Source organism: Dipteris shenzhenensis, chromosome 32, assembly GCF_047967505.1.
Source record: "Dipteris shenzhenensis isolate YYH24624 ecotype China chromosome 32, Dip_SZ_1.0, whole genome shotgun sequence".
Taxonomy (NCBI): domain Eukaryota; kingdom Viridiplantae; phylum Streptophyta; class Polypodiopsida; order Gleicheniales; family Dipteridaceae; genus Dipteris; species Dipteris shenzhenensis.
Window position 1 is genome coordinate 20985722 of NC_141627.1, and position 72089 is coordinate 21057810.

At 42.5% G+C, this 72089-nt stretch overlaps 1 protein-coding gene and 1 pseudogene across 1 annotated transcript; both read right to left on the reverse strand.

Moving 5' to 3' along the window:
- Positions 1 to 17279, reverse strand: part of LOC147880445 (uncharacterized) — a 22189-nt pseudogene extending 4910 nt beyond the window's left edge.
- A 13036-nt stretch (positions 17280 to 30315) lies between these two features.
- Positions 30316 to 56824, reverse strand: LOC147880446 (uncharacterized). The gene is made up of 6 exons (XM_087370829.1): positions 56712 to 56824; positions 34576 to 34842; positions 34000 to 34268; positions 31167 to 31288; positions 30972 to 31054; positions 30316 to 30870 (listed from the first exon to the last, which is right to left on the reverse strand). The coding sequence occupies exons 2-6, from the start codon at positions 34801 to 34803 to the stop codon at positions 30568 to 30570; spliced, it is 1005 nt and encodes a 334-aa protein (XP_087226955.1). The 5' UTR covers positions 34804 to 34842; positions 56712 to 56824; the 3' UTR covers positions 30316 to 30567.
- Between the last annotated feature and the right edge of the window lie 15265 nt (positions 56825 to 72089).

Below are 72089 nucleotides of genomic sequence, written 5' to 3' on the forward strand. Positions count from 1 at the left end.
AACCCCTCACCCCACGTCTCCACTCTCATCCCTCCCCTAGTCTTGTAACACTCAGTTTGTTGGCACCTCACCTCTCACCCTTAGCCTTGCTTGTCTCTTTATCCATGTCTCTCTCTCTGCATTGCCCTTACTCTTTCTTTATCCTTGGCTCTCTCTTTGCATTTCCTTCACTTAGACGTCCAAACTTAGCCCCCTTTCATTAGTTGCAACACCCCTGCATCAACTCACGACACCTACAACTCCCTCCTTCACTCAACACCTCCCTCCCTAGTCTCACCACCCTCACCACCTCTCTCTGCACACCAACTCACCCCCTCACCTCTCTTCCCCCTGAGCTCTCCCTCAACCCCTCCTATGCAGTCTCTTTTTGCACAACCCCCACCTTGTGCTCCCATCATAGTCTTCCTCACAAGCATTTAGGCCCACCCAATGCATGGACCCCCTCATAGTCTCCTCCTATTCTCCTTCTTTATTCACCCTCTCTCTATACACATGGTCACCTTGCTAATAGCCATATGCTAGGCTCTTACAAACTCATGGTAGTATTGGAAGAACCACCCATCAGAACGTGGTATCCTTTTGAATGACACATATGGCAATTTCCACCATTTCAAGGATTAATGTAATTTGTTCCAAATACCATATCTTTTTCACTAGAGTATCCAATGTGAGTGCAGTAAAAAAGGATAAATGATCAGATATTTGTGATCTTCAACATTGTGGAATTAAATTTTAGATTGGAGTAGTGTGGTAACGTTTTCTCAATGGCACTTTATTAAGGCACCTCCAAACTTAAAATATCATAACTTCTACTAGAATGTTGGATGCTAGTGCTATAAGAAGGAAAAGTGTCTAGGTTTCAAGATCTTTTATTTTGTAAGGATTAATATTGCATTTGAATATAAGTGCAACGTAATGGGAGAAAAATGAAATTTGAAAGTGATATGTCTACCTCAATGTGAGGAATTTGGGTGAGGGATGCAAAGAACAAAAAGGTAGCGGTTTGTATGCCTTGTATCTCTGACAAGCTAAATCCAAGAAACTAAGAGTTCTAATAAGCCAAGATCACACCCAAAAATTACTCCTTGAGGCCATCCACATTGAAGTCTTACATGTTTGGCAATGAGGATTTCATAATCTCCTCCAAATCCTGGTTCTAGCAAAGGTCCATAGATGAAGAGACTTATTGCAAATCAAACTACAATGAGTTATTACTAAGTGTATCTTTAAGGGTGGAGTTGAGCTGCTTAGCAGTAGTATGATGGGTACTCTATGTACACTGGGAGGACTTCTCAATCGACACTCCCAACTAATATTGATAGATTTATTTGTTGCATATCTATGCATTCAAGAGGTAAGGTTCTATAGTGGATGGGAGTCACCAAATGATTGGTTGTCTACACTTTGTATTTGTTGTATAATCCCATCAAAGAAAAGTTAGTACTATCTAAGTATTATTTTCTTGAGACTAACCAATACTCAAAGAAAAAGTACTTATTGACGGTATTTCAAAATCCCTATTGTACTCATATTTGGTCAAAGGAGATACTAATAACAAAGAATTGTGTCAATTTGGTGCTACAAAAGCCTTGAATTCACCTCACTCACTCATTCTTCCAATATTTTATTATTGAAACTTGGGATGTATGCATGCTTGTGATAGGTAATGTCGGCATGTATCTTGCATTTTGATGGACCATATAATGCCTTGACAAAGGAAACCAAGTACAAGGTGACTGTAATAGCTCTAGATAGAATGATAGAATGATATATCGCTACAATAATTTGTGATGAATAGTATGTAACTAGACCAAACAACTTTGTGATGACTAGCATGTGGTACAACAATTTGGTGATGACTAGCATGTGTAACTATCTCTAAATAAAAGGTATGTTGGTATAACAATTTTGTGATGACAAGCATGTGTGACTATGCCAAGTACTCAACACTCCTTTTTGCCTTCGCTAAGCTCAAGAGCATCATGCATCCAAGTTGGAAGTTTGAGATTTGTGGGAATTAGAAAGTCCATATTAAGAGTTTGGCTCTACAACATCAGCAAGCTCTACTGCTTTGCCAAGATTTTGAATTAGTTATCCAACATATCCCAAGGGCATTGAATGATGTTGTGGACTTTTTGGCACACGAGGCCTCCACAAAAGGAGATATGAACTCATGAAGAAAACCATAGCATGGCCTTAGTGGGAGAATAATTGCTTGCATGTGGTTAACTATGTAATAATTCGTAAGGAGTGTGAACATCGTAAAACTCAATGCCATGAATACATTGATTGGGTGGCTCACATCTTTGAGCTATCATCCAAATGATCTTAAAATGTATTGCCCAAAAGAAGAAGGATTCCATTCAAGGAGTTCCTAGGAAATTAAAGAGGAAAAAGGAAATGCTCTAGTCTTTTATCTTCTAGTATTGGGAATTTAGATGTCACATTAGAAGATCTTGAAACTAAGATTGCCCATTTGTGAGTATGGTGTAGCACGCTAGGGAGATGACATGGACTTTGATCGGAGTTGTGATGCGTACTCAAAGGTGTAGAATCTAGTTTGATGCATCTACTTTGAATGGACTCTATGTGGCTTGACAAGAAGGTGGGCACTCTTGTAGGGGTCGAGTGTGGTGTGGGGGTTAAAGGCCGTTGTACCTTAACCCCAGCTATGTACAATACTCTAACACACGTATATATATGGATGACATAGAAAATTAGGGTGTTCTGCACCCAGCAAAACTCATGTGGCTCTCTCTTCTGGCTCTCCCTTTCTCTTACCTTCTTCATTCTGCTTTCGTTGTTGAGATCTCTCAACTGGTATCAGAGTGCAGGTGTTCTAGCTGAGCCCTAGTGTGAGCCTGAAGCCTAAAGTCTACTATTGCAGCTCTTTGGGAGGAAAAAGAAGCTCTATTGGGTGACTTTACCTACATCCTGGTGTACAAAGACCTTGCAAAAACCATTGGAAAGTTCTCTGAGTGGTTTTTTGCAAGCCAACAAGTGGTTTTGGAGAAAAAATACGTTTTTTAATGATTCCCTTGTTCCTTTCAACGATGACTGAGAGTCTGGAATGACTTGCAAAGGCAACCATTGCTTGTTTTTGGTGTCCACTACACTTCGAGAGTTCAAAAACACCTTCATTTTTTAATTTGGCATCATTTTGTTGGATTTTTTACTCATTGCAATGTTTTTCTGTCAGTGTATTGGAACTTCAGTTTGAAGCAACCATTCACAAATCTATCAGTTCTGATGGACTCAAGAGGTCCTAAAACTTCTATGTTGCTCATCATTCGCACTCTAGTGGTGTTTACAATAGGTCTGTTTGCAAAAACGTTTTTTGGTCCGTGTGTTGGACCCTGTGATTAGGACCACGGTTGCCAAAACCGTTTGTTCCATTGCATTTCAGAGGCCTAAAATCCCCTACCTGCCAGCTCTTGCACGATTCCATGGAGATTTGGAGAATTTTCATCTCTTTGAGGCGTTGAATCATCTATTTTTCTATCAAAAATCCATTCAAAGGTTCAAACCTTTGATTTTTGGATTATAGGTCAATTGCAAGGGTTGACTCCCTGTTTCCTATTCATCGGTTGGGATTTTGGAGTTCTAGCAGAAGAGAGAGATTTGCAAATTGTCTTGCTGAGTCCGATTATGTAGTGATGCCTATGTTTTGAGGCATCTTAGGTTCTATTTTCACTAGCGATCATTGTCATAGGGGTCGTGATTTTTAGATATACCTTATGCAGATCACTATGGTTGCAGCTTAAGCCATGTGCGCTCATCCGTGGTTTGCATTAGGTTGCAGTGCATGCTTTACAGGCCATTTAGATGCATTGCAATCCTTGTTGGATGTGATGATAGGCCCAGATTGCCTTGTGGGATGATTTATTGATGGACGTTTAGCACATAAATGCTATTTTATGCTGAGGGAAAGCTTCGACACATTGCAATTGATGCACTCATAGTGCTATGCTCTATTGGATGAGACATTATTGATGCTTATGCCCATGGACGGTGTTTATGCTTGAGGCATTTGGCTCTTATTGGCATTGGGTTTGCCATTGTTTTGTCATATCAAGTTGACAATTTATTTTGGGCCAGATTTGCTCATATGGATGCATAGTATATGCACATGAGTCAGATGCATTTTGATGCTTTGAGCCTTGAGTTTTTTGTGACACTATCCTTCATTAAGGTAGACATATTTGGGTGCACGTGGTATTTGATGTGATTTCTCTCTTGTAGGTACTAGCATTTGGGATTTTGTTTCATCTGCATCATGGCATCCTCTTCCATGTTTGAAAAGGAGTTTTTCGGCATTAAAAAGTTTGATGGGACAAACTTTTCTGGCAAGGATTGAAGCTAAGCCTGCAGATATGTATGAGGATGATTGGAATGAGTTAGATTCATTAGCAAAGTCTAATGTTAGACTTCACCTTGCAAAGTCAGTTTATTTCACAGTAGTAAATGAGCAGACTACAAAGATTTATGGAAGAAATTATGTGCCACTTATAAGAAGGAAAGTGCCTCTAATAAAGTTTACCTCGTGAAGAGGTTGTTTGAGCTGCAAATCAAAGAAGGGATATCCATTGCTTCTCACTTGAATGAATCCAATATTATTTTTAGCTAGCTTCAAGCTCAAAAGATGAATTTCGATGTGGAGACTAAGGCAATATTCCTCTTGTGTTCATTGCCATCCTCATGGGATACCTTCTGTACAGCAGTCAGTAGCTCTTCACTTGGTGGAGTATTGAAGCTTGATGATGTTGTGGGTAGCTTGTTGGCTGGGGAGATTAGGCAGAAGTCTATGGATGGCAATAAGAAGTAGGATGCAGTCTTAAATGTGCAAAGGTGCAGATCACAGTTTAGGGGAAAGTCCCAAGAAAGAGGGAAGTCTCGTAGCAAATCTAGGGCACATAACATTGAGTGTTACCATTGTGGCAAGAAGGGCCACATGAAAATGGATTGCTGCAAGCTGAAAAGAGAGCAAAAGGATAAGAAAAAGAATGCAAATTGGGTTGAAAATAAGAAGGAAGAGATTCCCAGGGAGGACAAAGGAAAAATGAAGATTGAGGAGATCAATGCAGTCACTGATAATAGTGACCATGACATTCTCTTCATGTCTAGTCTACCTGCTATAGACTTGCTTACAACTTCAGATGATGCATATTCCTAGGATTGGATTTTGGATTCTGGTTCTTCATTCCATGTTACTCCCCATAGGGAATGGTTCTCCACTTATGACAATGGAAAGACAGGTTGTGTGGATCTTGGAAATAACTATGCATGTGACATAGTCAAAGCAGGTGACATAAAGTTTTCTTTTGCAAATGGGTCTACATTTGTTTTGAAAAATGTGAGACATGTGCCTAAGCTGACCAAGAGTCTTATTTCAATGGGTCAACTAGATGACACTGGTTTTCAGACCACTTTTGGCTTTCAGAGTTGGAAACTTCAGAAGGGCTCTATGGTTTTGGCAAGGAGTGCCAATGTGGGACATTATATCCCTTACATGTATCAGGTGTGTGTGATCATGTTGTTGCAATAACTGAGCAACCAAGTACTTCTTTGTGGCATTGCAGGCTGGGGCACATGAGCCAGAATGGAATGAAACTCTTATGCCATTTGGGTTATGTATCGTATTTGAGTTTTCTGATTTTGAATTTTGTGAGCAGTGTTTCTATGGGAAGCAGACTAAAATCAGCCCATAAAAGAAGGGGCAAGAAAGATCTTGAAAGGCTTGATTTGGTGCATTTAAATGTATGTGGTCCCATGCCTACATGGTCATTAGGCGAGGATGAATACTATGTGACATTCATTGATGATGCAACTAGTAAAGTGTGGGCTTATGCTATAGCTCAAAAGAGCGATGTATTCTAGGTATTTCAAAAATGGCTAGCTTTGGTTGAAAATCAGTCAGGTAGAATGCTTAAATGCCTACGAAGTGACAATGGTGGAGAGTATCTCTCTCATGACTTCCAGCATTTTTGTGATACATGGAGGATTAAGAGGGAGCTCACGTCCCCTTGTACTCCAGAACAAAATCCAGTTGCGGAACGGATGAACCGCACCATTCAGGAAAGGTTGCAATGTATGCTTTCCAATGTGAGTCATTCTGGTGGTTTTGGGGCTGAGTCAATGAAGACTGCAGTGCATGTGATCAATATATCACCTAGTAAGAGTTTGGATGGTGGTATTTCTAAAGAGGCATGGAGTGGCAAGAAGCCCTCTTACTCTCATTTGCATATATTTGGGTGTGAGGCATATGGACATGTGCCAAAAGAGATTCAAAAGAAGCTAGATCCTAAGTCTAGGAAATGCATCTTCTAGGCTATGGTGAAAGTGGAGATATGGGCTATCATCTCTGGGATCCAGAAGCAAAGAAAATCATACAAACCATGATGTGGTCTTCAATGAGAAGAAGATGCATAAGACACCCATGAGGGATGTGGAAATGAGGAGAATCACTTCCCAAGATGTGAATCCGCCCACATATGTTGATAGATAGCAAGCTATCATCATTGTCCATGCATCAAATGTGCAAGAAATGGTGCCCCCAGGTACTCCCATAGGTACACAATCAAGGGCAGATGATGGATCACCTATTGGTGGAATGATGAGTCAAATGTGGCTGATATGCAGGTGGGACAGCAAGCTGAAATGCCCTTGAGAAGATCATCTAGAGTGTCTAGACCACCTGAGAGATTTGTTCCAAGGGCAGACTATGTGATGCTTACTGATTGCGGGGAGCCTTCTTACTACAAAGAGGCTATGATGCGTGAGGATCAGCACAAGTGGGAGTATGCTATGCAATCAGAGATGAATTCACTCATGAAAAATAAGACTTGGGACTTGGTTTCTCTACCACATGGAAAGAAAGCATTGCCATGTAAATGGGTTTACAAAATGAATGTCACAATTGATGATGTGCCTAAGTACAAGGCCCATTTGGTTGCTAAAGGGTTCAAACAAAAGAAGGGTGTGGACTTTGATGAGATCTTCTCTTTGGTTGTGAAGATGACCACACTTAGATGCATACTTGGACTTGTGGTAGCAAAGGATATGGAGCTTATGCAGATGGATGTCAAGATAGCTTTCTTGCATGGGGATTTGCATGAGGAAATTTACATGGTACAGCCGGAAGGCTTTGAAGAAAAAGGCAAAGAGCATTTGGTTTTTGCAAGCTAAAAAAGAGTCTCTATGGCCTTAAGCAAGAACCTAGAGAATGGTATCAAAAGTTTGATGCTTTCATTCGGTCCCAGGGTTTTAGAAGAAGTGAGATTGATCACTACCTCTACAATAAAAGGGCTAAGGATAATAGCCTGATACTCCTAGCACTTTGTGTGGATTATATGCTATTGGCTAGCAAGAACACTTATGAGCTAGATGCATTGAAGGCCAAGTTTCATGAGTCCTTTGACATGAAGGATTTGGGACCTGCATGTCATATTCTTGGTATGCACATCATGCGTGACCGGAGTAGGAAACTCCTTTGGTTTTTACAGAAGGAGTATGTTATGAAAGTGTTGCAGCATTTCAATATGGAGGGGGGGAAGACAGCAAGTACTCCATTGCATCCATATGTGAAACTGAGTCAGGTAAATAGTCCCAAATCAGATGAGGAGAGGGCCATGATGGCCAAGGTTCCTTATGCATCAGCAATTGGGAGTCTTATGTATGCTATGATAGCTACTAGACCAGACATTGCATTTGCAGTGGGAGTTGTTAGCCGGTGTATGGCTAATCCAGGAAAGAGGCATTGGGAGGCAATTAAGTGCATCATGAGGTACATGAAGGGTACCAAGGATATGTGTATCTGCTTTGGCAAAGGAGAGAATCGTGTACTTGGGTACATAGAGTCAGACTATGCAAGGCATGTGGATAGTAGGAGATCCACTTCTGGTTATGTGTTCACCTTTGCAGGTGGTGCACTGTCTTGGATGTCTCGCACATAGAAGTGTGTTTCTTTGTCTATCACAGAGGCCGAGTATGTTGCAGCCACAGAGGGTTGCAAGGAGGTTATATGGCTTGATTGGCTAGTGGGAGATTTTGGGATTCATACAGGTGTACCGACATTGCATAGTGATTCCATGAGTGCTATTTAGCTTGCATGGAATCCCTTTCATGAAAAGATTAAACACATTGAGGTCAGGTACCATTTCATCAGGGAGGTACTTGAGAACAAGTGCATAGAGCTTGTCAAAGTTCATACAGATGATAACCCTATAGATATGCTGACGAAGAGTCTACCTAGTCAGTAGTTTGAGTATTGTTGTGTATTGATGGGCATTGGATAGTGTGTCCATTGGTTGTTCTCCCTTAAAGGCACATTGGCCTTTAAGTGGGAGGTTGTGGGGGTTAAATGCCACTGTACCTTAACCCTAGTTATGTACAATACTCTAACACATATATATATGGATGACATAGAAGATTAGGGTGATTTGAACCCACCAAAACTCATGTGGCTCTCTCTTCTGGCTCTCCCTCTCTCTCACCTTCTTCATTCCGCTTCCATTGTTGAGATCTCTCATGCAATTCAATCAGGGCTTGAAAAATTAAACACTATTTTAGGGGATGAGTGAATGATCTAGTAGCCAACAATGAACTAGGAAAGTAGCTGAGGAGATAGCAACCTTTCACGTTCTCACTGGATACGATGGTCAAGGTACCCTAAAAAAGCTTAACCATACTCCATGTATACTTTTGACCTAGGTATCGATCAAAATGCTCCACATCCTATCCCTAAGGGGGGTGATTTTGAGTATTCCAAAAAGACTAATGTTATTGTGATTAATTTCAATGGGTGTAATATGAAGTGACATGCATAATAGAGAATAAGAAGACTATGTACCCATGGTTAAGTTAGTAAGCGTACTCAAGTGCCAACCCCTCCATGTGAATGGCTCCATGTGTGCATTGAATAGGGTGGTTGTGCATAATAATTCATGCATATCATATATTGTAAGGGGAAAGTAGGATGAGGTGGCAAGCACCTTTGTGCCGACCCTCTATTTGTCCTCGTAGATGCTTTGTGTGCATATTAAATTAGGGGAAGGGTCCAAGGAGGTGAGTCATACACTATTTACTTAGGAGATAGTATCTTGATCTAGGTGAAAAATGTGGCTAAGGCATGTCCCACTTATTGATAGATATTAGGCAAAGATTCTCACATAGAAGATTCCCTCACCTAACTTGTGCATGTTGGATGTCGATTAATAGAGGGAAGAATTGGCTATAAAATGAGAGTTCTTGCTTGATGCAACACATGATCATATTCATACTCTCCCATATTGGATGTCGATTAATAGAGGGAAGAATTGGCTATAAAATGAGAGTTCTTGCTTGATGCAGCACATGATCATATTCATACTCTCTCATATTGGATCCATCTATTATGCCTCCTTATACATACATTGACCCAAATTCAATAAGCCTTGCTCATCTTTTCCTCATCGAGTCTCTTCCCTCGTACATTGTCCCATTGGGAATATCCCTCTTCTCCTTCCCTCTTCCCCTTGTGAGAACACTCCCTCTATTAATTAGCTTGCATCCCCACTTTCCTAATTCCATATTGTATGCTTTTCCTAGCTTTTAGTGATCATAGCTTGCAACCTTATTGTTGAGGATGAACTCTCCACCCACGTGGACCTCAACCAAGGAGGGTTAGTAGATCTCTAGTAAAGGAGGGTTACAATAGTAAGTAGTGGATCATTTTGTAATTGTAGGGATAGTTATAACTATCCCTAATAGCCAGTAGTAGTGGCCTTATCCACCACATCATTTTTCAAACTATGTCTGTTTCTGGACTGTTATCTTACTAAAGTTAGAACACCATCGGATGTTGTTGTAAGTTGATCATCATCTCTTGCATCAGGGTTGTTGTTGCTATCTGCTGAAATACAAACTATTTGCAATATTTCTACTCTACAAACAGTTGTCTCGGCTCTTTGTATGTTTTGTACTATCTTTTCCTTTTTTCGAGATTAGTCGGATTTAAGTCTCTGCTGACCCTGGCATTCCCATGGCCAGGAGTGGATATGTGTAGGTGTTTTTCAATCTTTTGGAGACACCACTAACACTATTGATGATCCTCTACTGTGTTTATCAGTTGCTTCTACATAGCAATTCTACAAAAGAGTGAAAATTGTATGATCTACAATGACTACTAGAAAAATAGACTAGCAAAGGCAACAACTCCCAAGAAAATCAAATAAAAAACAAGGTATTGTCACAAAGACGACTTCTAGCAAAGTATGAAACAGCATACAACCAGATTCAATGAGCGAACTCATTCAAGAATTTCTTGAAGCTAGACCACTTTCGCAAATCCTTCACGACTTCTATAAACGACTTCCTCACGACAAAAACCATAGATAGTCGCCACAACACTCTGGACAAGTGAACACACTATGAGATGAGTGAGATGCCTACAAAGCTATGTCTCGAATTGAGCATTCAGCAAGAAGCGGATTGTACTCCGTGTTAAAAATAGTGAAAATTACACTATCCACCTAGGGCATAGGGGCAAACCCTAACCCTAACCCTAAGGGGTTCACATGTATATCTTCATGTTCATTGTCAGTATACTTAGTGTACACGTAGCTATATCATGTGCAATCCTCTCTCTCTCCCTCTCTCACTTCCACTATCATGGTATCAAAGCCGATGGTGCTCCCACTCCCTTCATGAGTGTCAAGCCCTGCTTCCGTGAGGCATCTTCCATTGAGAGAGATTTTTGTCAGAGAGAGTGAAAGCCCTTGCTTTCGTCAAGGCATGTAAGCCCTTGCTTCCATCAAGGTAGAAGCCCTCTCCTTGAGGCAAGGGCCTATGCTTGGTACTCAAGAGCAAGAGCTTTAAGCATTCAATGTAAAAGAGATTTTGAAATAAAATAATGTATTCTGTAATAGTTAGTACCTTGTAGAAAGGGCATGTGCTTGGTACTTGAGCAAGAGCTTTAAATATTCAATCTAAAAGAAAATTTGGAACAAAATAATGTATTTTGTATTAGTCACTTTGATCAATGATGTGATTATTAGGAAATATTAAATGTGTGATGAGCAAAATATATTTGTGACCTTTCACTTCCAAGTATTGATTCCCAATGCTCCTCCCAATGCTCCACTCACTAAAAGTAGAGCATTCACTTCCAAGTATCGATACCCAATGCTCCACTAACTTTATTCTGAACCTTTCACTTCACACTCACCCATCCTCATCTCCTCCATGTGAATAGACTTTAGTGCTCACCAATTCTCTCATCCTCTCTCTATTTATTCTCTCCACTTCACTACCTCCACATTGAGGTAGTGAAGTATTCCTCCATCCTAGTCCTTTGCAACACTTTCTTCTTCCATCTCCCCACCCATGGATGTATACCATATCATAGGAGATGTGGAGTCAGGAATTAATAGTCTTAAAGAATGGATTGCTGATCAATCAACAAGGAGAGATGCTAGAACTTGTGAAGGCTCTCCATTGACTCAGATGGAGAGGGACAAATTTAATTTGCAGAGGCAAGCAAAGAGGGAGGAAACTTTGAAGATAGCAGAGAGCGAAACAATTTTACAGAATATGACAAAAGCATGAAAAGATTTGGTAGACAGGGTATACCCTACTTTATTTTTTAATTCAATAAACCACTGTGGCCTCTCACAATGCCTCCTCACAAAGCTGTGTTTTTTAACTAGGCACAAACGTGTCAAGTTATTGTTCAGACTATGAAAAATGCTCACTTCTGCTCAAATTTGCATTTCTCTAAATGAAATTGTTGACGATTTAGTTCCTTCACCCATGGCTAACTCAAAAAAGGTGCTTGGTGTTAATCTAGCCTGGTGCTATGCTCGGTGAATATGCCCTCTCTTACAATCCTAAGGATGGCATGCTCAGCTATTAGAATAGATGACAACATTCACACTCAGAGTTCAAGGTTAGTTGTCTTGCAAGAGAACACGTTCAATCTGGGTCACCCTCTCCTACCACTTAGTGCCCGAATCTTTACATAGGTCATGTATGTTATTCTGCATTGATGCAGCCTTGGTAACATGACTGCTAATAAACTTTTCAAACTCCTACAAAAGGTTAGCATAGTAAGAAGGGATCCTAACCATGGTAGGCTTGGGCAGCTGGCAAATCTAAGTGACAATCAACCGGCACTCCGTCTTGAAGATGTTATGCTGATGTTGAGCACGTTCCTCAACAAAATGGTTGAAGGCCTTGATCGCTTGGTCGTATACCAATATTATGGGATGTATTGGCTCTAGGACACCTTGATGCATAGAGTGTGGGGGAGCAGTAAACTCCATTTCTCCCATTGCTGATAGACTTGATAACATATAGTCATCTCCTCTCACCGACCCTGAACTTGGCCCAAAGATTTCATAGTTGGGATGGCTACAAGGAGATCCTGTGTGGGAAAAATGGGATTAGCTTCCAAAATCTGCTTGGTCTGCACATTCACTTCACAAGTGTCCACCAAAATTTTGACCTATACTGCAGCATTCTCAAAAGTGCTAGTATCCCCAAAATTGATGTATGTCTAGGTGGCTATCTCCTTGCACTCTGCTTGGCCTATTGGATTGACATTAAAAGCTCCTAGGCCATGATGTCTTCCATTTCCTTTGTTTGTGATCCACCTCTACCTTCATTTGTCCTCTACTCTGAGGTGCCCACCTGGCTGTTTGGCTGCAATGGTCCATGCACACCATCCTAACCATTAGATCTGTCATGGTCTGGTGCCTGTCGGTGAGGTAGCTTCTTGGGATGTTCATTGGGAGCCTAGAGGAGATGGACTAGTTGCTAGAGTTGGCCATACCATTGCAGCTTAGCTTGTAGATTTGCATTCTCCTCCTTGAGTTCCTCAAAAGTGATGGTGGTGGTCAAGGTGGTACCACCCCTCTGCTACTCAGCTATCTATGAGGCATCGCCTTGTCTGCTCTAGCCTCCCTCTCCTCTTTAGGTATAGCCTCTTCTTCCTGCTCCTTGGAGGTTCCATTGCCTTTTGTGCCCTTAGCAAATTCTTGCTTCAAATACTCGAAGGCTCCCTTCTTGATGTTCCCCTCTAGATTTCCTTTTTTTGGCTCCTTGGAGGTTCCCTTGTCACTGCTTCCCTTTGGGTTGTATTGATCCTATTGCTTGGAGGTGCCTTCATTGTTGTTCCCCTCCATCATTTTGTCTTATGCCTCTCTGGAACCCTTATTTTTCTTTTGTTCGTGTGCCTTCTGCTTGACATCTTTGTCTTGCTCCCCATCTTCCTTGTTGCTCGACTCCTGTTGGTTGTCCTACCCCTGTTCTTGCTCCTTATTACCTAATTCACCCCCTTCTGGGTGCTCATCATTTCTGGCCCCCGATGGACCTACTCCACCTGGTAGTGGAAGTGCATTCAAGCTTGCAATGTGTATGCCCTTTGCAGACCACCATTAATTGGTCTTTGAATTCCTTCTCAAGTAATCTATCCTTCACCCCTCTAATGATATGTGCCACATACTACCATGGGATGTAACCAACACTCTTCTTCAACCCAGTAAACTCAGACAAGAACGTGCATGCCATTTGTAGGCTCTCGTCAATTGCTTTGATGATAAGACAGCCCTATGATGAGGAATATCTATTTATCATTGAAATAGACATTACATCATGTGGCATCAGCAAGCTTTCTAGGGTTGGAGCATGGCTTGAGCTTGAAGGCCTTCTTCGGTAACTCTGAGCTGATCTGGACGTAAGTGCCATTGATGATGAGACTCTGGTCCTCATTGTAGGAGTCTAGGATTTCTTTTTCCAACTCTTCATCCTAAACCTCTTTCCATGGAAGACTTGCAAACTTCATTACCTGCAAGATCTCTATGAGGATGTCGTCGTCAAAATTCTCAACGGGATGTGGAGTTGACACACAAGAAGTTCTCCTTCTCCTCAGACGATTAGCATGTTCTCTCCTTTCCTCCATGAACACGAATACGACATAGGAACAGAGCAACAAAGAGGATGATGGAAGGGAAGGCTGGATAGCACAGAGAATAATCTGGCATGACAGAAACAAAGAGAGTAGGGAGGACGACGAAAAATCTAAAGCTATTGTAGATGATGACAAAGATGTAAGAGAAATAGAATACTGAGGATGCAAATGAAGAGGATAACTTGAGTCCCTAACCCAATGTAGCCAAACTGGATCTATAATTGGACATCCCATCAGATCAATGGTTGCATGAGTATCCCTTTCTTTAGTATGATGATTCTGCATTAATGTGCCCAGTGCCCACAATGTTAAGACCACCACGTGGTGGCATACAATGCATCTCTTCTACTGTCACTAAACAACTAATTGACACTCTACCAGCATTGTCAATTGAGTGGTTTACATCTGAGTCCTAACTCATTGCTCAGTATGGCTTCACTTTGCTCCCATTGTATGACTCAAAAAACACATTCCCTTGCAAGTCTTCTAGTTGAACTGTCCCATTGGGAAAGACTTCAGCTAACCAATTTGAAATTCATTTTGAGAGGCCAAACTTAGCATTGTAGAGTAACATGAGCATACCCTTCTTCAAATGCTTAGGCACAATGTGCTTATCATAGCGTGCCTTTCTCCTGTGTTGTATCACCAAACTGTGACTAGGCTGCTCAGAGGCATAACTCATCTAGGTGGCTTAGCTGATTTACTGATCTTGTGGAGCCACCGTGACTTGATTATATCCATAAATGAGTACATCTTGTGTCCTGCAACTTGATCCAAGATTCCATCAGTGAAGGGTATTAGGAACATATCAAGAATCGCCTAGGCATTTAATTTTTGATAGTCAACATAAATGAGTTAGAGTTTTCCTTTTTTCTTAGGTACAACCATAATATGAAATAGCCAATCCTTGTGGTCAATGGCATAAATAAACCTAGCATGTAAGAGTTAGTCTAACTCAGCTTTTACCTATTTGGCATAGTTAGGATTCATTCTGTACCTCTGTTGTCAAATTAGCTTTGCATCTAGTACCAAAGGTATTTTGTGTTGACACAATTTAAGGGAAAATCCTTGTAGGTCTATGTAACTCTAGGCAAACACATTATTATACCTGAAAAATAATTCTTGGGTGACTCCGAGTTGCTCAAAAGAAAGACTGGCACTTACCACTACCATGGTAGGGTTTTATTCTATTCTGCAATTTAGCTCTTGTGTTGGCTCTAGTACTAAATTGTTCAGTACAGAGTCTAGTAATAGTCACTGGCATCTCAGTTATCTCTCATTTCCCTTCAATTTCTTTAGTGAAGTTACTCGGGAAGAGATATTTTTACTTGGAAATCTTCTCGGTTTTCAACTTCTATTTGATATATGTAGCCACTTGAAAAATATCAATCTCAGCCACAAGTATGATTTGTAACTCCATCAATCGTGAGTCAACATCATGAGGAAATGAATATGTGACCTCCAAATTCTTTGGTAAACAACTACTTGGAACCTTGGGGCACCAACTCCCTTTAGTAAGAAAACCTATCAAAATGTTGAGTATGAGATGAATTTAACAATATGCCATGAGTAGAAATTATTCAAATTAACTTGGTTGTGTTCTACACTAAAAGAGCTTCAAATATGTCTTTACACCTTGAAATTTGGGTAACACATGAAAAAGTTACATTAATTTTAAAGGAGATGGGTTTTCATATTTTAGTGTAAAAGACCCCCCCCTTGGGCCTCATGTTGAGAGTTCACGCTCAACATCATGTGATCATGTGTGCATTGCACCATCACGTGATCATATGTGCATAGCACTAACCTTATAGAGTGCTATAAAGGAAACGGTTAGATCCCCTAACCCTAACCCTAAATGGGTTTGTATATATTCTATTTTTTCAACTAAATCTAGTGTACAGTCAGTCATTTGTGGTGTGCTCTCTAGCTGTGCCCTCTCTCCTCATCTTCACTCTTCTCCTCTCCCCTCTTCATATTTTGTCATGGTATCAGAGCTCCCTTGCCTTTTGCTGAGGCATTGCGATTCTTGAGAGAATGAGAGTGATTGAGAGATTGAGAGTGAGTGATTGTTCTTTCATTCCGATGATGAAAGGTTTGCATTGAGTGATAGAGAAAATTCCGTCCATAGAGAGAATTTCCGTTCGTATTTTGTGAAGAGGAGTTCATTTCTTTTGAGTGATTGTGAGATCTTGTGAGGAAGAGAGCTTTGCGAGAAATCCCATTGTCAAGAAAAAGAGAGGTCTACTTTCTTTGAGTACTAGTGAGCCTTTGAGGGAGAAACAAGCTCTCCTTGAGCTCCTTGAGCCACCTACTAGATTCGGTGACCTCCATCAACTACTTGAAGCACCACGAACTCCTTGCAGTAGTGTCTTCATCCTGTTGCACCCAAGGACCATTGAAGTCCGCTCCTACAAGCTTGATGCACCCAAGGACCATTGAAGTCATCTACAATGTTACTTCATGCAACAATCGACTCAACGGCTGCAACAAAAGAGTAGTGAGCGGCTCCCCACAATAGCTCCTCACCAACCTCTATTTCTGCGAGGTACTTTTGCACAGCGTACTTTCCTGCAAATATACAAAAGTACGACTCGCCTTTTTCCCATGACAAAGAAGCGCCATCACTAGCAGCCCACGGAGCACGCCAGCCTCCATGCTCTTCTCCTTCAACCGGCTTCACCCCCGGATTGTAGCAGTCGAGCCTGAGAGCCCCACCAAGCTTTAACAACACAAAAGCCTCTCCATTTCCATTGACTAGGAGCTCATAGGCTCCCTCGACACACAGCTCGCCGACCAAGCAAGGAGCGCCCTAGAGCTCTTTGACCGATGACCTCTAAGCTCACAACAACTCAAAGGCACATACAAGCTCTCTTCCATTGGCAAATGAACTATTGCAGTAGGAGCCAACAGCAAGCTCAGGATCGTCCGTCTACACATCAATCCGTCTCCTGCGAGCTTTACTATAGCAGTCGCTTAGCAACCAGCCATGGCGAATGTAGCTGCTCTCTTCAATGGCAAAGACAACAGCCATGCGGTGGTGGATATCCAAACTCCAGCGAAGCCCAAGCATTCAAGCGAAGCTCCATAGCAACTGCCTCCAAGCGCCTCCTGCACACACACAACGCCTCAAGCTTCTGCCATGCATTCACTCCAAGCCTTACCCGCTAAACGAGCCTAAAGCTCTGCTGCAGCAAGAACTTGCCAAGCCAAGCACCAACGCTAGCAAATTCAAGCTCCTCCAAGAGCTCACGGATTGCAAGGCCAAAGATGGAGAAGATGACGGAATCCCTAGGATTCCGTCAGAATCATCAGAGATTCCGATGCCTCGCATAATGCCATGTGGCACTCCACACTCAACCTTAACCTTATCCTCACCAGCATCACAAAGGGTTGGTCACCCTTCTGCCACGTGGCAAGTCATCTGCCACATCAGCAACCACATCATTTACAATGTCATCACTGACATGTCATCAATGCAATGTCATCATTGACATGTCATCAGTGCCATGTCATCATTAACATGTCATCAGTGCCACGTCATCATTACCACATCACCTACCATGTCATCACTGCCACATCATCAGTACCACATCATTTGCTGACATCATCTATGCCACCTCAGCATAAGCTCCACTGGCACACCTCTTGCTAGGCACAGTGCCACATCATCACTGAATGTGACCCACAGTGACACATCATCATTGAGCACCATTTGCACTCCTTTTGCCCCTCCACCAAGATCAAGTCGTATCTCTTCATCCAGGAAGAATTTGAGGGTGCTCCAAAAAGGAAAGTCGCTCGTTTTTTTGTGCTCTACGTGCTCGTCACATCACATGCACATTTCGGCACAAGTTACACTCACATTTTAGCCTCCCCGACAAAATCACTTCCTTCATGCACATTTGCCTCTACATCAATGCATCTGACCCAACACTTAAAAAGAACAAAAGAAAAGGAATTATTTGTTGTTCTTTCATCGATCGACGGTTGGTATAGATCTAGATCAGAGTAGACTAGATCGCCATAGAGGGGACGCTTTGAATTTCCCCAAGTTGCCAATCTAAGCCATGCCCGAAATTCTCGACTAGTACCTACTCAGAGTCAGTCCATACGCTCACATACAGTTTCACATCATTACATTACCTGAAACCTTACATTCATCAGTTCAGTGAGCAGACTTCAGAGTTCAGAGGCATTGCAGATTGTTTCAGTGGGCAGATAGCATTTGATTTTAGACACAGATGCCACCATTGTAAAGCCTATTTGGCTATCTCACGGCATCATGCACATCATTTCAGCCTTGTAAAGCCTCTTGGCTATTCCTGGCATCATTGCCACAAGCCTTGTAATCCAGATCAGATTTTATATATTACAGTTCTATCTTCACTGACAGTTCAGAGATTTCACTTGGCATAGTCAGTGTATTTGCACTTGATTCATACAGAGATTTTCACGACACTTTTGAGTACATTTCTTGCACCATGTCAACTAGCAACCTCAATCTGGAGGCATCTGCTAAGTTAGATAACTCCAATTACGGTACATGGAAATACCGAATGGAGACCATTCTTGTACTTCAGGACAAATGGGAGTATGTCGATGGGTCTACACCTAGACCATTGGCCGATCCAGCCACAAGTAGCTCTACTCCATTTGTTGTCATAGCACCAGCAATGGGATCTACATCTACACAAATAATTTTTGCACCAATAGCAGATCTTGCCATTGCCCGAGCTCAGGCAGAATGGGATAAGAAAGACAAGTATGCCTATCACCTGATCAAGCAGAATGTGCAAGATGTCATGCTAGGATAGCTCAACACAGTCAAGACATCAAAAGAAGCATGGGATATGTTCACATCTCTCTACGAGTCCAAGAACACATCTAGGATTCTCACCCTGAGAAACCAGATCAACCAGAGTTTTTGCAACAGCAGTGAAACCGGTCATGGTTATGTACTTCGCATAAAAGACTACAATAATCAACTTGCAGTAGTAGGAGAGACTATGAACCCCGCAGAAATGGTTCAAGTCATCCTAAATGGACTAGGAGAGGGATACGAGAATCTAGTCCAGAGTATTGCCATTCAACGGCAAATTACAACACTGGAAGAACTTCAGTTAGTCCTACTTGGTGAAGAACTCAGGACTCAGGCCATTCAAGCACGTAAAGGTCATTCTAATGATCAGGCATTCACAGCTTTAGACAAAAGCAGAGGCAAAGGCAAAGGCAAAGGTAGATCATATCAGAAAAGTGGTCATCATCAGCAACAAAATCAAAGTTAGCATCAACATCAACATCAACATCATCCTCAGCGACATCAGAATCAGCAAAGAGGAAATCATTCCAATTGAGAAAGATTCCAAGGATGAGGGAATGCATCCACCAATGTGTCAAACATTCAGTGCAACTATTGTCATAAGTTTGGATACTATGAGAGAGATTGCCACAAGAAGCAGTACGACCAAGGCGTTCAATCCGAGGGAATTCTTGAGGCAGAGGAAATCATCGTGGTGGACATTCTAGTCACAGTCATTTTGCAAATGAACATGGAAATATGTTTCTTGCAAGCGAGGAAATGCATCAAACTGATATAGTGTACTCAGACACTGATTTCAATCCCAAAGAGGATTTTAGCTATCAAGTCAACCAAGTGGAATAGGATCCTTGGTACATTGATAGCGATGCATCATCTCACATGATAAATCATCAGGAATGGTTCACAGAAATGAAGCCATTAGAAGGACAGAAAAATGTCATCTACACATCAGACAATACACCGAATCTAGTCCAAGGGACAGGCATTATCCCTATGAACAATTTCACTGGTACAAAAGGATTAGTGAAAGATGTGCTCTATGTTCCGAAGCTCAGCAAGAACCTTTTGTCAGTAGGTCAAATGACGGAACACAATTACAAAGCCATCTTCGACGGTGATGAATACACTATCAGAGATAAATCCAAAAGATGTCAGCTAGTAGCAAAAGGTGTCAAGGAAGGACACTTATACAGAATGCTAGCTACAGTACCAAATAAGCATGCCATGTCAACTCAACTGCAACAAATGCCACTATCTGCAAAATGGCACAAGAGATATGGTCATGTCAACTTCAAGTACTTGTTAGATCTCAGGAATCAGAATATGGCAATTGGGATTCCAAAGCTACAGTTTCTTGGAAAAGTTTGCGAAGCATGCTGCTTCGGCAAACAAAAGCGAACCAACTTTGTCAGAAGTACCTCTCGTGCATGAGGTATTCTTGATTTGATACATACAGATGTATGGGGTTATGCCCAGACCGCAGCATCAATGGTTCACTTTACTACTTGATTTTCATCGAGGACTACAACAGATATTATTGGGTCTACTTTCTGAAAGAGAAATCTGAAGTGTTTTCCAGATTTCAAGAATTCAAAGCCATGGTAGAAAACCAGACAGGCAGAAAGATCAAAGTCATGAGATCAGACAGAGGAGGTGAATACATGTCTTCAGCATTCATGAACTTTTGCAAAAATCATGGCATTTAAAGACAAATCACGTGCAGATACTCCTCAGCAGAATGCAAGAGCTGAAAGGAAGAATGGGACTTTAGCAGACAGTGCTAGAGCAATGCTTAGTTAAAAGCATCTTCCGAATCAGTATTGGGCATAAGCAATAGCCATTGCAAACTATTCGCTTAATCGGCTTCCTATCGAACTGATATAGGGTATGACTCCTTATGAAGCATTCATTGGACATAAGCCACACATTGGGCATCTCCGCATATTTGGTTGCATAGCATATGCCCACATACATGATGATCAACGCAGGAAATTGGATGCAAAGTCACGCAAATGCATCATGGTTGTATGATCCCATCAACCGCAAAGTCATTATCTCCAGAGATGTAATCTTTGATGAGGAATCAGAATGGAAAACCTCAACTACACAGGAGATAGAAGCATTGAATTCACAGTCATCTACGGAACAGGTTGATGAAGAAGAGAAAGAATTGCTAGCAACACCCCAAGCAGAGCCACAGCAGCTCAGACGGTCTACTAGGAAAAGCAGACCACCAGTCAGATTGACATATACTCAGAAAGGCAAAGCAATTCAGGTGGAAACCACCAACTATGCTCTTATGACTACCATCATGGCTACAGAAGAGCCAATGTACTTCGAAGACGCAGTAGACAAGCCAGAATGGAAAACTGCTATGAATGAAGAAATGGATGCTTTGTATAAGAATAATACTTGGGAATTATGCGACCTTCCACCAGGAAAGAAGGCCATAGCAAACAAATGGGTATACAAAGTGAAGTACAATCCAAATGGTAGTATTTAGAGATACAAAGCCAGACTAGTTGCAAAAGGATTTGCACAACAATATGGTCAGGACTATGATGAGACTTATGCTCCAGTAGCAAAGATGGATTCCATATGGTTCTTGATATCACTAGCGACACTCAGTAGATGGAATGTGTATCAGCTCGGAGTCAAGAATGCATTTCTCAATGGTTATCTAGACGAGGAAGTCTACATGCAACAACCAGCAGGTTATGTTGAACTAGGAAAGGAGAATAAGGTTTGCCATCTCAAGAAAAGTCTCTATGGATTAAAGCAAGCACCCAGAAGTTGGTACAATAGAATTGACAAGTATTTTGATGATTTGGGATACATGAAATCCAATGCAAATCATACTCTCTACTACAAAGTTCAAGGGGAAGACATTACTATTGCACTTTTGTACGTAGATGATCTGATTGTGACAGGAAGCAAGGATAGCTTCATCAGAAAATTGAAACAAGACTTATCTACAGAGTTCAACATGAAAGATCTTGGACTTATGCACTATTGTCTTGGAATTGAGTTCTGGAGAGATTCAGATAGCACATTCATGAGTCAACTCAAGTATGTTGACAGTCTCCTGAAGAAGTTTCATATGGCAGATTGCAAGATTGCAACCACTCCCATGGAACAAAGTTTGAAACTTACTAAAGATTCAGAAAAGCCTACAGTCAATGACAGATACTATAGGTAGCTCATCGAATCTCTTATATATCTGACAATCACACGGCCAGATATTTGTTATGCAGTAAGCTCACTAGCACAGTTTATGGCAAATCCAAAATAGTCTCACTGGAATGCAGCCAAAAGAGTCTTGAGATACATCAAAGGTACAAGACAGTTTGGGATAGAATACAGAGGAAGTCATCCACGGTTGCATGGATACTGTGACAGTGACTATGCCAGAGATCATGAGACCAGGAGATCAACACAGGGATATGCATTTTTCCTTGGTCAAGGTGCTATATCATGGTTGTCAAACAAACAACCAACTGTTTCTTTGAGTTCGACTGAAGCATAATATAGAGCACTCACTACAGGTGCATGTGAGGCTATATGGCTCAGAAGACTATTGTCAGAAACAGATTACTTTGATGAGTCAAAGCCAACAACAATATACTGTGATAATCAATCGGCTCAAGCATTGGCCAAGAATCTAGTATATCACTCCAGGACAAAGCACATTGATGTAAGAGAGCACTTCATCAGAGAAAGAGTGTTACTTGGTGACATCACACTGTAGCATTGTGATGGCAAAGAGAATGTTGCAGACATCTTTACCAAACCATTCGATAAAGAGTTAATTCGAGAAACATCGACTAGCTCTTGGTTTGATGCAGAGGAAGGACATTCCCATTAAAGGGGTGTGATGGAATGTAATGCTTAGTCCTTCTTCGATTCCCCAGAATCATCATCTTGAGGGAAGGCCTACTTCATGATGTTGATCTTGAGGGAAGGTGTTGAGAGTTCACGCTCAACATCATGTGATCATGTGGGCATAGCACCATCACCTGATCATATGTGCATAGCACTAACCTTATAGAGTGCTATAAAGGAAAGGGTTAGATCCCCTAACCCTAACCCTAAATGGGTTTGTATATATTCTATTTTTTCAACTAAATCTAGTGTACAGTTAGTCATTTGTGGTGTGCTCTCTAGCTGTGCCCTCTCTCCTCATCTTCACTCTTCTCCTCTCCCCTCTTCATATTTTGTCACCTCACATATTATGAAAAATATGTACAAATTTTAAAAACTTGCATATTTTTCAAGGTATATATCTTATATTTTGTGGGAGGGGGACATGAAAATTTCATATTTTTCCCGTGCATATTTAAATTCTTTAAATAAAATCCATGCATATTATATATGGACATTGTCCCCCCATACCCTGACGAGGGTAGTAACATATTACATATTGAGTTGGCACCCCAAGCTTGGAGCCTTCTGAGGATTTGTTGGAATGCACACATCTTGGCTATCTATCTTGATGATCATCTCTTCTGAATGCCATTCATAGAGTACTTTTGCTGACTGGAGTACTTTTGCACTCTTTAGCCAAGGTCGTCCCAATAGTATTGGATAGGCATGTTGCTCCATGGCAATCACAATAAAGCTAACTGGATAATAGATTCTACCTATAGAAACGACATCATGTAACATACCTTTGGGATCAATTGGTGGTTGATCTGCCATGCATACTCAGAAAGGTGGTGGTTTGTAAGACTTGAACTTTAGCCTTTAAGCAATTTATTCAGAAATGATGTTCACTTCAAAGCCACCATCCACTGTTACTCTTGGTATGGTTTGTTTCTTAACCTTGATGGTGATTACTGGCACTTCCTCATCAACTACTGGAGTATCAATCATAGGTATAGTGACTAAAGATTGTACCTCTTTTGGTTGCTTGGATGATTCCTTGATCTGCTGAGCAAAGAAATCTCGACAGTACGGAGCTATTCATATTAACTCGGTGAATGCTAGACTGACTTGCATATTCTTAATATTTCCATGCTTGGGCTAGCTTTGTACTAGGTTCTTGTGAAGCACTTGGTTCTATTAAATTTGCCTTAGATTTTGAGGATTCCCCTTGCTTGGTAACAAGTTGTTGAGTCTGCTGCTCAGGCATCTCCTCTGCTGGAGCTTTTCCTTTTAACTCCCTTGCAACTTGGGCTGCCAACTTCTTTTGAGCCGTCCAATTGATGTCTTCACACACACACACACACACACACACACACACACTTTTTTTTTTAGTGAAAACTTTTGATTGATTATATTACAAGAGTAGCGACCTCAAAAACGAGGTAGCCAAAAGTACATCAATTGAAAATCTCACTGTATGCTAGATATACATCATGATCTATGTAGTGTGTTTGAAACCAATCAAAGAAATATTGTTGCGATGCTTTAAAAAGCCAAATAGGGAAAATTTGGGATCACCAAAGACTTTATAGTTCATGTCTGTCCATAAAGTCCAGAGTGCCCAATAGCGAACCCAAACAAAGAAAACATGAAACTCCAGTCTGGGTGGATGAAAAACAAAGAGCCAAAAAAACTTCCAAAAGGAATAGTTGGGAATCTCGATTGCAGGCGCTGTCAAAGAAGATCAATGAACTCACGAGAACATGGACAAAACAGAATAAATAAGGCACAGTCACCTAAGAACTCAAGCATCTGTGGCAATGAGTATGAGCAAAATGTCTACGAGCCAACATTTGTCCAGAAGCACTCGCCAGAAGAAAACCTATTGCCAAAGAGGAGTTTTGTAGGTCCAAAGCTACTATAATCTCTTTCTCCACCCCTTGGCTAGATGATGCATTCGCCAAATAGAATTGCCTTTCTCTGAAACCCAAGGTTGAGGCAAAAGGATTTTATACAATGTAGGCACCGTACCTGAGATAACCTGAAAGGGCAAGAAGAGGACCTTGGTGAAGTCAAAGTCCAATCTTCTGACCTATCCTGAAGTTCCAAAGGAGGAATTGGAAGGAACGGCAAAAGTATACAAGCAACCTGTTGCCACAAAGCACGATAATGAGGGCCCAAGCCATACCATGTAGCTACCAGAGAAAAGGGAAGGACAGAGCCATCATCATGAATAACATCAGCAACAGAAGTGATGCCCTTAAATGAAACAAAATAGTAACGGCGAGGTTCCCGTAAAGCCAACAGAGACTGAAAAACTGTCAATCAGTGAATGCTTTCAACTCGCAAGGAATTACCCAGCAAAGACTGTCGACCATGCCATTCCAGATGAGATAGGATGCGCTTCCAATCAAGAAGCAAATTGGAGACCAAAGGGTAGCCAGGCAAAGTGCCATCAATACGACCAAATAAAAAATTTCAGTAATTGATTTGCTAGTGACCAAAGGCAAAAATATTGATATATGTGACTAGAGACTTAATCATAAGAGCCCAAGGTTGATCACCTTGCAGAAATTGCAGTAACATTTTCCCCCTATGAGCAAGGATGTGCACCTAGATATTCATGATGTTCAAACCACCATGCATCTTAGGAGAACAAAGTTGATGCACCGAAAGTAGTCTGATACTTTTTCTCCCAATTTTTGGAACGCCAGAAGATTTCCATAATGATAGACATGAAAGAAGCAAGATCTGCTTTGGTGAATAGAATCAAAGGCATATAAAATTAAATATATGCCACAAGGATGGACTGCACTATCTGAAGCCGAACATGTAGACGCCAGGTTGCCAATTTCCAATATTCTAGATTTTTTCGAAGCTTGACCATCAGCCAATTAGTTTGTTGACGACGAGTGAGACCCCATCCCAAAGGGTAAGGTGACAAACAATCTGAGTGGGTGGAATGATTTCCCTAGGCCACAGAAGACTATGCTAGTCTTTAGAATGCAATGGGAGCAGCTTGGACTTTTGAAAATTTACATGAAGACTAGCCACCAAACCATAAACAGAGAGAGCCTGCATCAAAGTAGAAAGATCATTCTATGTATTCTTCAGGGTAAAGAAAGAATCATCAGCATAGACTTGAGCAACCATGCTACGATTTGCATCCAATTCCAAACCATGAAGGGAGCCTGTAGCCACGAGATGATCAATATATTGCAGCATAGGATGAGTAGCAATGGCATACAATAAAGCACTAAGGGGACATCCCTGACAGACCAAACAACGAAGAGTCCATTGATGAAAGAGATCTCCAGAATGAGTTGTAGACAAAAGTATCAAGGAGGTTTGTTTGAAGGGCATCGAGTTAGTCCACTAAAGCTCTTGAAGAGCCTGTAGGCTGACAGAGCTTTGAAGGTGCTAGGAGGAGGTGGATGTTGTGTGAACCACAGGATGTCTTCTATTGCAAGGAGTTGTCTATAGCAAGTGGCTCTCTATTTTCTGACAGATTTGAGGATGCTCCATGACTCTCCACATACTTTAATCCATATCAACTTCTTACTTTTGTGTGGGTTCTAAACTAGGGGGATTTTCATAATTTGTCTAGATACATGTAGCCTAAAGGTGGTTAAAATACGTTGCCATGTATATTGCCACATGTATGTGCCCATGTTTTTATGTCTTTTGGGAGATTTAAATGTTTTTTAAACTTTTGGAGCATCATATGGAAAAGTGTTTTGGTCCCAAACACCCTACAAAGCTACTCTATTTCACAAACCTTGCTAAGAGAGTGTGGAAGTATCTCTTTTTAACTTCCTACATGTGTCTCTCTTGTCTAACTCATGTATTTCCACTTATGAAGTCATAGATCTAACATATGGGACTAGGCGTGCGTGCATGTGTGTGCGTGCACGCGCGCGCTCCTCTTTGGCTGAGGCTCTCTTTGCATGACTTTCCAGATGATAGATTGGCTTGCATACGCCTTTTTCTGATAAATAATGGTTACCTTGACCATGCTGATTTTAAAGCCATGGTTTCTGATGCCATTCAGCCTCTTTCTCATCAGATGCACATTGATCTGGATTATGCATGACAGGCGTTTGTTGCAAGAATGCAAGCTGTTATTTGAGATTATGGTAAATCTTACATGCAGGCCACACGGGAGACTGCAAAGCATGCCAAATACACTTACCAAAGTTTGACTAACCTTAGTCATCTTCGGCCTTTGTCTTCAGAAGAAAGCATGCTTTTATGCCAGGCTAAATTTTGTCTCCAATTGAATGATCGAAGAAAGCTTGCCAAATGGGAGACACGATCTTGGCAAAGGGCTTTTTTGGATTAAGGTTGCTCTTCCAAGAAACTCTTTAAAAGTTTGCATTACAAAAGACAAGCTGCAAATATTTTTCGGATCCGGATACCTCATGGTTCTTGGTCCTCATCCCGCTCGGAGCTTGCTGCTTTCTATATGTAGCACTTTTCATCTCATTTTGGGCATGTGGACATTCTTTCTTCTCATGTTGTGTCTGCCTGTTGACTTCTTTTGCAGCATGTCCATCCCATCCTCTCTAATGCTCAGGCTTTGGAATTGAAAATTCCTTTCATTGAAAGAGAATTGTCAAATGCTATTAAATCCTATGGTAGATGGAAATCTCCAGAGGGGATGGTCTCACTATGGAATTTTTTCTTGCCTTCTAGGATATCCTCAAGCAAACTTTGCTGCAAATGGTTAATTCAGTCTGGGAAAATCACCAAATGCCTATGTCATGGAAAAAAGAACTTGTCAAGCTCCTTCCCAAAAAGCAGCTATGTGATTCGCTCACTGATTGGAGACCAATAATGCTCATGCCAGTCATTTACAAGATTATAGACAAAATGGTTGTTGACCGTATTAAAGGTTATTTGCATGATGGGTTGCATCCTTCGCAATATGGCTTCATTCCCTGTAGGCATATCACAAATAATATTGCCAATGCTTGTATTGTGATTGAATATGCCAAATACATGCAACAAGTTGTTCTGCTCTTAGATGTGGATATTGCAAAAGCCTTTGATACAGTTTAATGGGATTGCATATTGCAAACAATGTGTTCTTTGGGGTTTGGAACAAAAATGCAGCAGATTATTTATTGGCTTTACATGGACAGCAATGCAGCTGAGCTCAAGTGAAGTATCGTAATGTTCCATGTCTCTATTTAACCCTATAGTCATGCTCCCCTTGGTGAGATGTTTCTCATCAGCTCCATCTCTAGGTAGGCCCCTCCATTTTTGCCAGTGGTACTGGATTGGTCCTCAGATCCCATCATTGAGCAACATTTTCCATCCTCCACTACAAAATCTAAATTTGTGCACCACTATCTGATGTGTGCTATGAACAACATCTCACCTAGGTGTGCATAATTTGTCTCAATGGAACATGGCGTCATCACTAAGAAGAGGTCCTTGGTTATTGCATTAGTAGATGAAATGTCGGATTTGTCCTCTTCTTTTTTCTACAATCTTTAATAAAATATCTAGGCATGTTGCAATAGAAGCACTTCTTTGGTTCTTTTGTTCACCATTAGAAGGGTCCCCTCCATTCTTGGCATCCTTCTTTTTCAATAGCTTCCCTTTGCCAATCTTGCTTTTGGCTATGATAGCCTTCTCAGTGCCATGGTCACTTGTCTTCATCTGGGATTCTTCTTAAAGCAACAAAGGCGGAGTTCCTCAAATGTGATTGGCCTTGTCTATTCTTTAGCGGTGGGAGTCATCAACAATTTTTGATAGCTCCTTGGAAGATTGTTGAACAAAAGCATGGCCAACTGATTGTTATCCACCTTGTGACCAACTACTGACCAACTACTGCGAGGTAATACTTGAGAATCTTCACTTTCACAAGTCAGTCATGCACTAACTCTTCTTCCTGTATCTTCATGTTGAACAATTGATTTTGGAGCATGATAATTCTCCCAGTTCTCTTGGTTTCATAAAGGTCTTGTAAGATCTTCCATGCTTCTTGTGTTGTATCCGTCAATTGGATATGAGGTTATCATTGAATCTTGATAATCATGGAAACAGTGATTGTGTTTCTTAAGTTTCTCTCCACCTTATCTCGATCTACCAGAATTGAGATCTTCCTTGTGGCATCCAACACATCTACTTGTTTAGGCTTTGTGCTTCTTCTCACCTCCCAAATTTTGTCAGCCATTATGAATCTTCACTTTCTATATATAATAGTTGGTTAAGTCTAGCTTTCCAAATACATTGATGTTCGAAACGAGAGGATTGGATTCCATGGCAAGGCATAGATGACCTAAAGTCATTTTGACCAATTTTTGCACTCATTGCAAGTAAATCACAACACACATGAATGTGGATGCTTTTACCTCCTCTAAGGTTTCCACCCTTTAGTTTGGAGGAGGCTTGTCTTGGTTGATCATCTCCAAGAAGTTAGGGCTTGTTAGATGCTTGGCTTTCATACAAAGGGTTGTTTGCTACCACCAATCCTTACACAACGGAATAAATAAATTCTTGAGATCTCAAAACAAAAACTTTGAAGGCCTCACTCACTTTGTGCATGTATGTATAGAGTGGAAGCACTTCAAATATGGAGAGAAAACACACATATATTCAGCCAAACAAATCTCATAAATAGAGGCAATAAAGTACCAAATATAGCTAAAACTGTAACACCATTAGCAAACATACGTTGAGGTAAGCGACCAAGAACGTGCTTTGTTTGATGATCCCTCTACTATAGACTTCTAGATCACCGCATGTCTCCCATCAGACTTTACCGGTTGGTTTAAGCTAAGCAATCTTGCAAAATTTGCTCACAAATTCTATACAAATGAAGCTTCCTCCATTGCACCATCTTATGGGTGTGTAGGTTTGCACCAATGTGTGCTCTATATGTCTATAGGACTTTTGCCTTGCAAGAACTCTAGGTGTAGGACCCTTGATCCCTCTACTCCTCACCCTAAGTGGGACATGTAGGTTGGGAATGTTGAATGAGTGTCTACCCCCCAAAGGTGCCTATCTATAGGGTTGGATAGCCCCATAGCCTGTTGCTAACCTACTCAAAGACCACTTAATTGCATGTGAGGTAGTTAACAGCCCACAAACTAGTTCGACACAGTCTGCACTAAAACTCGGATCTGGGGTCTATTCAAGGTCCCTTGTAGGTGCCTTCTGTTGGCCCTAAATCCACTACCTTTTGCAGGCTCGGCTCTAGCCTCCACATGCTACTATATTGCTTGTTGTACTAGTCTAGGTACTTGCTACTATATTGCTTGTTGTACCAGTCTAGGTACTTGCTACTACTGAGCATGTCTGCAATTGCTATACGATGATTGTACTGGATCTGTCGACCAAAGCCACCTGTCAAAGTCTTGGATTAGGCTGCCATCACAACAATGAGGAGTCCAGGTTGTTTTGTACCTCCATGTGCTGTATCCAGACCAACATAAGGAAGTCAAGGATCTAGATGTCAAATGATTGGCTTGGTCTTCGTTGGCCTTATGCATCTTTGATTCATTATGCATTATATGGTAGTGCTGCATTTACGTTCATGCTCTTCTTTCCTTCGATGTAATTCAACAGCCAGTTTACAATTGATAGGGCATAAAGCATTCATTAGTCCTCCATTGCTCATGTAGTCACTCATCTGGTATCTAGCAACAACTTTTGTTATGATCTTTGACAAAGCAAACCAAAACAATTGATGCATTCAATATGTTACCAGCTGTCATGCATGAGAGTAGGCAGCTTGTCTTTGTCACACAATATTTAGGATTGCATTTTGAAGAAAACAAAGGCCAACTGCAATGTAGAAGATTTATTCTTTGATGTCAAATAACAAGCTCGCCTCAAAAGCAGACCTTTGATTTCCCCTATACTGTGCATAATACTTTGCCAGCCCTTCTCCATCACATAAGATCCGTCAACATCCATCAGGAAATTAGCTTGTGAGGAGCACTTTACCACCCCTATTCATCTCCTCCGACTTTTTAATTGCAGCCTTAAAGTCAGCAAGATCAAACTTTTCCCCTGTGAGTGGCTCAATAACCTTCATTTCTAGGAGCTTCAGTACCTCCTCAACATACTCCTTGCGCTTCTCTTCAATGTCCCAGTAATTTGAAAGAATCCAACCAGTCACATGAACCTGACGAAAAAGATCATTGATCCGCACTACAGCATCATCTCCAGCAAGGACGCCATACAAGAAGACTTGACCTCCACGTCTGGTGCTTGCCAGAACACTCTATAACGGTTGACATTAAAAAGAGACTCCCATCAGCACAGCATGCAGGCATCATAACCTCAAAAAGAAATGTCTCACAAAAAAAAAGAAACATTAAATACCTTTGTTAATGTTCCACCTACACAATCCAAGGATCCATATGCAAGCTTTCTGCCTGTGATTTCCTTCACTCTAGCAACAATATCTTGATGAACATTTAAAAAAATTCAATCTCGATTCCAGAACAATAAACCCAATCTTACCGTCTGCAAGAATCATGAATTTTGTTGCCACACAACTAGTGGTGATATATATACCTTCTGTGGTAGAACAGATCACCTCATCAGCACCAAGCAGCTTCAGCTCTTGCTTTTGCTCAGAGCGTCTCACAATATTGATAGTTTTGATGCCCTGATTCTTTGCAAGTTGTATCACCTGCCTGGAAAAGAGAAATGAAACAAGCAGCAGTGAGAATGAAGCCTGCTTATTTTCATTATACATCCAGAACAGTGAGGGGAAAAGAGGGATTCTCAATCCTGGGGAAATGAAAATTTCACATCTGAGGAATTTGATGACAATATCAATAAGCCCACCGTTTTCTTGTAAAAGTATAATTTGGCTTTTCAAGAATGGGGCACCTTTTCTGGTCTCCAAGGACCCTTGGGTTCCTTGCTGATTCGATACTTCACCCCTACCGGGGGCAGCTTCATTCATTCATGGCGGATTTCTGCAGCTCTCCCTTTGCTTGCTGAAGTGGAATTTCATGCTTTCTTCACGACAGTTCTCCTCCCCTTGGTTCCCTCTATTGTTGGCATGTTTTTGGGATCTGGACGCCTTCATTTTGGGCCACTTTTGAAGCTGTTTTCGACTTTCTTCGCGACAGAAGTTCTTCTTTTCTGCAACTGAAGCCATATTCATGGGCACCTCTCTTCCTGCTCCTACCTGGTGCAAGGCGCACTGAAAACGGAGCTGTTTGTGGGCTGTAAACTCTGTTCTGGTGGACACATTCTTGGCTGATCTGCTACAGCCTGCTGGACGCACTTCTCTCTGATCTTTTCTGGTGCTAGCCTAGGCAGCTCCCTCCTACCAGAGTTTGTTGCCCGCTTCTCATCCTACTTCTGGAGCTGTTTCGGGCTAAAACAGGCTCCTTCTGTTGGTTGAATTCTCATCTTCCCTTTCCACTCTCTGCTACAGCTATTCTTGCTGAGTTCCTGCTAGGTTGGATGCCCTGCCGTTGGCCCGGGAGAGGATTGGGGCACTGGTTGTGATACTCTCTTCCTGGGGGTGCAGTGGTTGGCCTTGGGCTCGGTAATGGCTTGGAAATGGGAAATGCATTGCTTGGCATGCTGTTAGACTGGTCTACTTGTGAATATGCATGTCTGCTGAAAGGAACCAAAGTAATAGCACTGGGAGTTGGTCACTAGCACAGCCATGGGTTGGCGTTGTACTGGGTTGCACCTGCAGGTGAGCTCTTGAAGGGAGTCCCTTTATATTTTGAGCTAACCAAATTAAATAAATACCGCAAGGGGCGCCAAGTGTTGGGGCCAACGGGTGTCACTCTCTATGTTTCTAAGTAGGGGCATTCTAGCCTCCCTTGTCTTGAATGGTTCCATGATGCTGTGCAGTGAAGTTCTATGCTTTGAGTTTTGTTTGTGAACAAAGGCAATCAATTAAGTTGGCTGTATTTTCATCCTTGTGAGATAGTAGAGATAGATACACCGCCCTTAGTGTTCTAAGGCCGGTTACAAAGCATGCACCTTTTCTTGAGCTTTGTGGAGAGCCATCCAAATGCTTTAGGGAGAGTCAGCCAAGTCACAAACAGCGGAAAATCACAAGTCCGTGAGTACCAGCAGCCACCCGTCTAAACATGAATAATAGTAGCTAATAGGGCACGGTGCCAGGCGACAACTGGCCAAGTCAAACCAGTCAACCAGCAATGAAAATATAGACAGGATGTTGGGTCTCTCAACCAACCAGATCAGGTCAGGATTGTTAGGCTGACCAAACTGACTAGGAAGGAGGGTTGCCAGGGCTCTATAAAGAGGCCGCATTGCAGCATGTTCCAAGCATCACCAAGCGCTTAAGAAGCTGTCAAAAGCAGCAGCAGCCCATTGCACTGTATGCACATTGCATGGCAAGAGAGGGAGTATCAAACAGCCAGCCACCTCCAATCTCAACCTATTGGACCAGACCTTGGAGCATCGATATTCATACATGTGTGAATGAGCAACCTGGCCTCCTCTTCTTCAAAATTTGGCCAATTACCACATGCAATTAAAAAAAAATTTATTTTTTTGCCAGGAAAATGTCAACTCAAGAATTACTCTTAGCCCTCAAATTATGGTAATTATGGTACTTGGTACTCAGTTAAATGTAAAAGCTGGAAGTTACGGCCTCCAAGCTTATTTTTATAGCCAAAGCAACATGAAATTGTGATGACATCCATCGTGCTAGGGCTAGTCTAGAAATATATGAGAGATCACAAGGTTTCATAAGCATCAAGGCCTATATAGAGTATATTCCCAATTATTGAGCTCAAAAGGGCAACTTGAAGGCAGCTTGAACCCGGATATACTAGAGGAATACACAAATAAAATGGCACAAGAAAAGTCAAGTATGTAGCGCTACTTCTAGAGGACTATGATGGAACATGGTGTAGAGATAGTCCAGGAAGGAGGATACCAGGAGCTCAAGCTAGAGGGCTCAAAGCACGCTCAAAGAAAGGAACGAACAGCATCTAGCACAGGACATCACAACTGAGAGGAAGGAATGGGAAAGCTAGAAGAACAGTCATAGCAGGAGAGACAAAACAAAACCAATGCTAGGGAAGACAAGATGGAGAAGAGACAAGGGGAAAGGAGGGAAAAGCACCAGCAATAAATAAAGAACTCCAAGTCTTTTAAATTACTTTTCGTACTAGAACCAGAACTCCGATCTACTCACAAGAACCATTGATGAATTATAACACCACATCTATGCCATACAGAATACTGAAAATGCTTCCACTTGGGAAAAGCAGGTTCCAATAATCCTGCCCTCCACCATATAAACAAGTGTAGTATTCTACATAATACAGCAGCACAGGCTAAAGCAATCAGCTACCAGGAAAGAAAAAAGGTCCAAGAAGCATGCTTAAAAACGAAGCCTTACCTCCCTAATACTGATCCAGCAGCAGTTTGAAGAATGTATTCTCCTTTAGGAACAGCAAGATCCTTCAGCATTCCATACACAGTCCATGGGTTGATAACAAACTGTGCGGCCACCTCATCTGATATCGAATCAGGGATTAAAGCCAGCATATCCTCTCTTACAGAAACATATTCCTGCCATGAGCCCCCCCCACCCCCTTGCACAGTCCCTTCCCACATAAATGGCACCACGCGCTGTCCAGGGTTAACCCTTGTGACACCCTCACCAATCTGCAACCATTAAAGAATTTGTCATTCCTTGCAGTTGAATAAATGCAACAATTGCATAATTTTTCAATATAAACTGCAATATTTATTTATGCCCTGATAGCCGACAATATATTCTGGCCCTGATAAACTGCAATATATATATATATACTGGCCCTGATAGCCAACAAACCTTTCCTCTTTTCCCAAGTTCTTCTTTTAGTTGTTCTAATGCTGACCCTTTTTCTTTCTTCTAGAAGCCTGTATACTAAAAATCAGACACCTTTTGGGAGCAAATAATGAAAGTTTGCATCAGGCGAAAAGGTTTCACCGAATGGACAATTCCATAGCCCTCTGAACCAGGTGTTCGGGGTTCTTTTGCAAACCGAATGAGCCTGCCAGTGCGGATAGCAACCATGTCTGTTGGGTTAATTGGACGCAACTTTATTTGCACTACCACTTGCCCTGGAGCTGCTTCTGGTAATGGCTTCTTCACTAGTTCCAACGTGTTCTCGGGTTGTTCAAAACTTGAACCACTTTGGACTATTGCCCTGTACATTGTGTTGCTTGGAATCAATGTAATCACTGAAATACCAGCCTGCAGGCAGAGACCACATTGCAATAATCAACCTCATGCAATGGGGACGGAAAGAACCTGTTCTGTGTCATGCTGTACAAGCTGTAAGAAAATAAATACAAGTCTTAGGGTATTGAGAGGCCAATTCGCTGAACTTCATCACATGTAGTTTACATCTATCCAATCTTACAAATTATATCTTTTGCAAAAAAAGCGAAAAAACACAGAGAGAAAAAACGACAAGTAACAAAAAGGAAGATAACAAACAAAGAAGAAGAAGAGTGTGTGTGTGTGTGTGTGTGTGTGTGTGAGAGAGAGAGAGAGAGAGAGAGAGAGAGAGAGTGATGTTGATCCAGCTCCTTCGCCTGTGATGATCGTGCCAAAGTCTATTTCTGTTCAGGATGTAGATGTTCCTTTTTCTCTGGATTCTTTTCATCCTTGGTTACAACAGGTTTTTGACCCTGTGATTCGAAAATTCCGACTGCCAGCTTATATTAAGAAGAATCACAAGGGCAAAGAGAGAGAGAGAGAGAGAGAGAGAGAGAGAGAGAGAGAGAGAGAGATGTTGATCCAGCTCCTTCGCCTGTGATGATCGTGCCAGAGTCTATTTCTGTTCAGGATGCAGATGTTCCTTTTTCTCTGGATTCTTTTCATCCTTGGTTACAACAGGTTTTTGACCCTGTGATTCGAAAATTCCGGCTGCCAACTTATATTAAGAAGAATCACAAGGACCAAAAACAGCTAGTTTTTATTGATGGTGCAATTACTCCACTGCATCACTTTTTACAAGGCAACAATATGAAACTGGAGGATCTTTTGTTTGATTCTCCTCCAATGGATATGTAACTTTTTACTGGGCTGCCTCATGAGTTTTTCTCTGAGGCTTTACTTGTAAAATTTTTCTTTGTACCTTTTGGTGGGTTTTTACCTTTTTTGGGGGTTTCCCACACAAAAATAAAAGATTTCACTAGAGAGAGAGAGAGAGAGAAACATGTATTAACGTCCACGGGAGGCCTCGCGGGCCTATGGGACAAAGTACAAAGTACACCAAAAAGGAAAACTCATACAAGCCTCAATGGGCTAGAGCAAAGGGTGCACTAGAGCCCTTGTTGAGTAATATGCTGATCTAAAGAGCTCAATAGCTAGAGCAAAAATCAATCAAAAAATCTAATTCAAACTGAAGCAGACTAAGAGATGGGGCTCAAAAACCAAAGCCCGGCACCGTGGTGGCTCGTCTGTGAGCAGTGGAGATATCTTGAATTTGTGTCTGTTGGGCTGTCTCATGCTGTGGTAGGACGGGGGGGGTCCTCCATCTCTGAACCCGTTGGGCTATGTGTTCAAAGTGACCCCTCACCTCAGGCGATCTCCCCTGAGGAAATCTGTGACAGGTCGGACTTCAATAGAGTGTAGTCTAGTCGCTCTCCGTGTCGTGAATGGTCTCTGCATCAGCTCTCTCTGGTGCTCTAGTCACTCTCCGTGTCGTGAATGGTCTCTGCATCAGCTCTCTTTGCTGATGCAGGCTGCCTGCATATCAGCTAGCTCCTCCTCCTCCTCCTCCTCCACCTCATTGTGCCCTGGAGCTGACTCAAATACATAAAAATCTGTCGTCGTGCTCGATCAGCCTTTGTGTCCTGGGGTCTGTGTTAGAAACATAGTAGTGGAGCTGACTCAAATACATAAAAATATGTCGTTGTGCTCGATCAGCCTTTGTGTCCTGGGGTTTGTGTTAGAAACATAGTGAAGAGAGAGATAGAGAGAAGGTTAGGGTGTGAGGAAATGATGCTCAAATGAAGACATGAAGAAGGCTTTCATTCATTCATCAAGTGTAACAAGAGTGAAGTACAAACCTTATATAGGCTACTCACTCACACACTAGCGCCTAGTGCATATGGGATAAATCCCATGATGACCGGTGGCACTCACACAAGACTCACTCGCATAGACTAGTACTAGATCACCTAGTACTTCACGCTAACACATCACATCACATCACCACACTCTTTGGCTATGATATCTCTAACACCCCCCTTCAAAGCAAAGAGTGTGAGACCCAACACGCAAAGAGTAGATCGATCCCCCCTCCACCGCAATACTGCAAAGAGCAAGTCCAACTATCCAACACCTCCTGTGTGATAGTGACTTCTCAGTCAGCTTGCGACCAACAAGGGCACACCATCACTCGTCATCCCCTTAACTCTGAACTGGGTGGTCAATACCATCAACCAAATTAAAAGACAATACATTCATTTTGGGGGACAACCCAAGGCAGAGTACCTCTTATTGACTCCAAATACATTCAATTTAGAGGTACAACTCAAGGCTGAGAACCTTTATGTGACTCAACACAAACACACATAGAACTAAGCATCATCTACCTCCTCAGAGAGGAATAGATCATGGAATATAGCAGAAAGAGCTTGCTCCTCAGGCCCAGTAGATGTGGCGTAGATATTCTCGATCTTGTCCCATGTCTCCTTGGTTGAAGTAGTGAGGTCGAGATGATGAAGTAGTTTGTTGACCAACCTCACACCAAGATGCACCAATGCTTTGTCATGCTGCTCATCCCTAGATGCAAGTAGTGCTGATGAATCTTCACCACTATGACAAGGCTCCATAGTGTCAAACTGAGGTAGCAAAGGCAGCAAGCTGAAATAGATAACCAGTCAATAAAGGAGCTTGCCTAGGGCTCTGAAATGAACCAACAGCTTGAGAAATGCTTAAATAAATGTGTCCAGCAGCCTGAAGTGTAAGAATGAGCGAATAGAAGCTGGAGCAGATCCAAAATCCTCAAGAAGGTAGCTGGAGGAGTGCCAAATGCAGCAATATATCTCGAAATGTGAGAAGCGCTTCAGTAGACCAGCTCCAAAATGATCAAGTGACTCTCAAGAGGGTTCCGAAATGTTGCAACAGGTCACTAGTTCCAAAAACCGCTGTTCTGCAAGAGCTGAAAGCTAGAAACAGCCCTGAAATGCCTCTGGAAGAGGCGGTTCTGCAGCAGCAACCTCTAAATGGTGCGAAAATGCAAGAGCAGCTCCAAAACAGACCGCAAAAATCTGCAACCAATGGCCACGGATGGTCAGCTTCTGCTGTAGCAGCCTACAAACCCTAAAAACGAGGATGAAACAACTCGGAATCAACTTGTATGCAGGCGCCTTTTGCAAACGAGCTAGCCAACAGGCTGTGGAGAGGCTAGACGGGCAGAAATGGGCACAGGAAGCTACAAAACAGAGGCAAAATGGAGGGAGCAGTGAAGAGGGCTGAGCAAAAACCCTAAAAGGGTAGAAAGCAGCTGAAAGGAGGCGAAAAAGGGCTGAATCTGAGGTGGAATTGAGCAGGGCTGAGGCGGCTGCAAGAAGAGGTTTTGGATAAGGGTTAGGACTGGGATGATGATGTGGCAGGGCAGCTATGGCAGGATTGACCTGCTCTGATACCATGTTAGAAACATGGTGAAGAGAGAGAGAGAGAGAGAGAAAAGGTTAGGGTGTGAGGAAATGATGCTCAAATGAAGACATGAAGAAGGCTTTCATTCACTCATCAAGTGTAACAAGACATGTGAAGTACAAACCTTAAATAGGCTATTCACTCACACACTAGCGCCTAGTGCATATGGGATAATGACCGGTGGCACTCACACAAGACTCACTCACATAGACTACTAGATCACCTAGTACTTCACACTAACACATCACATCACCACACTCTTTGGCTATGATATCTCCAACAATTTGGTCGCCTCCTGCTGCTCTCTAATCTGTTGTAGTAGAGTCTCCCTATGTCGGTGCATCTCAAGCAAATAGAGCCCAATCTAGACCTGGTCATGGAAGTGGATCAGTCATGAGAGTGGACCAAAGACACTCCCCTCCTGGTAGAGGCAATGGTATCATCGACGGATCTCATAGTAGGCGGGGCAGGCACAAAGAAAATGCTCCTCTATCTCAACCACTCTCAATGTGCATAACATACAAATCCGTTGTTTTCTGGGTATACCTGCTACTATCCCCACCTCAGTCCTTAACTGATGGGACGAAACCCGCATCTGTCCAATGGCGATCCTCAATGCATGTAAGACTCCTCTATCCTCGAGATACTAGGACTTGATGACAAATCCCTCCTCCGATACTCTCAAGAAGTGGTCGCAATAGAACTGGGTCTTGGTGGGGAGCTCCTAATCCCCCCCACCCCCCCAAAGTCCGAGATGTATGGAGCTGGAGGAGATCTAACCGTATGATACGGTTAATCGCATGTCATGGGATTGACTCGGGAGGTGCATCCATGCTATACTTAAAGGAGGGAAGCCTGTCCATCTAAATACCTTACGTGGCAAACCATGTGGATATATGTGCATACCATGTGTCTACCCCCCTCTCTGCTAGTCGTCTGGATGATACCAAGACTAGCCTCGGTAGTCTCCATCAAGGTAAGCCCCAAACTCTATGGATGAATGTTACTATCAGAAAGATGGCATCAATATGTAGGGTTGTCATGGCGAACTCTGCTTGTACTATCTTGTTCGAATCATCCTGGACCCCATAGTCACTTGTAGCCACTCGAATCTCCTCTACTTTGTCATCGAGACATCACTCCCCCAAAAGGATGTTGCATACATGGCAGTCGACCGCACTGAAGTGTCGAAAAGCCAGCCCTTTGAAGGTGGATCCTGAAAGCGTACATGGAAGCATTGTCTCTCTAGTTGGGCCAAAGCACTCTATCCCCATGTGACCTACGCCTTGGCTGCATGAGGCATCGTGAAAATGGGTCCTGTGAAGACTGCTCCCAAGTTTGTCTAGGACTGCACTACACCTTGGTAAGTAAAGCTGAGTCGGCAGAGCACTTTGCGTGAGGTGTTGAAGATCAAATCCTTGGTCTTCCCAAGGACTATGTCATCAGCGTATAGCAATATCTGTACCATGAGGTCAGCCAGTAATGATCCCTCGCCCCCCATGCGGACTATGAAGAATGTGATTCATCGATGTAGAGTCCAAAGAGAGTCTATGAGAGAGGGCAACCTTACTTCATCCCGATCATGCTCTCAACTCAATCCATAAACCACCTAAGGACACGAGCTTTGCCTCTGACTGACTCATATAGGCTCATCACACCCCAAATCAGTGTCTCTGGAATCTGCATCCCCTGTAGTCTCCTGATCATGTGGAATCAAGGGACAGTGTCGAAGGCCTTCTGAAAGTCTACAAAGCAAGTGTAGACTAGACTTTCTGGCATCTAGACCTCGCCTCCTCAATAATAGCCCTCAGAATGAAGATGTGATCTAGAGTGAAATGATGTCCCTGGAATCCTACCTATCCTAGTGCTTGTTGCCCTCAAGCCTTTGTATGACTGCTGAGCTCCCTCTCTAATATCGACCCATAAACCTTGGCCAATATGTGGCCAATCATGAGGGTGCGGTAATTCCCAATATCCATAGGGTCTAATCATGGTGGTGCTCCAAGCAGGTGGGAAGCCATGGCATACAGCCTGGTTGAACATACTGAGAGAGACCCCGAGATAGACAGGAGTCTTGATGGGATTCACAAGCAGATGATCAAAGTGGTAGGACGTTTGGGGGAGTGGCACATTGACCCTCGCAGTATCTCAGAGCAGGACGCCTCTAGATGGCGCCTTTGGCTATGGGAGGGTAGACCCTTGAGGGAGGTCCAGTGGAATCCGAGAGAGTGGTTCTGGCCCTCCAGGGGCGGCCTAGCTGAGCCGGTGGATGAGGTGCCCTTCTTTTCCTACACCACACGGATTAGCAAGAGGCTTCAGATGGACTCGTCGAGGTGGACCCCCTCAAGGGAGAGACATTGGGTGACCTAGAGAGTGCCCCGAGATGTTCGCTCAAGGTTTTGGACGCGGTTGTGGTCCAGCTTGTGGCCGAGGAAGATCTCATACATCTTCTGGCTGGCCGCCCACGGAGGCTTGCCCATCGAACCGTGGTTGGAGCAGATGCAAGTGGAGGGGCAGTGCAGTGTTGCTCCGATGGTGTCTTGGAGACTATCCCGCATTGCCTGTGGAGTTGTCGTAGCGCAGCGAGGATCTGGATGGGAGCCCTCAGGATCAAGATACGTATGCAGAGTCTTCATAGAGACTAAACCTGGGGATAGTGGCTTGGTTGACAGAGGGAGTACACATGTTTCAGATTGATGAGATCTCCCCAGCCTACCGGATACAGGGTCACAGCATCAAGAGGATGGCACTCCACGAGGCAGTCCCTCCTGACAGCCTAGCTCCTCCTCCTCCTAGGGAGGACAATGTTTGGGAGGTGGTAGCCAACATCACGGCTTGGAACATTTGGGTGGCTCACTGCAGTCTTGTGATGGGTGAGCACCCGGTTCCACCCTCGGCTACCCTAGTTGCCATCTGGTAGGATATCATTTACACTCTACGGTCCACCTGGAAGTGTGGGACCCCAGGCTCCAGGGCGACTATCGAGAGGCGTGCTCGTTTCTGCAAGGCTTGGCCTGCATGAGTTTTCTACATCTTCACTCCGCAAGGAATTCGCTGGCTGTATAGCCCCCCCACTTGGCTGTTAGCCCCATTTCCAGAGATCCCCTAGGCAGTGAGCTGGGTTTCTCTCGAACAGGCCGGTTTCTTTCTTTCAGCCTTTTCCAGTTTTTTCCATACTGAGCACCTTCGGGGCTGCTGTCTTGTATGAAATCTTTCAAGCATTAATAGAAGGTTCCTTTCTTTGGGAAAAAAAAAAGAACATCTAGGTTGCCCACTGCAGTTTTGTGATGGGATGCCATCAGGTTTCCCTAGCAGCCACACTCTTCGCCATCAAACAGGATATCATTTACACTCTGCACAGCCTCTGGGAGCACGAGACCTCTAGTTCTAAAGCAACTACAAAAAGGTGGGAGCATTTATGCAAGGCTTGGCCTGCAGGTATCTTTAATGTCATTACCACGAGAGGTATTCGCTGGATGTATAGACCTCCATCCTGGTTGTTAGCCCCTATTCCAGAGATTTCATAGGCAATGAGCTGGGTTCTTTAAGGTATTCGCTGGATGTATAGACCTCCATCCTGGTTGTTAGCCCCTATTCCAGAGATTTCATAGGCAATGAGCTGGGTTCTTTAGAAACATGCTGGCATTCCTAACAGCCAACTGTTTTTTTCTATTTTCCCCATGATCAGCGCCTTTGGATCGCTGATTGTCTTTCAAGCAGCCCTAGTTGGAGATGATATAGACCTCGCCTCATTGGTACAAAGCGTTGCAACCAAATCCTTCCTCACGACCCGCTGATCCACATGGGCCTGAGATGAGAAGATACATCAAAACCCTTGGTTTGACAAGTGCAGAGTAGCGAGAGCCCACCTCACACAGGAGAGAGCCCTGGGCCATTTGACAACATCTGAGGCACAGCGGATCTTCTGACGATTGACACGTTGTAAGAGACGGGCCTTTCTCTCACACAAGATGGACGAGATTATCATATCTTTTCGAGAAGGAGACCCGATCACTGGATGGGGGCTTCTTTTGGAGGGCAAACCACCTATTGCCATCATTGATCCAGATGTGTGGCACACTTATGCATGCTCTTTATATGATGTTCCAATGCAGGCACCACCGGGCATGCCCAAGCCACTTGTTCACTACACAGAATGTACGGGCTGCACTCTGTTGGCTACACAACCAAAAAGGACAAGATCATGAGGCCTGCAGACTTGCACATGGACAGGAGGTTCTAGCCCTGGTTCTAGCACAAATGTTCAACCATGTGGTATGCCACGGCTTCCCAACTGCTTGGGGTACTACCACTATTGCACCGCCGATACACAAAGCAAGAGATCTCATGAATAAGGGGAATTATCGCACCCTCATGATTGGCCACACACTCGCCAAGATTTATGGATCAGTACTAGAGAGGGAGATAAGCAGTCATACAGAGGCTCGGGGGCAGCGGGCACGAGCACTAGGACAGGCAAGCAGCATTCCACTCTAGATCACATCTTCGCTTTGAGGGCTATCATTGAGGTGGCAAAGTCCAAACACCAAAAAATATACGCTTGCTTTGTAGACTTTTGGAAGACGTTCGACAACGTCCCGCGATCCAGCATGATCAAGACAAGAGATGCAGATTCTAGAGACTTTGATTGGGGGTGTGATGAGCCTTTATGAGTTCATCAGATGGATAGTCAGTGCTCCAGGTGGTTTATCAAATTGGGTTGAGAGTATGATAGGGGTGAAGCAGGGTTGTACATACACCGATGACATAGTCCTCATATAATCTTCAACGGAGAAGTTGCAGCGACACCCAGAGGCCCTAGAGGTTTCTGCAGAGAGAGAGAGACCTCATAGTCAACCTTGGAAAGACCAAGGTCATGATCTTCAACACCTCACACGTAGTGCTTCACCGACAGAGCTTCAATTACCAAGGTGAGCCAGTGGAGATAGTGCAGTCCTACGCATACTTGGTCTTCACAAAACCCATCTTCATGATGACTCAGGCAGCCACAGTGCGACTCATACGGGGGCAGAGTGCTTGGCCTGACTAGAGAGAGAGTGTTTCCAAGCACAATTTCAGGATCCACTGCCGAAGAGCTAGCTCTTAGACACTTTAGTGCGGCTAACTGCCATGTATGCAGTACCCTTCTAGGGGGGAGATCTCTCGAGGATAGAGTGGAGGAGATTTGAGCGGCTACAAGTGACCATGGGGTCTAGGATGATCTGGAGTAAGCCCTCAGTCCCACACGAGATAGTACAGGCAAAGTTCGCCATGACACCTCTCCAGGTTGATGACATCTTTCAGACAGTGACATTCATTCACAGAGTCTGGGACTTACCTCACTAGAGACTGCCGAGGCTGGATCCTGGAGTCATCCAGACGACTAGCAGAGAACGGAAGAGAGACAAGGTATGCACGTATATCTGCATGGTTCGCCAGGCATGGTAACTAAGTGGACACACTCCCCCCTTTCAGTATAGCATGAACGTGCCACCTGAGTCGATCCCACAAGATGACATCAGTTGTATCATACGGTTAGATCTCCTCCAACTCCATACATCCAGGACGGGGGGGGGGGTCAGGAGCTCCCCACCAAGCTCCAGTTCTATCGCGACCACTTCCTGAGAGTGTCGGAAGAGCGATTCATCATCAGACCCTAGTATCTCGAGGACAGAGAAGTCACACATGCACTAAGGATCACCATTGGACAAATGCAGGTTTTGGGTTTCGCCCCATCAGCTGAGGATTGAGGAGGGGAGAGCAACAGGTCTGCATGTATGCACATTGGGGATGGTTGAGACAAAGGAGCGTTTTTTGTGTGCCTACCCAAGGGATGCTACCATTGTCTCTACCTGGAGGGGAGCAACTTGGGCCACTCTCATAACTGATCCACTTCAATGACCACGTCTGCATTGGGCTCTACCTGATGGAGATTCGCCGACACAGGGAGAGACTACTACATCAAATCAGAGAATAGCAGTAAGCAATTAGACCACACGATATAAAGGTTGACCGAGCACAACGATGCGTCATAGACTTCTATATATTTGAGTTAGCTCTAGGACACAACCGAGTAGAGGAGCTAGTTGATATGAGGGCAGCTTGGATTAACTGAGAGAGTCAACACGGTGCTATTGACAGAGGGATGCAGAGACCATGGGCGAGACAGAGAGGGCCCATAGCACATACTATTGAGGTCTGACCTATCGCAGCTTTCCTAGGGGGAGACCAACAAAGGCGTGGGGTCACTTTGGACATAGCTCAACAGGTTCAGAGATCGAGGAGACCATGCCCCCCGCCACAGTGTGAGACAGCTCGATAGACACAGATCCGAGATATCTTCACAGCTCATTGAACAATCAACATTGTGCCAGGGTTCGGTTTCTGAGTTCCGGCTATCAGATTGCTTTAGTTTGTATTTAATTTTTGCTTTAGCTTAAGCTTAGTAGATCAGCATAGGTTAGTACTCAGCAAGGGTCCAATCAGCATAGGTTAGTACTCAGCAAGGGCCCTAGCATGCCCTTTGTTCCAAGCCATTGAGGCTTGTATGAGACTTCTTTTTGTGCAATTTGTCCCATAGGCTTGTGAGGCCTCCCGCGGACGTTAATACAGCTCTCTCTCTCTCTCTCTCTCTCTCTCTCTCTCTCTCTCTCTCTTCACACACACATGCCGCGCGCACACAGCCACACACGCACCAACAGATCATAGTTCTCAATGCGCACACATGCACAAGATTAAAAAGGCCATAAACACATACACATACAAAAAAAGTTCACATACATAGACTATATACACAATGCATAGACATACACATACACATTAAAAAAGCAAAAAACCAATCCAAATTTAACACTTATTACATTTAAAAAATACTTATTTAAAAAACAAAAGAAGTTTTTTCTGGAAGTGCCACATTTTGCCATTTCGTAGAAATGTTTGAACTTGACGAAAGTTTTTTGGTCACTATGACAACGGCTTATGTTACATAAGGTAGTTTGAACGAGTGATAGGGCTGAGAAAGTCAGTATTGTCCTAAGGCAAATCAAGTGCAAGCTCTCATGGACACGTAAAGGTGGGGATTGGGTGGTTCCAACTTCCTGCTCTTTCAAGTTGGGAACAAATCTTGTTGGGGGATGCTTGCTTTCACCTGTTTGGCCTTGCATCGGTGCTACTATTGCTTGGAATTTGGCTCTCTAGGAGCGGTAAGATATCTCAATTACAAATCCTCAGCCTCTGACATACGTTGCTACATGTATCACAGTGTAACAAAGGGTAAATTTACTTAGTTAGCTTTTCGAATGGTGGGCCTTTTAATGGCTTGTAAATAAATAGTTCTTTTAGTAAGGGGAGCCATAAGTTGCCACGTGGCAGCATAGACTGGCCATCCCATAAGTAGACTTGTAATTGATGCCACGCCCACACCTATAAAAGGGGGCTCTGCTGTACTATGTACTCAATTCATTGCTTAATGCAAACTTGTCACTCATTACAGCTGAAGCTTGAACAGCTCTAAGCTGAACTAGGATGCCTTCTCCTAGCCTAGGAATGTTCTACACATTTAGCGTTTGCTGCTGTCCATTCCTCATACCTAGGCTTGTTAGAATTTTTTTCCCCCTAACCACAGTCTAATCCCTAACTACGGTCAGTGATTAGATAGGGTTTTGTCACTTAGACAAAACCCCACATCTCTTCTTTGTACTTCACTTCATTTCAGTCCACTATTGAATGACCTATGTTCAGCTCACTTTCTTGCTCACTCTTGCTCTCCTTCTTTCTCACATTTGGTATTAGAGTAGTGTTTCTTCCCGGACTTGCTCCCAGCTCCCGCATCTGCTCTCAACTCCCATGCTTCAGCCCGCTCCAGCTCGAGATCGCCATTCCATACAGTCCCGTACGACTGTATGGATTCCATACCCGCTTCAATACTGTTCCATTGCCAAGCATTCCGTACAAGCCCCCGGTGCATCTCCCATCCGTACACCTCGACGTCCGTACAACATATGGACTATCTGTCCGTACATTTGCAGCTTGCCGTACATCTGCGCCGCCATCCGTACAAAGTACAAATCCAATACTGCAATGCCGTACAGCAGGCGCTGTTTCGTCCGACTATTGCTGACTGTTCGTACAATCTCGTGGTCAGCATCCGTACTGCACGTGGGAGTCCGTACAACAGCTACGTCAACGCCATCCATACCATCGTACCTGCTCCGTACACCTTTGGTATCCGTACACTTTGCAAGCTTTTACCTTCAAGGTGAATCTTGCAAGTGTTCTTGGGCAGGCACATTTATGCATTGAGCCATTGTTTGGTTGTGATTGGGAAATTTTATATTCACGGGCAAACATTGCAGTTAGTTTGCAGGTGTTGAAGAACTTTAAAGCTTTTGCTATTACATTGTAATTTTGCAGTGAAATTTGGGGCTTTTGTAGGTAGAGTGCAAATTTTGCAACATTTGGGGCTTTCAGACCATTTGCCCTCCCACGGCCCCATTGCCTGGCAGGACTCGTAGTGCAGTAAGGCACGCAGGGGAGGCTCTTTCAGTTGAGACAGCATATGCAGGGACTCTTCTTGATGAAGAAGAACTTGACTCTTTTGAAGAAGCAAAGGATAATGTGCATTGGATGCATGCCACGCACAATGAATTGGAGTCCATTTTTAAAAATCAGACTTGGGATGTGGATTTGTCACCAGGTAAGCATGCCATTGGTACCAAGTGGGTTTTCAAGGTGAACAGGAAGCCAGATGGGTCCATGACAGGTACAAGGCAAGGTTGGTTGCCAAAGGCTATGCACAGAAGAAGGGCATAGATTGTGAGGAGACTTTTGCTCGTACATCCCAGATGACAACCATATGGTCAATTATTGCCATGGCTGCAAATTTTGTTTGGAATGTCCATCAGTTGGACATAAAAACAGCTTTCCTTAATGGGGACTTGCAGGAAGAGATTTATGTCAAACAACCTCCTAGATTTGAACTTTCTGACAATGCACTTCACGTTTGCAAGCTTAACAAAGCTTTATATGGACTGAAGCAAGCCCCATGTGCATGGTATGCCAAGATTGATGCATTTCTGGCAAGTAAGGGGTTACATAATAGTCCCATGGAAAGCACCCTCTACATCAAGAAGGATGGGAGGGATATTTTAGTCATCATTCTTTATGTAGATGACATGCTGCTCACAGGGTCAAATGAGTAAACAATTGCAGATTTCAAAGCTGAATTTGACATGATAGATTTGGGCATGTTAAATTTTTATTTGGGGATCCACTTCACACAAGACAAGCGTGACACCGTTATGTCTCAATACAAGTATGGGCAGAAGCTCTTGGATAGGTTCAACATGCATGATTGTAAGCCTATAGCCACTCCCATGGAGCCAAGGCTGAAGCTTACTATGTATGATGCAGGTGAATCAGTGGATGTCACACTTTACAACCAGGCTGTTGGATGCCTCATCTACTTGTGCAATACATGGCCCGATATTCAGTATGCAGTATCTCAAGTGAGCATATATATGCACAGCCCAAAGACAACACATTGGCAGGCTCTAAAATGCATCTTCCGTTATTTGCAAGGCACAAAGTCTTATGGCTTGATGTTTCCTAGGGGGAGCGACTTGCAAATGCATGCTTACAATGATTCAGATTGGGCTGGAGACTATGATACCAGGCAGTCCACTAGTGGTAATTAATTCTTTTTGGGCAAAGCTTGCATTTCTTGGCTGAGCAAGAAGCAATCTTGAAGCTGAGTAAAAGGCAGCTTTCACAACGACAGTTGAATGTGTTTGGCTGCGACGTTTGTTCGCTGATCTTCGTCTCTTATTGGAGGGTCCTTCTCCAATTCTCACTGATAGTCAGAGTGCTATAGCTGTGGCAAAGAATCCTGTGTTCACGAAGCACATTGAGGTTCATTATTATTATGTCAAAGAGAAGTTGCATGCAGGGGAGATCAGTATGATCTATGTGTCAACACATGACAATGTTGCAGACATCGTCACCAAAGCACTTCCACGTGAGAAGTTTGAGGCATTTCGCAGTGTCCTAAACTTATCTCCTTTTGGTGATTGATCACTACCTTGTACACCACATTGGCACTGCAGGGGTGTGTTAGAATTATTATTATATTCTAGGCAGTGGCCAATGTAATGTAATAAGTGGGTTAGGGGCACTTTTCCCTCTTAGAGGTTTTTCCCCCTAACCACAGTCTAATCCCTAACTACGGTTAGTGATTAGATAGGGTTTTGTCACTTAGACAAAACCCCACATCTCTTCTTTGTACTTCACTTCATTTCAGTCCACTATTGAGTGACCTACGTTCAGCTCACTCTCTTGCTCACTCTTTGCTCACTCTTGCTCTCCTTCTTTTGTTAGAATTATTATTATATTCTAGGCAATGGCCAATGTAATGTAATATACCTTTGTAAGACTAGAATAAGTCCAATCATACAAATTTAGAATTTTTGTTGTTCTAAAGATCAAAAATCTACAAAGAAAATAAAAGAGAAAATGAAAGAGAAGAAAAAAGAGCTAAACAAAAACTTTTATGAAAAACAAAAGGAAGACATACTTAGCAAGCAAAGCAACACTTATGTCGTCATCAGTGCCCAAGCATAAGCAGCTATACTGGGTTTCTAAAGACCCGCAGAGTCTCTTGGGCAAACCCAGTGCTTACTAAAATATGTCAAATAAACAAAAGAGAATGAAAACAAGAAATAAAGAAGAAACTAAGCAGGTGACTAAGCAAAAGTAAACAAGCAAGTCAAGAAACAAAATCTTCCAAAACTCTCTCTCTCTATCTCTCTCTTATTTGAAACATAAAAAGCTAAATGGCCCTTTACACTTATGTATCGTTTCTACAAAGAGGCAAATATACATTTCTAACTTAGAAAGCACAAGCATACTCAAACAAACTCTCTTTTGAAACTAAAAGAAAAACGGGCTATTCAGCTCCCCGCTTTTTGTTTTCAGCTTATGTTCAATCATTCTAAACATACTTAAGGCCGATACACCATAGATAAAAGACTTTTTTCATTATTTTCCTTAGATTATACCTCTTGTGTAATAGTAAAGTGATCAAATTACTACATTGAGGGATAAAAGACTCCTTAGTTGTACAAAGGCGGGAAAATCTATGGAATTGGGAAGAAATGACTCCATATTTTGCCAAATCAGAAATGTTTTGAGTCAATGTGAGGCATTTTTATAATGTGTAGACCACTATATTCAAGTTGTTCACGTTTATTGTATATATCAACCTCTAATCCTATGGTAGATTGAGAAAGTCTAAGATCTAAGAAAACACAAGAATCCCCTCTTGAAGTGCAGTTCAGTTCACAAGAGTCACAAGGATAGATTCCTTCTCCAAAAGCTCTAGCGTCTTTGTACATAAAGTCTTGAAAGTTAGGAACATCTAGTACAAATAAATCGTCTATAAAACGCCTAACTTGACTAAGCTTATGTAAAATGATAGGGCAAGTATTGATAGAAATAAGACATTGCATAAACTCAAATTCATAAGTAAAAAGATAAAAGTTTACTAAAAAGACGGCACAATTAGTGCCCATGGGGATTCCTATAACTTGTTGAAACAAAGAATCACCTATTGTTATGTAAAGATTATCTAAAAGAAAATCTATCCAAGAGCAAACATCTTCTACACTTACTACCTTTGTGTATCTTTTCTTTTTAGAACCTATGTCATGATCTTTATTTTTTAGCCACAAAAAGTCAAAGCATAAGGCTGTTTTCTCAACTTTTAGCACTCTGCATCTATCTTTGTCAAATCTCAGCTTGAAAACTTCAGCCACTAGCTTTTTAATTCTAAACTTCAGGTCTTCCAGCTCGATCTTTGTGTAAAGCGTGGTAAAATCATAGGTTTGAAGGAGAATAGGAGACTCTTTTTCCTGAATGCTTCGAGAGGAATTAAAAAATTTTACAACAGGAACCACTCCTACAGAGTCATTTGAAATCCAGCTTGAGTGTGAGGGCACATCTGCCTCTTTTAATAAGTCCCTCCAAAGTTCATGGGCACTAGGCAACATGGCTTTGAAGCAGTAGCTTAGCCATTTAGAGACATCCGTCAAAGTAGTCTCACGAGTCACAAGCAGCTGCAATAAATCTTGGCTTTTTTGAAGTTTTGTGAAACTTCCAAGCAGCACAAAGAAAAGGTATGCTTGGATTGCAAACAAACCCAGAAGACTTGCAAAAACTTTGATGTTTTGAGATCAAATCCTTTTGAGAAACTAAGGCAGGGACGTAAGTTTTGACAGACGAGTTCACTTCTCTCAAAAGACATTCTAAGTAAAACTTTTTGCAAATAAAAACAAAGTTATTGGAACATTTGTCCACATAAGAAATGACAAAATTCCTATGGAATTTTCGAAGAAGAGTTTCATCTTCGTTAGAAAGATGGTTACTTCTCTTAGAGCAATTACCAAAGGGACTTCCAAAGCAACTTTCTTTAAAATCTTCCCTTTCCATTCTGATAAGATATTTTTAACTCCTAAACATTCTTCTAATTGCAAAACAAACTTTGAGATTCCCTTATCAATAGCTTTTAAAAGGCAAGACTCTTTAAAAGAGTACAATCGAAATTTCGTGCCTTTCATGAAAAGGTCTCTTAGGTTACTAGAAAGCAAAATTGAGGTATCAGCTGTGACTACATGTCCTAAATCAGCATCAATAACGCTTTGGAATCTCTTGCTAACAACAAGGTTCTTTAAGGATAGAAGATTTTGAATGCTCTGAAAGCCTTTTGTCCTAAAGTTTTTACATACTTCCAAGCTACTACTGGATGCTTTCAAATTCTTCTCACAAAATGAGGGAGAGAATCCATTACTTCAGGAGACTTCAAAATGGAGTTTAAGCCTATCTTATCAAGTGAGGGAGAAGTAAAAATACAAATCAAGAGTTCCTTATTTAGATAGACTTCTTTGCTTTAAAAGGAAGCTTTTACTTTTAAGAAGCGATCCAACGAAGTTTTAAGTTGTATATAATGGAGCTTATTTAGATTCAAATCCTCAAAAGAGAAGTTTTCCAAGGTGTATTGAAGTTTAAAGAGAACTTTGACATTATATTTTTCAAAAACTTTTTGAAAAAAGACCCAGTGGCATTAATCTATCTAGGTAGAGTAGTCTTCTTTTATAGTCTCGAGAAGCAAAAACTCTTGGAACTGAGGAAGTTAAAGGAACTAAAGGAGGAGGAAGTGGAGGAAGAGGAAGTGAGGGAGGCAACTCACGAACTATATGTGAGATTGCAGGAGAGCTAGGACAACCTCGTAACATAACTTTAGGTTTCCATACGATGTTAGGTGTATGACTGTTGGTAATGAGGAATGTTAAAGGGTTTGATATGAGTTCTCCACATCAAAGGGTTCTTTTTAAAGGTTCTTTTATTTTTACGAAGAGTTGATTTTCCTTCCAAATTAAAACCTCTTGGGAAGAAAGTGTGTAAAGTTCTCATCCAAAACAATTCACAAGGATGAGCAGCCTTGTAAAAGTCCTTGGCACTATTAAAATGGCCCTCTATATGCTCAATGGGAAAGCAATGAAAAGATTTGAAACCAGGCTTTGCCATTGCTGCATATAAGGGTTTTGAATTCTCAATTAAGGAATTCTTCCTATGAACTTTTCTAGCTTCCCTAACATGTTCCTGAAAACGAATAAAAGCTGTCCTATAGGTTTGTCCTACATAAAGCATATTACTACTATGTATGTTATAGACAACATAAATTACTTGCGTGGCATGAATAGGACTAATAGAAACAGAAGTCTTGAGATGCTTGTTTCTAAGACGTCTTAGTTTATTAAGAATTCTTATGTTATTATTAGTATAATGAGTGCTAACTAATAAAGCCTTAAAGTTAGACCAATTAATGTTACCTTTCCCAAAATCATGAAGATTATTCATGTTTGACCTAGCTAAAAAGTTATACCTTTCTCTATATATGTTTCTTCTAACTTTTTTGTTTTGACTTACCGAGCTAGACCCAACTAAATCACCTACCAAAGAGACAAGACCATTACTAGAATTTCCAATGTTGTTCGGTGAGGTCAAACGATCCAACATTGGGGAACTTGCTTGCACTCTCCCTGCCCATCCCAAGGTAGTTTCTCCCTTGCTATATCCCCTAACTCTAGCAAGAGCGAGACTAGTATTTAGGGGGGGGCTTGCTTGCACAGTCGTTACTCATCCCAAGGTAACTCCTCCCTTACTACTACAAGGGAATGTCACAGGAGCCAGATGACATCCCAAGAGATCGCCCTGTTGGTTTCCAAAAGGCGAATTCATCATAGCATGTATCGCTAATGCCAATATACCCCCAAACTGGTGATTACAGTTAGGGTTAGCCAGGGCCCCAAGGCCACTGTAAGAGCTTTATCAACCTAGAAGCACCAAAGAAAGAGAAAGAGAAAAGGAAAGTTACCAATAATTTAAAAAATAAATAAATAAAATAAAATAAATAAAAAATAAAGCGATCATACTGGTTGTGTGCTTGGCCCAAGTGCCTAGCAATGTGCTTGGCTGTGGCTCAGCTCGAAAAGCTTGCTTGCATGTACATGGTCCTATCTAAGGGTCCTAGATCATAGGAGGAAATACGTTGGGAATGGGGAAAAGTGGTCCCAACCGTATTCAAATGTATTTCTATCCTATTCCCTTCCCACCATGTGCTAAGAGTCAAAAGAACTAGGGATGGGTTAGGTGGGAGAGGACACATGGCATCATTTCATATGTTTAGGAGGTGGGGACAAGGACACATGTCATCATTTGCTTTCGAATCCTAAAAAAGGGGATCCCATTCTGACTCCCACGGTCTTGAGGCCACGGCCCAGGATGGGAGAAAATGTGGCTATCCCCATCATAGACCACTTGGTTTAGGATGGGAGTAATGATGACAAATAGATTCCCATCCTAAACCCATGCTAGCCCCATTCATGTACAAGTTGAGCAACTAAGGGCTAACCAATCACTAGAGGGTGGAGCATTGCTTTCCAACAAGGCCTACATAGGGTACTTTTTAGTCAAATCAATTAAGTGTGTACATTTTGTTACTAGGAATTCTTGTTATGTTTATCACTATTTCGTGTCAACTCCACAACTAATGGTGACTACCGGTCCATTCTTTCATTGTAAATTCACAGAATATGAAGGACACTGAATGTCGACGTGTTCATGATGCAGCTATGGAAACATGGTGATGCTCATCTCACTGCAGGAAATGTATGCGCAGCATTAGGGAGCCCTTCTGTGTTCTGACTGAGTTATGGTTAATTTTCCTCTCATGCTCTTCAGTATTCAAGTGCTGAGATCTCAGAATTGACTCATAGGGTGAGACAGGCATTGGTACTACCCGTGCAATTGTTTATGTGACTGTTTAGACTTGTACTCAGTGCATTTGTTGATACAGTGCATTTGCTGATACAGGAACATCAATGGAGGCAGGTGGATGTGAGTCATTATCTCAAGGTGCCTTGATACATCCAAGGAAGATATCTGGTATTCAAGATAAGCCAGCAAATACAGATCCAAAGAAGTTGGAGACTCCAAAGGGTGCATCACTGGTTTCCACAGATCAGGTTATGACAGGATCCTTGAATTTAGTTAGAGACCTCATCCTCAGAACAAATCCTACATTGAGTACTACTTCAAATGAAGGGGATTACCAGATGATGAGTCTTCATGGCAGCCCTCTTCCATAGTGGATCAGTCTCCCTACTTGCTCAGCTGATATTTAGGACCAGATTTGATCATTGTTATCTGGAGTTGCTGAGACTTTATATCTTCTACCTACTGCTCCATCACTATCCTGACTGCAGATCAGCTTGCATTATTGGAGGACTTTGGACAGCTGTAGCAGTGTTCACTCACTACTTTACATAATCTGTGACCAGGTGGGTTGGCAATCGTTACAGATGGATTGTCTAGAAACTAGCCTGTCTTGAAAGAAGCTAGTACCAAGCTGCTTGAAAGTTTCTGACTCTCCAGACAGCTTTTTGATGAATTGAGATTTAGATATGAAAGGGAGATCAATTCTGGGCACCATTCTGCACTAAATAGAATCACTGAGGGGGATGCAACAGCAAGTCGGATGATGGTTCTTTGTGTTGCAGCAATCTGCACTGTGGATCGCAGACAATCAGACCAAATGTTAACAGTGGAAAATAAAGCAGTTGAGGGATCTTCAAATCATCTGCCTGGAGGCTGTTAATGAAGGTCAGGGCTTTACAAGTCGGGATGCAGTATTACACATTGAAGTTATTGATGGATGAAATTTTCTGGAATCTCAATCCTACACTTATTGCAATGCCCTCCATACTCCCATCATTGTTGCTGCAGTCCAACATGTATCAGGGATGATTGTGCAATCTGAACTTGCTGTCACAACATGTTTTGATCAGATATGAGGTACTTTTCCCTTTCTATCATTGTAATTCCTTGTTACAGCCATTGCAAATTTGAGGACAATTTTCTTTTGGGCCGGGGTGACTGTAACAAAGGGTAAATTTTCCTTAGTTAGCTTTTAGAATGGTGGGCCTTTTAATGGCTTGTAAATATATAGTTCTTTTAGTAAGGGGAGCCATAAGTTGCCACGTGGTATCATAGGCTGGCCATGCCATAAGTAGACTTGTAATTGATGCCAGGCCCACACCTATAAAAGGGGGTTCAGCTGTACTATGTACTCAATTCATTTCCTAGCAAACTTGTTGTCACTCATTACAGCTGAAGCTTGAACAGCTCTAAGCTGAACTAAAATGCCTTCTCCTAGCCTAGGAATCTTCCTTCCTAGCCCTGTTGCTGGTGCAGCCCCTCACTAGCTATGGATCTACACATAATCCAGGTGCACATGGTGATTTGTACATGAAAACTGATATCCTCTTGTTGTTCTACACATTTAGTGTTTGCTGCTGTCCATTCCTCATTTCTAGGCTGTTGTATTGAGCTAAAACTAGCTGGCTGTAGGCTAGTCTAGTTACACGCAATGAGTCGTGACTGTGTGAGGCAGATCCAGCAGCAACGGGTCACTGAAGTCAACAACCAAACCTTAGGGCAGTATAACATTCTGAAGAATGCAGCAGGGGAGAATGCTGAAACTCGGGCCCAGCTTGATTGTTATGTAAGTGTCATTGACGGGGTCATCGATGAAACTGCAGTGACACGTTTTGGATAGCTGTAATTTTGATACTTTAGAAATAAAGCATATGTATGTATGTATGTATATGTGTATACATACATATATACATACTGTGTGTGTGTGTGTGTGTGTGAGAGAGAGAGAGAGAGAGAGGAAACACAGAATACTATACAGCTGCCCAGACCCTCCAAAAACTCATGGTGGTTGTTACAAAAACTATCCAGTTCATGTGGAGAACTAATTCCAAGCACTTCAAAACTTGTGGGCAGATGTAACACTCCATCCTCTTCAAAAATCTGCTATGCACCTCCCGTAAGGGTTCAAGCAAGATAAGAAACCAGCTTACAGTCAGTACAGGGGCTGTGATGGCATTAGTGATATCGCATTTACTAAGGCCCTTACTCTGAAGAGTTTAAAGATAAAGATGTGGCACTTCTGTCTCAACTTTCTTGCATAAGGCTATAGACATACAGTAGGAAACCATGAGTGACAAAAATGAGAACAGAGCGAAGGAAAAACTATGAAGCACATTTGAAAATTTGAAGAGAAGAACACAATAGTGTTGGAGATTTTGTCGTAGAAGAGTTAAATGCCTCTAAGTAGACAACTTGTTGTAGTCAGGCAGAGGGAGGGTGGGAATCAATGACCCATTACTCCATGATTTGCCAGCCGCCGAGGAGGATGGCTTGCAGGGATTGTAATGCATTTGTGAGGATCTGATGGAGTACATACTCATTAAAAAGGACTAGATGTAAACCATGTTTTGGAGCTGTCACAATAGGCGATAAAAGTCAAGATTCGGATAGTTGATGGGGTGGCGACCAAGCAGAGCCAGATCCTGCTGTCGCAGTTAAAGCAATGTCATCCTGGAGCAGGTAGTATTTGGAGAAGGAATTCACAGCAGCACCACCAGCATCCGTGAGTATGCGGACTTTTTAACCACAATCAAGTTATGTAACCAATAGGAGGGTCCAACAGATGACTGGTGAACATCTCTGTCATAAGTGAGCAGTTTACGTGGATGTCTAATACTTTGCTGACAGGGCATGCATAAATATGCGCGATATCACTCAAATTGCTTCCTTAATAAAAAATAACTTCATCCTACAATATCTGGAAGAGCCTTTACAATCTTGCCAAAAAGTGTTGCGATAGCGAGTACATCACGAGCTGTAGTTTGCAGAGTTGTAATTTGTGATTGCCAAATGCCGGCGGACCCAGGCTCTCCCCCCGCCCCCCACCTCTCTGTCTCTCGATCGATCGATCGAACTAGTACCTTGATTATTTTTTAGAGCTAAGGGACGCGAAATCTAACCTGGCTCTGGCGCAATCAGCGGCAAATGCGGTCGTTTGAGGGAGCAAGGTCGCCACAATGAGTGTGATGCACCTACACTGCGGACTGTTTCATATATAATTGCCATCGTGTGAAATTGTGAAAACAAAACGTATATATATATAATTGCCATCGTTTGAAAACTAAGGAGTTGGTCAAAACAAACTTAGGGGCTTATGTCACCGAAGGTAAACAAAAAGAGGAGCACCTTTAGCTCAGGCCGTAGGGTGTCTGCCTACCCAAGCGGCTGCCCTTGTTGGAATCTTGCTCAAAGAGTGTAGGTCCTCGGAATTGTGCCCCCCATGGGACATGGGTTGGGTGTAGGGGAAAAAAAAAGGACCTGAGAAAATGTAATTTATGTTATGCTTTGAAGACTACCCAAGAGAGTTAGAAGGTTTTGTTATGCTTTGGAGATTGCCAAGGGAAATACTTTGTAACAAGCAAGCTCATCCTTGGACTAGATACGGAAGGGACTTGGGGACCTAGGTCACCCTCAAATGGCTGTATGTATCAAGGTGCTTACCTTAAAAAGTGTGGGTCAAAGTGTAGACTAGAAGATAGCAACATTGGAACATTGAAAGAGGCAAGCAAAAGGAATTAAAACAAATGGCACAACAGAGAACGATAGAAGTACTTGAAAAACAGACATTGCTTGTTTCAATATAGAGTTCACGTGTCTCAACATTTGATACAACTGTGCTAAAACTTCTACAATTGGTCACCTTTACAACAAAGTGGTATGCTTTTAAAATACAAATCTTGCCAACAATGTATAGTGATATCGGGCCTACAGACTTAATGACACGTAATGCCTTGGACGGTGGCTAAGTAAACTGCCTAACTATTTTGAGCTTACAATAGTACTGTCATTTAAGGCATGTTAGGGGCGGGTTGATGACTAGAAGTCAGATAAGTCATAGTCGTAGTCAAGCATGTTGGAGTCAAATAAGTTGGCTCTTTGGCACTCACAGTGGACGGTTGAAAATTCATCGAGCCCATAATGACATGAACGATGCTAATTTTAAGTCAAAAATGACTTGAACAATGCTACTGTCACATTGAAGATCACAGACAGGCCAAATCGTTTGGTTGTAAGTTGCTATGGTGGCATGCGTAGTTAGAAGCTTGAGTGTATCTAGGTGCCAACTCCTAGTGTCAGCTAACTTGTTCCTCATCAAGAAGCCTCGCAACTTGCTGAGGAAGAGAAGGAATTTGCTCCATAGATGTATTGAAACTTTTGAATGAAAAAGAAGTTTTGAATATTGGCTATGCAACAATGCCTTTCTAAAGACTATTGTTGGAAGCAAAATCATGTCACCTTCTGCGGGTTTACAAGAGACCTGCACTTCCAGCTTCTATGTGTCCTGCACTTCTTGTTGCCGTTCGGCATTGGTGGCACGAGCAGCGATAGATGCGATCGAGGGAGGAGCAATTAGAGGGGTGGTGGAAGGGCAGCATGGTTACAGCGCAAACCATGCAAGAAGCGAAAAAAGATTGGGTTGCAATGACATTGTGGTACTTGATCTTGGGCCACCAATTATGCAAAGTGTTGGGTGCCCACACTTGCATTGCCGATAATCTGGTCCTAGGCATCCACTTTGCAATGCCGCCAATTGATGCTAGAGGCTATTGTAGCGTCACATTGGCCATGCACAAGTCTTCCATCTCCATGCATAGCCTCACCTTCTCTATCAGTAGCTCCATTACTTAATTCAGAGTGGATAGGTTCCGAGATCATATGTGAGTTTGAGGCATGGAGGGGGTGGAACAGGTGTAGCTTGGACCAGAGGTGGGGTGGAGGGTGTTGTTCTCTAAGTCATCAGAGCAGTAGTCACCACATCTAGAGGCTCGGGGTCACCTAAAGCCAGGATTTTGCAAGCTTGCAACTTAATGCACATCACATAGAGTTGCTATTTGATGTTTTCCATTATCTTCCACATTTTCTCCTCTTCTTTAACCTGCTCTGTATTTGTCTCCTTGAAGTGCATCTTCTTCACCATGAGTAGATCCCTAACGATGTCATAGTTCTTTTGGAGGACAATGATGTACTCTTATAGCAACTGGACCTCTAAGGGTTCCATGGATGCTCCTTAGCCATGTCAACCAGAAGTATAAGGGCATTGATATGGCCCGATTCTTCACTAATGGGCACTTTGCCCTTGAGTTGGACTAAGGCAACTCTGGTTCCAACTACTCATGGGGATGAAGCAATGTAGTAGTTGCTCATTGCCGAGAGGAGTGCTGCCTATTGTAGCCACCTCGTTGACCACGTCTTGTTGCATGGTCGGGCTAAAGATGTGTTCTAGGGAGGCACATTGCTACACTCCCTATATTGGCATCCGGTTCCACCGACTAGTGCACAATCCTTGTCAGATTGGTGAACAATTGTGCATCCATTCGAATGGATGTATCAAACGGGTCGGCATATGCTTTGACCTATGCCTCAAGGAACTACACTTGGGTTTGGGACTCTACACTAGTTCTTAAGCTCATCAGGCATTCTGCGGTGTTCATGCTTGTGGCTACTTATGCATTTTGAAGAGTCATCACTTCATTTTGCAGAGTTGCTTGATCCATGCTCACAGTGCTCCTCAGCTTCCTTTGCCATGTCAACGAGGATGGAACATAGGTGTGCAACCACCTCTTGTATGTGTGTGATCTCTGGTAGACCTTTCACTTTGAGTAACAGAGTGAGGTAGTCGGCACTTTATCAAGCTACCACACGATTGACCAAGGGCACCACCAAGGATAACTACAGCTCTTCTTTGGACCATTGCTAGTTGGAGACTTTCAACGCATCCAAGGCCGTTATTTTGAGCTTGTTAGATGTGCTCAGCAAAGTTGGAGCCACAGGGCATAGAGGAGTAGCTAACACAATCAGTAGGGTAGTCACAAGCACCAAGGTCAAACAAATGATAGTAGTGGGAGGAATTGAAGGCATAGGTCGCAGAGGAGTTGCAATCACAACTAGCAAGGGACTCATATATATAGAGGTTAAAGTGAGTGTAGACTCAATGGGCACAGTGTATGTTGTCTTGGTCGGCAGACTACGCTTGGCCATTTCATTTGGTGTAGAGTCGAATGACTCACTAATCACTGTGTGTTGGGCTGCTTCCTTAGCTACCTATCGGAATAGGTGCCCCCTTCTCTTCTTTGCCACGATTTTTGAGATTCTGATGTTAGGACCATCTTTGGTAGCTAGTTGCAATAGGTCCTCGAGATTTAATAGCCATGGCTGAGGCACATTCCCTTAGTAAAATAAGAGAACAAAAAAAAACTATCCTATGTGGTAACGGTTGTTGACCTTGTTCAGTCACATGATTTGGTTGTGCAACCTGTCAAAAAAGTTATGTGTACACCAGCTTCTTCCCTCTATTGGCTTGAATCAGCCATCGTATGGCTACATTCAAGATGTTCATTGATGTTCTATTTTGGAGCCAGACAAGATTTAGGAAGAAGCGATAGCAAGGGATTAGATAATTAGGAAGCTGGTCATTGAGAAGCAATTCATTGCTATCCTTCATGCCGAACAGTCCATCCATCTCCACGGGTGATATCTCTTTCTTCCCATCAAGGGGATGCGTCAATTTTACGAGCAAAAACCTATGAGCAGGTTTATTTGAGCGTGTTTTTCAAGAGATTTAAAAAATTGTATTTCTTTAGGAAACATGGTTTTTACACTTTTATTTTCACTAGAACTAGATTCCTTTATCATAAAAATATACATACTAGTCACTCATTCATTTTTACATAACATAAATTTTCTTATTCATAGACATCCCTTTGAACCAGGTTTGTACCCCTGTTATTACCTTAAAAAAGTATTGAAAAATAATTCCATTAAGAAACATCCCTTATAATCACTCTCAGTGTAATAATATTATACATATATAATTACTCATTAAACACATTTATATCAATATGACAAGATATTTCTAGCATTTTTATAGCATAAATAACAATATATTTTTGGATATGTTTCTAAATAAGTTTAAATTATTATAAATAAGTATTAACTTGGGCTTATATATCACTCTCATAGAATACATGTAATATTTAATACTATAGATGCAAGATTTTTCCAAAATATAACCCCATATATGTGCTCAAATGGGGTTTTTCAATCAATTTGAGTGGTTGAATGACTATATTTGGGCATTGGATGTGAAAGTTATGTCACTTTTAAAAGTGTTGTCCAAGGAAGAGCGAAACTACCTTGGAAGACCTACTTCAAAGAGGTTTCGTCCGCAAAACGACCTTGATGGCTTGTTTCAATGAGGTTTCTTTGGAGGAATGCTTTCATGAAGATAGGTTGAGAGAGGGTTTTCAATGTCACCCCCTATGAAGGAAAAAATGTAAGAAGGATCATAAGGGAATTTTCATAGAGAAGTCTACTCCACATGTGGGTTTCTTCAAAATCCATCCTGTTATGTTACTCACCCCATTCCCAAAGATTCATGTAAAGATTTGTGTATAAAATAGGAATTTCTATAATACTTTGCATATTTCTAAGTGAAACTATGTTTTCTTTTGATCCATTTTTGCCATATTTATACATAGTTGGAAGCTTTTTTTCCCCCTTCGCTCGGATGCTCGGAAGATTTTGCTCGAAAAATGGTCGTCCCCCTAAGACATCAGCAACCATGTGCATGATTTGTATGACAAAAAACCCCCTATGAGCCCTAAATTTGACATCGTGCAACCACAGTTCCAAGTTCTGGTCACACGATGTCAAATTTAAAGCTTGCAGGGGGTTTTTTGTCATACAAGTCATGCACATGGTTGCTGATGTCTCAGTGGCCTCCCAAATATGATTTTTTAAACATATTATTTTTCATCTGTGAAAAAACTCTAAAACTAATTGTATTCCCTATGCCTGAATAAAAACCATAAACTAGTTATTTTCCCTATATTACAAAACCATAACCCTAATTGTTTCCACAAATGAAGTGGTAGGGGCAAGTGGCAAGTGGCAAGTGGCAGTGGCAGGATGTCCTAGGCTTAAAATCATAAAATTTGGTTGGGTTTTGTACCCTAAACCCTATTTTTTATTCCCTAAATCATATTTGGAGGCCACTGAGACATCGGCAACCATGTGCATGATTTGTATGCAAAAAAACCCCTGCAAATCCTAAATTTGACGTCATGCAACTAGAGCCCAGTTTTCGCACGATGTCAAATTTAGGGTTTGCAGGGGTTTTTTTGCATACAAATCATGCACATGGTTGCCGATGTCTCAGTGGCCTTCCAAATATGCTTTTTTAAACATATTATTTTTCTATGTTACAAAACCATAACCTTAATTTTTTCCACAAATGGAGTGGCAAGGGCAAGTGGTAGTGGCAGGATGTCTTGGGTTTAAAAGTTTTGTACCCTAAACCCTTTTTTTTTTCCCCCTACCAGTTGAAGACAAAGCAATGATTTTTGTTGCTAAAACGGAACCTAGAATTATACTGATGATTTTGAATCACATGATGAAGCTGGCAAAGCTACATACCTTTTCTACCTCATTGCGGACTGCGTTAACTACAGTGTCCAACTGGACTCCCTTTTGTGGTTGGTCCTTGAACTTCATGATGGCTTGAGGTGCCAGCTTATTCATCTCTCTCTCTCTGAATAATTTCCTCTGCAAATTCATGAACTACTCATCGGACATGTCATACTCTAGTGAGGCATCCTCGATTGCCTTCTGTGTTAGTTGGATTGCCTCCAGATCAATGACACTTGAGTCATCGAAGCATGCAATCTCATCGATTGCTAGATTGACTGGAGCATCAAAGTCAATGACATCATTAAAGGTGTCATTTGAGAGCTGACATAGCACCTCATCCTCTCGCCGGTTTCTTCCATCACTTCCAATAGGGTAAGGTATTCCTCATCCTCAATCCTAATTGGATCAACCGAAGCGAGGTGTGGCTTGGTTGCTACCTCATCTGGATTACAGGTGGAGGATGGATATACACAAGTCAGATATGATGATAAGATGGCCTCGCTTTCAACTTGCTCCTCAGCTAGGTTGATAGTATTCTCCTCAGGATCCAGGTCTACGTTTATGTCATCTCCTCCACCACTTGTTGATGGACCTGCTCCACCACTTGTGGATGCAGAAGGATCCTCGAGATGCTCACAAACATCCTCATCAAATTTGCTAGTTGCAAGGAGAGCGGTAAGAGCTACATCTCTCTTGATCAAATGAATTGGGGAAGATGAATCATCCTCGATGAGAATAGCATACTCACGGAGAGAGATAGGGACATTATCCATGGCCCTACCTAGTGTCTTCTTGAAGTTAGCGCTCTGATCAAAAGAGCTCAAAATATCCAATGAAACCCATTCTTTGGTGAGAGGAGTGTGAGAGGAGTTAGCAATTGTGACAGATTGCCCATGGATATTAATGCTTGAAAGATTTTATACAAGACAGCAACCCCAAAGGTGCTGAGTATGGAAAAAATGGAAAAGGCTGAAAGAAGAACTAGCCTATTCCAGAGAAACCTAGCTCACTGCCTAGGGGATCTCTGGAACTAGGGCTAACAGCCAATTGGGGGGACTATACAGCCAGCGAATCCCTTGCGGAGTGAAGATGTGGAAAACACCTGTAGGCCAAGCCTTGCAAAAGAGAGCACGCCTCTCCATAGTCGCCCTAGAGCCCAGAGTTCCATGCTCTCAGGTGGACCATAGAGTGTAAATGATATCCTCCCAGATGGCAACTAGGGTAGCCGAGGGTGGAACCAGGTGCTCACCCACCACAAGACTACAACGGGGCACCCAAATGTTCCAAGCCGTGATGCTGGCTACCACCTCCCAAACACTATCCTCCTTAGGAGAAGGAGAAGCTAGGCTGTCAGCTGCCTCATGGAGTGCAATCCTTTGAATGCTCTGACCCTGTATCCGGTAGGATGGGGAGATCCCATGAATCTGAAATGTGTGTCCTCCCTCTGTCAACCAAGCCACCATCCCCCAAGTGTAGTCTCTATGAAGACTCTGTAATTGTGTCATAATCTTAAGGGCTCTCATCCAGATCCTTGCTATGCTATGGTAGCTCCATAAGCAATGTGGGATAGTCTCTAGGACACCCTCGGAGCAGCAATGGCACTGCCACTCCACTCGCATCTGCTCCAACCATGGTTCGATGGGCAAGCCTCCATGGGCGGCCAGCTAGAAGAAGTATGAGATCTTCATAGGCTGCAAGCTGGACCACAACCACGTCCAGAACTTGGAGCACACCTCCCGGGGCACTCTTTGAGTCACCCGATGTCTCTCCCTCGAGGGGGGTCCACCTCGACAAATCCATCTGAAGCCTCCTGCCAATCCGGGTGGTGTAGGAAAAGAAGGGCACCTCATCCACCTTCTCAGCTAGGCCGCCCCTAGAGGGCCAGAACCACTCTCCCAGGTCCCACTGGACCTCCCTCAGGGGTCTACCCTTCGATAGCCAAAGGCGCCATCTAGAGGTGTCCTCCTCTGAGATACTGGGAGGGTCAATGTGCCACTCCTTCCCCAAACGTCCTACCACTCTGATCATTTGCCATTGTATCCCATCAAGACTCCCATCCCATCTCGGGGTCCCTCTCATTGAGTGGCTGAAGAAGGCCTCCAGTCCTACACGGAAGAAGCTGGGGTGTGTGCTGCCACGCTACATCAACACCCTCAAGGGAGCACTGGTACGGGAGAACTGCCCCAACCATATGCTATCTCTCCAAACATGAAGTCCTTCCCACCAGGACTCCAAAATGGCTAAGTCAATCTCGCCCGCTGCCCTGCCCCTAGTAGATGTGCTAGGGCGTCAAGCCTTGCCTTTGTCTCCATAGGTAGTCTGCTCCAGTGGCCAAAGGACCCTATTGGTGGACCACTGTCCCACTATGCCCAACCAATGTGAGTCCGCTGTCCAAGCATACGGCCCTCTTGATCTCTGATCTCTAGGTGCCACATAAGGGGCTGGTGCTCAAACTCCTCTCTACATCTGAGTAGAGCACGGATGAGACTCCTTGCCAGTCTCTGCCATACCCTGTGAAGACTCCTCATCAGGGGGGAGCCCTTCCCCGTAAGGGGGGCCTCTAACAAGATTCATCGATGTGAAGGCTGCCAATGTCCCCTAGGTGTTCCTCAAAAGCCCTTGTTGTAAGAGGAGCTTCCAAGGCTCTGCACCTGGGGTGAGGCCACGAACCACCAACTTGCCTAGAAGGGCCCTCTCTGCATCTTTAGATCAATAACACCCATGCCTCCCAGTGCCTGCGGCATGATCATTGTCTGCCAAGCTACTCGGGCCTTAGTGTTCCTTGTTCCATCTGAACCTGCCCAAAGGAAGTTCTGTACCAATCGTCCAATCTGCCTAATGCATCCTCTATCAAAGCACCAGTACGAGGCGATATACCAGGCCATGGCAAGAAGGACCTGGTTTGCCACTAAGGCATGCCTTGCTAGGGAGAGTTTGGCTGAGCTCCAATAGAGAAGCTTGCACTGAACACTCTCAAGGACCGGGGCAATTTGCTGCTCTATTGTAATGTCAATACCCACCTGGCATTCGAGGTATCTCCTTGTTTGGCCCCTCGGTATCCATATAAAGCCAAAGTCACTCCCCCACTCATAGATCTTCTATGTCTTCTCAAAGCCCGTGAAGAAACCTATAGATTTTGTCCAGTTGATCCTGCCCCTGAGGCCTCACATTAAATAGCTAGGGTGCCCCTGATTCTCTCCAGACTCGCTGTGGTGCCCTCAACATACAAGGCCGTGTCGTCTGTAAACTCTGAGTCAAGTAGCTCCTCCTCCTGACTGATTGGGAACCTCAACCTTGTGAGACCCACCACCTATGATCTCAAATAGTAGCCCAAAGCCTCTGCAACAAACAAGAAGAGGAAGGGAGTCACTGCCTGTGGATTTGAACATTTTCTAAGTCTCGGATTCCAAGCTTGTGATAACAAGTGATGATTGTTTTCTCACTGGCTTGATATCAATTTTGTACTCATAGATGTGCCATTCATATTTCAAAAATTCATGTCTTTTGCTGCACGGGAGCTTTCTTTTCCATGAGCATCTGGTCAAGGTTTCCTACAAAATTGTGAGAGAAACAATGGAAAACGTTTTTTAAAGCTATATTACTTAAATTGATCTCTGGAATAACCTTTATTTACTATTTCCATGTCTTATCGATCTTCAATAGTGCATCCTTGATGTAGGTTCTATTTTGACTTCAACAAGACATACATGGGAGTAGGCATGATCCATCCTCATCTTGTCAACTTCTCTTTGCTCCTAGGTGGCCTTTTGTTGTGGGCCTTTATATGGCCCCTTAAAATCCGCTATGTGGGTGTTTGGTATCCTGTTGATGTAATAGGTTCAAACCTACGAGGTCTATATGACTACAAGGTAGGGATTTTCTATCCTCTAAACTTTCTCGGATTTTCCTTTAATCAGATAATATTTTGGGGAAATTTTGGTGCTCTCCTAATGGTTTCTTATTGGGTGTTTCTTTTTTGGAAAAAAATGTCAGGCCTTTATTTCCATTGCTCTTAACCTAGAAGGTGGTCTCTGAGGCTACAACTTTGTAACGGCACATGCATTATAGTTGCATCATTGCTTCTAAAGAGGAGCGGCTATTGACCTACGAGTAGTAAGGATGATGGTAAATCTAATTTGCACTTGTCCAAGAGAGATGGTTCCTAGGGACTACTCCCAGTAGCTTTATTTTGCATAGTTATTGTTCACCATATTCTGAAATGTGCCTAGCTAATTAAATTTCTCATTTACCGGGTAGGAAAACAAGGGCTGTCACCTGATGAACAAAAGAGGGATGAAATTTTTATGAAGGATAGAATACCTTTCAAGGTAGCTGGATTCTCCTATTTGGGGCTGGCTTTGATATCTGTTGGAGTGATTCCAAAAATATTTCATCATATGCGATGGTATTATGTTGTCCTGAGCTACTATGTATCACCCATCCTTGCATTCTGTAATGTCTAAGGTTGTGGCATGACTGATTGGAGCCTTATATTGAGCTATGGAAAGCTCTGGCTCTTCATATTATCATATTGGGCAAGAAGCAATGGTGGAGTCATAGTTGTCCTTGCGTCGTGTGGAGTTATTTTATCCTCTACATTTGACTTGATGCAAGATTTTATGGAAATCTCTAGCTCTTCATATTATCACCTTGGGCAAGAAGCAATGGTGGAATCATAGTTAGCCTTGTGTCATGTGGAGTTATTATATCCTCTGCAGGTGCTCACTTGATGCAAGATTTTAAGACAGGCTACCTCACACTGTCTTCACCCAAGTCAATGTTTGCAAGCTAGATTACAGGCACATTTGTTGGTTGTATAATTGCACCACTAGCCTTTTGGATCTTTTGGAATGCTTTTCTAGGTGGCCAGGAACATGGACAATATCCAGCTCCTTATGCTGTCATTTTCTAAGAAATGGCCCTGCTTGGAGTGCATGGATTTTCATCCTTACCTAAGCACTGCCTTTTCCTTTCGGAGTACTCGTGACTTTACCTGCCTCTCTGGTATCATACTTGTACTTAGAAGTACCCTTATCTCTCTAGAACCTGTAGGGTTTGGATAGATCACAGAGGAAGTTTTAGTTTTTAAGGTAAATTTCATCTGCTGAGGGTTTCCTACTTGCGTTGTTTACTTTTTGTGATAGATCGAACCATTATGCTCTCTCTCTCTCCCTCTCTCTCTATATATATATTTTATATAACTTATATATATATGTATGTATGTATGCATATATATATATATATATATATATATATATATATATATATATATGTATATGTATATATATGTATGTATGTATGTACGTACGTGTGTGTGTGTGTGTATACATGTATGTATGTATGTATATATATATGTATATATATATATATATATATATGGATGGATGTATATATGTATGTATGTATATATATATATACATGTACATATGTGTGTGTGTGTGTGTGTGTGTGTGTGTGTATATATCATTATAGCATGTTCTCAATAGTGGTTGCCTTCACATAAGTCTAGTTTAAATCATAGAAGTTTGAATATAGGACTCTATCCTTTAAAAAATAGATTTTAAAACGTGAAATTCAACAAGGTATTAGTATTTATTGATGTGGTAAACCCGAGCGGCCGTAGCTTGAGCATAATGCCACTATAGCATAATGCCTCATAGTGGAAGCTCTGACACTGTTCTCATGGGTAGACACTCTCGTTGATACACGGATAAGCCTCTTGCACATAGCACCAAACCATCTCCAACATGGAGTTCTTCACATCTCACAGTTAATGATATTCCAGTCATGACTCCGGATAAGATCCGTGAGTGGAAAGAGAACCTTCTTCGACCTTTCATTGCCATAGGGTATGCACCAGTTTATGAGAGTGACTCGAGCCTCATTGGTCTTGAGTGATTGGACGTGTGTGTGTGTGTGTGTGTGTGGAGGTTTCGAATTTCACAAAAAAAAAAAGTGTGTGGAGGTTTCGAGATGGAGCTCGTTGCTCCATCGTCATCACCTGCAGTTCCATCTCAGCCCGAATCTCTGTCTTAGCCCATCTCAGTTCCATCTTCTATTCTGTTGCATCCACCTTTGCAGCCATCGCCAATTTCTATTGTGAATTTTTCTTTACAGCCACCGTTGCAGCCGTCGTCTGTAGACTCTATACATACTCCTCCTGTACCCTCTGTTGGAACATCGACTTCTCCCGTATTCCAGGCCCTACTGTTTCCCTCGACTTCTCTCGTACCCTCTACTGGAATATCTCCCGTACCCATTCATGTACCCTCTACTGGCATAGCTTCTCTTTCTTCACTACAACCGTCCCTTCAATTTCACGTTGATGCTTCTCCACGTTCGGTTTCTTCATCTCGACGGGACTCTCTTGGAGCAACTTCTCCTTCCTCGCTGCAGGCTTCCCCTTTTCTATCAGACCCACAGTCCCCTTTTAAATTTCAATCGGTTTTGTCTTCACCTTTGAAAGGCTCTGGGAAAAAAAAGAGAGCGATTCACTACTCGACCTCCACTCAGCCTGATAAGACAACCAAATATGATTTTTCAAGCTGTCCCTCTTTGTCTCTGCAGTTGGGGCTTCTTCGCGACATCTCTGTGAGGAATCTTTGTTGGAAGCTAAGGATTCATCCTCATTGGCATCTAGATTTCTTCCTCCTCAGCCCCTCCATAAGCGCAGGAACATGGATTGTGCCTCTACTTCATGGGGAGAATAATGAACGTGTCTATGTTGAGAGCCTGGTCCACTGCAGCAGTTGGTAATGATAAAATTGAATATTTTGTCTTTCTAGGAAAGGGTTTTTATTATGCTCATTGCATTGATGTGGACATGGTATATCAGTTGGTTGATATTGCAGGGGTACATGGTGCTGGTTATATTGCTTATGCTATGCCTTGGGATCCTTTATTTGACCTGGGCAAAAATCTCATGAGTTTTTGTCCTGTCTGGGTCACTTTGAAGGCTTTGCCGATACCTCTTCTCCCACATATTTCCTCCCTTGTAGCCCTTTTAGGGAGAGTCTTGCGTCTTCCCAAGCGGGATTTCTTGGTCATGAGTAGGGACATCCAAATTTGCATTCTATGGGATATGGAGCAACCTATACCCTCATGTCTAGATATTGATTATGGCTTGGCACAATCCATTGCTATGATATTGGATGGCATAACATGACTTATCCAAAAAGTAACAATAAATAATGGCCAATCCTCTTATGTATTTGTGTAGGTCTCCATTCTCGACAATATCTCAAGAGCTTGAGCATACTTGGGCTGCATTATGCCATGTCTCATAAGGCAAAAGCCAAATGAGCAAGAGAGTAGCCAAATCCTAAGATTGTATTCAACCCTGGTGACTATGGCATGTACTCAACTTTATGCCATATTTTTCTTCATAAATGAGCCCATGGATGCCTTTTTTTAAAAAAAAGTTGTGTTATTGCAACATCCCAATCCATTAGAATGTATACTTATAATTGACAGTGATGTACTACCTTAGTTTAGACAATGAGTTCCAGCATGCCATGTGAGATTCGATAGTAATAAAGATTTAATTTTACACCTAAAATTACCTTTTGTCACACCTTATCCAATCATAGCAACATGTTCTTTCACTTGCTACAAATATAGGCCAAACCTTAGAATGTAAAGAGAATTTGTGGGTGTATGTGCACGTAGCCACAGGTGCACATGTGTTCATATATGCATTATAAATGTCAAAGCAATCATGACAAAAGATAAACACAAATACCTTCAAGTGGTACCAAAAGGTAGTATATCATAATAACTTCACACATCTGGCCTACCTATATTATTTGGAAAGCTATGGTTAGAATATACGCTGATGTCCAACACCATACTAACCATAGCAATTTCATGTCACTATGGTTTACCATTAGAATCTAAAACTTATAACATTATGAACCAACTATCAAGCTTTGACAGAGTTGAATAAATTTTGAAACCCTCATGGTTTTTCAAGGACACCAATCTATATTACACATGCCAAAGTACGCTCAAACTTACACATCAACCAACCCGAGACACTAAAACATGGTTTCACAAGGCCATCTTGTTGAAAGGTGGGAGCAAGAAGCAAGAGTGAGCAGAGAGCAAAATGTTGAACTAGAATAGATAAGATAGAATGAGTACAAGTGAGGAGGTGGTTTTGTCCAAGTGACAAAACACACCAACCAACTAACTATGGTTAGAGGGAAAACCTCTAATGATTGAAAAGTGCCCCTAACTCACTTATGGACTACATTGACAACTACCTAGAATATGCCAATAATTCTAACACCCCCGTGTAGTGCCAATGTGATGATGTACAAGGAAGTGATCAATCACCAAAAGGAGATAAGTTCAAGGCACTACGAAATGCCTCAAACTTCTCATGTGGAAGTGCTTTGGTGAAGATGTCTGCAACATTGTCATGTGTTGACACATAGATCACACTGATCTCCCCTACATGCAACTTCTCTCGGACATAATGATAATGAACCTCAATGTGCTTCGTGCGAGCATGAAACACGATTCTTGGCCACTGTTATAGCACTCTGACTATCAGTGAGAATTGGAGGAAGGACCTTCCAATAAGAGATGAAGATCAGCAAACAAACGACGCAGCCAAACACATTCAACTATCGCTGTGAAAGCTGCCCTGTACTCAGCTTCACATGAGGAAGTAGCCACAGTAGATTCTTTCTTGCTCAGCCAAGAAATGCAAGCTTTACCCAAAAAGAAACAATTACCACTAGTGGACTACCTGGTGTCATAGTCTCCAGCCCAATCTGAGTCACTGTAAGCATGCATCTATAAGTCACTTCCCTTGGGAAACATCAAGCCATAAGACTTTGTGCCTTGCAAATAACGAAAGATGTGTTTTATAGCTTGCCAATGTGTTGTCTTTGGGCTCTACATATACCTGCTCACTTGAGATACTACATACTGAATATTGGGCCATGTATTGCACAAATAAATGAGGCATCCAACAACCTGGCTGTAAAGTGTGGCATCCACTGATTCACCTACATCATGCATAGTAAGCTTCAGCCCTGGCTCCATGGGAGTGGCTATAGGCTTACAATCATGCATGTTGAACCTATCCAAGAGCTTTTACACATACTTGGATTGAGACATGACAATGCCACACTTGTCTTGTCAAATAGAAATTTAACATGCCCAAATCTGTCATGTCAAATTCAGCTTCCAATTCAGCCTTGACATTTGTATTTATTTCCTCATTTGACCCTGTGAGCAACATGTCATCTACATAAAGAATGAAGACCAAAATATCCCCCCCATCCTTCTTGATGTAGAGGGTGTTTTCTGTGGGACTATTGTTTAACCGCTTACTTGCTTGGAAGGCATCAATCTTAGCATACCATGCACGTGGGGCTTGTTTGTGCCCATATAAAGCTTTATTCAGCTTACAAACTTGAAGTGCATTGCCCAAAAGTTCAAAGCCATGAGATTGTTTGACATAAACCTCTTGCTGTAAGTCCCCATTAAGGAAAGCTGTTTTTATGTCCAATTGATGGACATTTCAAACAAAATTTGCAACCATGGCAAAAACCGACCTGATGGTGGTCATCCAAGATGTAGTAGCAAAAGTCTCCTCATAATTTGTGCCTTTTTTTTTAGCATAGCCTTTGGCAACCAGCCGTGCCTTTGTACCTTTCAATGGACCCATCTGGCTTCCTTTTCACTTTGAAAACCCATTTAGTACCAGTGGCATCTTTCCCTGCTGACAAATCCACAACACCCCAAGTCTGATTTTTCTCAATGGACTGCAATTCATTGTGCATGGCATTCATCTAGTGCACATTATCCTTGGCTTCTTCAAAAGTGTCAGGTTCCTCTTCATCAAGAAGAGTACC

What these genes read in the sequence shown, in the direction of transcription:
- LOC147880446 (XM_087370829.1), bottom strand. Translation starts at nt 34,803, where the DNA reads ATGTACAGGGCAATAGTCCAAAGTGGTTCAAGTTTTGAACAACCCGAG. An exon ending in GATCTGTTCTACCACAGAAG is followed by an intron (nt 31,055 to 31,166) that starts GTATATATATCA and finishes ATGTTCATCAAG; the next exon opens with ATATTGTTGCTAGAGTGAAG. An exon ending in TAGGTGGAACATTAACAAAG is followed by an intron (nt 30,871 to 30,971) that starts GTATTTAATGTT and finishes CAACCGTTATAG; the next exon opens with AGTGTTCTGGCAAGCACCAG.